Raw genomic sequence first — 72,089 nt, 5'->3', positions numbered from 1 at the left:
AGGCTCCAAAATCAGTCGCTGCCTCCCAGGGACTTCTCGTCCCACCAGCCGCGTCGCCGTGCCGCCTCCGTGGACCGGCTGGGCCCCCTCCCGGGGTTAGTTCAGGGGAGTGGAGCAGCTCTCCGTGCTTGTGCCGTGCCAGCGCCCACTCAAAATCCCGGCGGCACGATTCCCCGGCTGGGACGCTGCTCTCCCAGCTCCAAGACCAGTCACTGCCTCCCGGGGACTTCTCCCACCAGCTGCGTCACCACGCCGCCCGCGTGAACCGGCTGGGCCCCCTCCTGGGGTGAGTTCAGGGGGGTAGGGCTGGGCCCCTTGTTTGCGCCATCAGCTCCCCTGGGCTCTGCCCTAAATCGGGCGCCAAAGGTTACCTGACTGGGACGCTGGCTCCAGGCTCTGAAAACAATCGCTACTTCCCCGTATTTGTTTTCCGTCTCTAAATCTGTGTTTGTTGTTCAAGGTTTGTAGATTGTCATGTACGTGATCGATTCACTTGTTTTTCCGAGTCTTTGTTGCAAGAGGGATCCGAGGTAGCGTCTACCTAGTCCGCCATCTTGGCCCCCACCTATATGCAACACTTTTAATGGTACAAATATATGTGTGTAACTGGAAAGGAAAGAGATGTGAAAAGATGAAGATCAAATATAATAGTGGTTACTTCCAAGGAACACATAGAAGTTGAGGTTCCATTATGTAATATTTTAATCCCCTTTTAAAAGGAAATGAATGAGTCAGAATTGACTCGATGGCACTGGGCTGGGTTTTAAAAGGAAATGAATTATTTGTATAATTTTTTTTTTTTTAATTAAAGGAAATTTCTTATTTCCACCATTTTGTTCTGCTTTGTTCTTTTTTTTTTTCCTGGCAGAACTCAAATCAGTCTTGTCAACATTTACCTACATTGGCTGGAGCTTGAGCTTTACAGAACACTGACTCAAAGGTAGGTAACCAGTTACTGTGCGGAGCATGAATTACGTGTATTACATGTGAACATGTGTGTTGCGTGTTGGTTTACAGTAGGAGCTATGGGCATAGTAGGTCCTTTTGCAGTTTATGAGTATAACATTTGCATGTGTGAATTCTTGTGTTTGTGAACTACACATAAATACGTACCATCGTTAAATAAATGAATTACCTGCACCTGAAATTCTCCTACACCGGAATTGTTATTTTGGACATCACAGTGGAACTTTTTCTAACTTGAAATTCTATCCTATCTTCTATTTATCTATCTATTCCTGTAAAGATTGGTTAATATAATGATGGCCAAACAGAGATTATGCCTGTACGTTTGCTACGCTCTTGTTGTTGTTGTTAGGTGCAGTCGAGTTGGCTCTGACTCATAGCAACCCCATGTACAACAGAACGAAACACTGCCCAGTCCTGCAGCATCCTCGTGATCGTTATTATGCTTGAGCCCATTGTTGCAGCCATTGTGTCAATTCATCTCGTTGACACAAGCTCTTGGTATGTGTGAAATATCTGTTGGGAGCTATGGGAGGTGCAGGGATGAATATAGCTGATCTCAGTCCTCGGTGAACTGACAGTCCCTTGGGGAGATGTTATGGGTTGAATTGTGTCCCCCCAAAATGTGTTCTAAACCCTAACCCCTACACCTGTGGATATAATCCCATTTGGGACTGGGTTTTCTTTGTTATGTTAATGAGACAGAATTACTGTAGAGTGCTTCTTAAGTCAATCTCTATTTTTTTTTTATTGTGCTTTAGGTGAAATTTTACAGTTCAAGTTAATTTCTGTACAAAAATTTATACACATATTGTTATGTGACCCTAGCTACCATCCCTATAATGTGACAGCATACTTCCCCTTTCCACTCTGGGTTTCCTGTGTCCATTCAACCAGCTCCTGTCCCTTTCTACCTTCTCATCTCACCTCCAGACAGGAGCCACCCATTTGGTCTCCTGTATCTGCTTGAACTAAGATAAGTTCATTAATATCACATGCGAGCAAAATTTTGCTGAAGATCATCCAAAAATGGCTGCAGCAGTGTATAGACAGGGAGCTACCAGAAATTCAAGTTGGATTAAGATAACTAAGAAGTACATCCTTCACGAGTATTATTTTATGTTTTATAGTCCAGTCTAATCTTTGTCTGAAGAGTGGAAAAGTCAATGTCTTTTGAGATATAAAAGGGATTAAATGAGTAAGCACAGACGGGGGGAGATAGATGCCATGCCACATCAAGATCACCAAGGAGCCAAGAAATAGATGCTCAAAAGAGACAAGGACCTTTCCCTGGAACTGACAGTGAAAGAAAGCCTGCCCCTAGAGCTGGCACCACTAATTCAGATTTCCAGCCTCCTAAACTGTGAGAAAATAAATGCTCGTTTGTTAAAGTCACCCTCGTCGTATTTCTGATACAGCAGCACTAGATACTTAAGACAGGAGACCCCAGAGCGAGCTCCCGTGATAACTGGAGTGCTGGGCCATGTGTGCTAAGGACTGTGGAGCTCTGAGGAAGGAGTGCTGGGCAAACAATGATGTTGATATGGTTGACTGAGAAGACAGGGCAGAGAAGAGGAAGACTTGTCACTAAATGGACCCTACATGCTTGCTCTGCAGGGAGAGCAATGAAAGCAAAACTGTCAAGACTCCTAAATTGAGTCTAACTTAAATTTCTTCATTCTGTGAGATTATTTCTTGTATTTTCAATTTCAATTAAAAAAAACATAGCTAACGAACTCCTCAGTTCAAATTAATCAGAAATGTGCCATTCCCCCCTCCCACCCCCCGCCCCAAATCTTCCAAACAAGTGAGTCCAGTTTACTCAAGTGTGTGTATGGGGCGGGGGTAGGTGAGATGCCAAGGGGCCTGGACACTGGGACCTGTAGGATGGAAAGGTCTTCCCTTTGACTGCTCCTTTGTACCACTGGTCTCCGATTGTGGAGAACAATGAGCCAACAGAATCCTACGGCCAGATCTCTTCATCTGTCAGAAAACTAAAATGTGTAACCTTGGAGTCCAGTAAACTTGGGTCTATGTACATCTCATCCACTACATTTCCTTGATTTGTGGTCCTAGGTACATTACTTAATCTTACTCAATCCCTCTCTGAGCCTAAATTTCCTCATCTAGAAAACTGGAATAGTGATGCTGTTGTTGTTGTCATGTGCCATCGAGTCAATTCCAACTCACAGTGACCCTATAGCATAGAGTAGAACTGCCCCATAGGGTTTCCTAGGCTGTAATCTCTACGTGGGCAGGTCGCCTGGTCTTTTCTCCCAAGGAGCCACTAGTGGGTTTGAACACCAACCCTTCAGTTAGCAGCCGAGTGCTTAACCATTGCGCTGCCAGGGCTCCATAGTGATATTTGACATACTCAGTACAGATTTAGGCATAATCAATACAGATGAGGCCGGTGGTGCACCAGTCATATTGAATAAGCAAGGGGTTGTACCCATCATCTTCTGTGACATAGGAACTAACTCCCTGTGCTTAAGCAATCTCCTAATTTAGGAATACTCCTGGCTCTGGCTCAGTTAAGAAAAACAAGAGACTGGATCTCAAGACCAGTCAAAACCAGTCTTGAGCCAGAGCTGGCCCACCTGACGTGCGCAGTACCAATCTCCTTATTTAGGAATACTTCTGGCTCTGGCTCAGTTAAGAAAAACAAGAGACTGGATCTCAAGACCAGTCAAAACCAGTCTTGAGCCAGAGCTGGCCCACCTGACACACGCAGTACCAATGACCGTGTCCTTTAGATGACCTATTTGATGTCAGAGGTGGGAAAACACTCTCCCATCTACACCATCTACACCCAGGACGTGGGCAAAACACCATCTTTGTGACTCCCTCCCTTCCAACTGAGCAGGTGCAGAAGATTAGACCACCCTGGGAATGCCCTTTTCGGGCTAAACCAATCAGTAAGCTGACTCCACCTTGAGGCGTTCCTGAGGATCCCAGACCCGATTCACTTTACCCGTATAAACCTCTTGATCTGTTGTTCCAAGAGCTGCCTTGCAACCTGAGTCCGGGTGTGCTCCTTTGCTTGGCCAACCAAATAAATCTTTCTTCTTTTGCTTTCACCTGACCGCGTTTCAGTGTAGCACTGAGCAAGACCTGGAGGTCTGGTAACACAGATTAGACATAATCAATACAGATTTCCCAGCACAATGCCTGGCACAGAGAGCTCACCAGGTGTTAATTCCCTTCCCTTCTTTACTGGATACAGGTAGACATGACAACATTTCTTTTTTTTTTAATTGTACTTTAGATGAAGGTTTACAGAACAAACTAGTTTCACATTAAACAGTACGCATATTGTGCTATGACATTAGGTAACAACCCCACGACATGTCAACACTCTACCTTCTCAACCCTGGGTTCCCTATTACCAGCTTTCCTGTTCCCTCCTGCCTTCTAGTCCTTGCCCCTGGGCTGGTGTGCCCTTTTAGTCTTGTTTTGTTTTATGGGTCTGTTTAATCTTTGACTGAAGGGTGAATCTCAGGAGTGACTTCATTACTGAGCTGAAAGGGTGTCCAGGGGCCATACTCTTGGGGTTTCTCCAGTCTCTGTCAGGCCAGCAAGTCTAGTCTTTCTTTTTGAGTTAGAATTTTGATCTACATTTTTCTCCAGCTCTGTCCAGGACCCTCTATTGTGATCCTGTAAAAGCAGTCAGTGGTGGTAGCTGGGGACCATCTAGTTGTACTGGACTAAATCTGGTGGAGGCCGTGGTAGATGCAGTCCATTAGTCCTTTGAATCTTTAGTTTTCTTCATTCTTCCTTGCTCCCGAAGGGGTGAGACCAGTGGAGTATCCTAGATGGCTGCTCATAGGCGACAGCATTTCTCTATGTCTTGAATGCCCTCATCTAGTGGGGAAGGGGCTTAAGATGAGAGAAGGTATAAATTTAGGAATGAAGAATCTTAAATCTCAGTTTAAAGCAGAGAACAGAGAGGAAAAATAAAGCTTTTCTGTACCAGCTTTCAAAGCTAGAACAGTACAAATTTTTATCTTCACGCCTAGAAGCAACTAATGAATAAAGCAGAAAGCTGTGGCACAGGAACTTTGTGGTAAGATTTGCTTGCAGGGGTTAGGAGTGGCTGAATGCGTGGGCTAGATTAGGACTCTGGTTGAGGGGGCAGGGAGATGAGCACACTGTTAGTCATTTGACTGACTGTGTTTAATAAATTACCATCCGATTGGAGGGATTGACTTCGCTGGGTGAATCACTTTGAACTGGACAAAAAACAGCCAGCCAAACCCAGCCCCCACTAGAGGAGAAAAAAATCAGTTTATTTGATTCACTGACATTGTTTTGATCAAAGTGTGAAGCCACAAGTTGAGTTTAGTTTGGTCAGAGAGATACCCTGTTGCTGATGGAGTCATACGCATTTATTCATTCCTCCAGCCATTTACTAGGTGGGATTTTTAAATATATTATCAGTTCTACTCTCAAATTTATCTTCCTCTTATCTTTACCTCCAGAACTAAATAACTTACCACTTTTTCAACGGAAATGTCATTCTCCACATTCACGGGGCTTCATAATTAAACATTTCAATGCTAAATCATATCTGTCCCTTCTCTTCATTTCATCCCTTGAGACAGTACCTCCAATTTCTGGGTAACAGCCTCCTAACTGGCCCCAGCATCTTCTAGTCTTCATAGTGGTCCCGCTCCATATCAATCTGGCCTGCCCATGAATACTTTACTCGGCAAAAGCCACTAGTTTCAATTCTTTTCCTGCTCAAGAACCAACAATTACTCCTTACTATTAGATTGTGTCCAGTTCCTTTTCTAGGCATTCGAGGTTCTTCATCATCTCGTCTGATCTGGTCTTCTACCAGTCTTGTGCAAGACAATGGAAGACGTGGGAATACTAATGATGTCGTCATGCATTCTTTCTGCTGGCAGTTGGGCGACTGGGATAAGAAGAAAGCAACTGGCTATGATTCACCATATGCTGGAGGGTGAATTCATGTCTAGTTTATCTCCTTACTCATTCTTAAAGAAGGAAGCATTTTACAAACTTGGTGCTTGTCAACTAATAGATGTTTGGTCTTTGTTCTCAACGAGTGCTCATTCAACAGTGGCAGGTGGATGTCCACAGTTCTCAGACCAACAGCAAGTTTCTAGAATACAAGGATAAGTCAAAAAGTATTGCCACTAGGGTTCCAGTTCGTACATGCATGGGTTTATTCCAAACAAAACATGTTTAAACACGTCTCTGCAATCAGTGGATGGCTGCAGACAAGTTCTCTCAGTAATACATTAGTCTTAGTCTTGTTAGAGTGCCTTCAAAAAAAGGATACTTTTTGTGCCAAAGAAAAAAACGATTTTGAGGACAGGGCCAATATAAAATTTCTAACAAAATTTAAGAGCCTGGGTGTTAACTGAAAGGTTGGCAGTTGGAAACCCTATGGGGCAGTTCTCCTCTGTCCTATAGGGTTGCTATGAGTAGGAATCAACTCGATGGCAATGCGTTTCGTTTTTTTTTTTTAATGGGTTTTCAAGTGGACATCTTCCCAAATCATTGAAGCTTTGCAGCACGTTTATGGAAATGCTGCCCTACATAAAACAACAGTTTTTAGATGGATCAAGCGTTTTAAGGAAGGTCGCAAAAACTTCAAAGATGAGCCAAGACAGGGAAGACTGTTCAGAAGGTTATGGTGACAGTTTTTCGGCATTCCAAAGGGATAATCTTCATAGATTTTCTCGAAGCACAAAGGACGATCATGGGGGCTTATTGTGAAAAACCTTTAAGAAAATTGAAAACTGTGTTGGTGAGAAAAAGGCCAGGGAAGTTGGGCAGAGGAATTTTTTTCCATCACGACAATGCAGCTGCTCATTCTTCCAGGGTAGCAAGGGCTGTCCTACAAGAATTTCATTGGGAAACCTTACCCCATCCACCTATAGCCAGCCCTGATCTTGGCGCTTCAGACTTCTTTTTGTTCCCAAAACATTTAAACGGAACACGATTTGAGGTTTCAAAACTGCCTTGCTGAAAATCGAAGAGCACAGAATTTTTCTGGAAAGTGTTAGAGAGATGGAAACACCACCTTCAAAGGTATATATACCAGATGTTGGATACATCGAGAAACAATAGCTTCACATTTTGATATTTTTGTTTAAAAAAGGTTTCCGTGATTTTGTAGCAAAACTTTTTGACTTACCCTCGTGTATTATCCTAAAGTAACTCTTCTCTACCTCAGTTTATTTCCTCTTACTGCCAGAGCAATTGCTATTTTTTGGAATATATCACAATTTTCTTTATAATGGGATCAGAATTCTTCAATATTTCATAAGCATTTAAATAGATACATACTTTTTCATTCTTGAATGTGAAATTCAGTGTATGTCCATTGTATTGAGTTCCTTACAGCCTTAAAATTCTTTATATACACACTTGTTTTGGTCACTCAATCGGTCAAAGATTGGTAGAAGTATGCTAAGGTCTCCCTCTGTGATTGTGCTTTGGAAGTCTTATTTTGTATATATTTGTTATTCAGAATAAAAATATCTATGGATGGTAATAGGGAACCCAAGGTTGAGAAGGGAGGCTGTTGACATGTCGTGGGGTTGTTAACCAATGTCATAAAAAAATATGTGTACTAAATGTTTAATGAGAAACTAGTTTGTTCTGCAAACCTTCATCTAAAGTACAATAAAAAAAAAATTTTAAAAAGCCATGGATGTTATGTTTTCTAATGAGTTACATCTTGTAGCCACATTTAATGCATCCTTTAATGTTTTCTGCGTTAAATTCTACTTTGTCTAATATTAATATTGCTCTTTCTTCTTCTCGTTTATATTTTCCTGATATATTTATGCCCTTTCCTTTTTGTCCTATTTTGTTTAAAACAGTATATATTTAGAATTATTTTTTGCCCAATCCATGTCTCTGTCTTTTAATAGAAACTTTTGAACCATTCACACTTAATGTGATAACTGATACGTTTGCCCTCACTTTGATCATCTTGTTTATTTATACTTTCTATTTTTATGTTTCCTTGCGATTTCCTTTTATAGTTTTTAATCTTGGCTATAATGTTTCAAATTCTTCTAATTTTGAAGTTAAACATGGCATTTCTAGTTTTTATTCATCTACCTCTTTTCTTATTTAAAAAGTACTTAAACCTATGTTTCTCTATGTCAACAATGAAACAATATTCAATGTCTCCCACAGTACAAGTTGAGAAATTTAGCAACTTGAGGGCTTTTTAATGTAGCAATCTGAGTTTTTAGATCCAGATTATTATCATTCAATTTCTTATATAACCAAAGTCTTTAATAATGCTTTTTGACAGTTGCATTGTTTTATAACCACAGTAATAACATTTGAACACTAACTCTATATTTGTATCATGTTTTTCCAATTCCCAAATTTTAATGTTCATTAATTTCCCTTTTGACCAAAAAATTTAAGCACTTTTTTTTTTTTTCTGTAAAGTATTTCATTAATCTACTTTCTGGACACATTTTTGTTTGAGAATAGCTTTCCTTTTTCCTCACACATTATTGAATACCAAATTCTGGATCATAATCTTATTACCTCAACACTCTATAAGGCCAGAAGAACTTGATGGTGCCCGGCTACCACCAACGACTGCCCTGACGGGAACACAACAGAGAGTCACTGACAGAGCGGGAGAAAAGTGTAGAGCAGAACTCAAATTCACATAAAAAGACCAGATTAATGGTCTGACAGAAACTGGAAGAACCTCCAAAACTATGGCCCCCAGACACTCTATTAACTGAGAACTGAAACCATTCCCGAGGCCCACTCTTCAGACAAAGATTAGACAGGACTATAAAACAAAAAATTATACATGTATGCTTCTTAGTTCAATCAGACACAGGAGACCAAATGGGTGGCTCCTGTCCAGAGGTAGGATGAGAAGGCAGGTAGGGACAGGAATTGGTCTAATGGACACAGGGAACCCAGGGTGGAAAGGGGGAGTGTGCTGTCACATTGTGGGGATTGCAACTAATGTCACAAAACAATACGTGCATAAATTTTTGTCTGAGAAATTGAACTGTAAACTTTCACCTAAAGCACAATAAAAAAAAGAAAAAGGAAATCAAGTGACAGAAAAAAGAAACCTCTATAGCCAGCTCTCAACAACCTTCTGACATTTAGTGTTACAGGAAGTCTGACACATGCTATATTTTCCTTTGGAAATAGGATACTGTTTTTCTAATTGTATGCTGACAGATTTTTTTATTTTTATAGTTCATAATTTCACCAGAATTTACCCTGGCACACAATGAACCATTTTGAACTGAAGTCAGGAAAATATTTTTAAATTTTAACTTATCTTCTATTTTCTCTTATCTTTTCTGAAAAATCCTTTAACTTATAAATTTAATGTTTTCACTCATTATTTTCTTTATGTGTTTTCTACCAGTACTGTGAGTACTTAAACTCATCTTCGGTTTTCTGCATCATGCCCATGTTCATATTCCATTGCACAATTTTAATTCTGCAAAATGTTTTTTCATTTGAGAGCAGGCAGTTTCCTAGCCTCAGTGTGCTCCTTTTAGACAGTTTCTGCTATATCCCCTTAGAGACTGTAAAAACTTTCTCCTTTTTTTTTTTTTTAACAGTGTCTATTTTATAAGGAGACCTTGGTTCTTGGTTTTGCATCCTTAGATGTCTCCCTTCTTTGTAACTGCTAAATATTGTTTTCATAAGCTTCTACCATGTGTTGACTGAAAGTTAGCCCCATAGCCCTCTGCCACGGGTGCTGGCATAAGGCATGTCTGAGGAGGCACTGATATGATTGAGATGTGTTTCCCATAAGTTAGCTGACACCCTTACAGTTCCTGCCACGTTAGCCTTGGAATGCTAATGGAATTCTTCTAGGGGTCCCTTCCATTTAGTCTGCAAACCAACTTTCCCTTCCACTGTGGTGACACATGGATTGGTTGGCCTTTCCCTCAATTCACTCTTGTTTACACTCTTTATTATTGAATGTTGCCAGTGTTTCTGGCATGTGGATGGTATCGGCATCCTTTTCTGGTTGTCAATTCTACAATAAAGGCCCCCAAATATTTATGTATTAATTTGATTATTTCTATAAAAATTAAGGGGGAGCAGGTATGAGTTAAATGTGCATTCTGCATTTCCCATTTTCAAGGCAATATTTCTCGAAGGTACTATACCTTCAGAATCACCCTGGGTGCTGGTTAAAGATGCTGGCTCTGGGACCCCATCTCAGACCTTTGACTCAGAATCTCTAAGGCAAAAGCCTGAGAATCTATGTTTTTTTTTTGTTTTGTTTTGTTTCAACAAACAGGTGTCTAGGCAATTTTAACGCTAAGGATAATTCGAGAACCACTAGGGTTGAGCAATGATGGTGAGCCCTTAGAAGAGAAAGCCATGATCCCTTGGAACTAACCAAGGTTCACCAAGAAGGAGTGATAGCAGATGATTCTTGCCTCTCTTTGACAGGTGCACTAGTTATGTAACTCAGAGAAAAGTGGTAGACAGTGGATCTAAGAACAGGATATTTGACACAGTTTCCCGTGAGTCTTCCCATGAAGAATGCAAGGACAGGGACAATGCAAGAAAGACCATGGATGGAGCGCAGTGCTCAGTTAAGACTGTCACACTTTAAAATGGTTTTTAGAGAAATTGTATCGCACTCATATGCGATTTGCCAGAAGAGTTCAGGAATTCAAAACCTTGTAACTTGGGGAACCACTGAAGGAATTTGCAATAGTTCTTGTTTAGCAACGATTCTTAACTCTTCTGAACAATAATGCCACTTGGGGGTCTTTAAAAAATACTTAGGCCCACACCCCCACACTAGACCAGTCAAATTAGCATCTCTGGATTGGATAGTGGTGTAGTGGTTAAGAGCTACGGCTGCTAACCAAAAGGTCAGCAGTTCAAGTCCACCAGATGCTCCCCGGAAGCGCTATGGGGCAGTTCTGTTCTATCCTGTAGGGTTACTATAGGGTTGCTATGAGTCGGAATTGACTCGACGGTAATGGATTTTTTTTTTTTTTTTTTTGAGTGGTACACACGGTTTGTGTTTTGTTTTTTTTTTTAAAGCTGCCCAAGTGATTTTAATGTTTAACCAGAGCCGACAACCACTGACCTAGTGAGAACGACCATGTTCACAGATTTGTGAAGCTCTCTACTGTGGAAGAGGCATACAAGTGTTTCTATGAAGATCCACATGTTTGGCCATTCACTTGGCAGAAGTGGACTAATTAGACTAGCTGAGTCAGTAAATGGCTTCTGGCACACTGAATCAAGCCCAGACTCTCAATGTTGTGAGGAGCTTCTTTTCTCTATTAAAGAGGCATGAATCTCGTTGGCATGATCTTTTAGCTACTAGCAATATTTATCAAGATAAACGAAACTTGACTCTTTCATGATCTCTTCAATTTTCGTGATTTCACTCAACTTACTGATGACTCCCTAATCTGGGTCTCTAGCCACATAGCTCAACTATTCAATCACATCTCCATCTGGATTCCTCACGGACGGACACCTCAGATTTAACATGACCCAAACAAAACTCATATACCAACTCCACTCCTGTACCTGTTCCTTGATTCTCTCAGTTAGTGGAATCACTGTACTCCTGGGCGTACACGGTAGAAGCTTGGGAGTTATCCTTGGTCCCTCTGCCTCCCCTCATCACCACCACCACCAGTTGCCATGCAGTCGATTCTGACTCATGGTGACCCCACGTGTATCAGAGTAGGACTGTGCTCCATAGGGTTTTCAATGGCTGATTCTCCAGAAGTAGATCACCAGGCCTTTTGTCCTAATGCCTCCGAGTGGACTTGAATCTCCAACATTTTGGTGAGCACCCAAGTGCGTTAACCATTTACACCACCAGGGACTCCACACCCTCCTCACATCCACTGAGTTACAAGTTCTTTCCTGATCCTGCCCTTCTTCCATCTGTACCACCATTGAGTCAGCCCTCATATTACTTGAACTCCCACAAAAGCCTCTCAATGGGCAGCCCTGCTTCCCATCTTCTTCCCTTCCATCATCTATACTGCAGCCAGAGGGATGGCTCTAATGTTAAAATTTGACCATGTCAGTCTCGGTCTTTAACGTGTCAGACAAGACCCTCCAGGGCCAGCTCTTATCCACATCTCTAGACCCATTTTCCATCACTTCTCGACTCATTTTCCTCCAGCAACATGAAAATGCAGAGAGCAACAACAATCTGTGTCTTGCCTCTGAGTCTTTGCTCATACTGTTCCCTCGACATAGCATGTATTACCTGCATTCATTCACCTCTTCACTTAACTTCTACTCACCCTTTAAATTTCAGCCCAGGTTCATTTACTCCAGGGAGTATTACTTGACCTCCGTGGTCCATTCCCTACCTAGGCTGGCTAGACTGTCCTCCTCTGACTCTCACCTGAAGATAACGTGACATCATATCTGTTTCTGGCTCTGTTGTACCCAGTTCTGCCCAGCTCCTAGAAACCCAGCTGGCCATCTCCCCAGAAGCTAGCACTATGCTTAACATGGTGTAGGTGCTCAAATATTTAAATTAATGCTGGTCAAAAGATTGAGTGAGTCTCCTCCAGAGTACATGTGCCATGATTTGCATGGTTTAGAGATTAGGAACAACGTGGGCTTTTGAGCAGGATGAGACTTTCCCTAGCTGTAGGACCATATGGCTAATGTCTTCCTGATAGTTGGGAAAGTCGCTCTGTGATCAGCCAAAGCCTACTGGACATCATGGGACGAGAAAAGGGAGGAGATTGACTTCCAAAAGTGGTGGTCCTGGGGCCAGGCTCTGGGAATCATGTATATCATAGGTGAAGAGACCCTGGGGCCTAGATGGAGAGCACCCACTCTGTGTGGCTCTCAGAGCCTCTGGAAGGAATTCCCTGGCCCTCTGGAAAATTGAGAGCTCCTCGTCTAGCTCACTGACTTTAGCTGAAAGGCAACAGCACCGATGCAGCTGGTGGAGTGCTGGGGGCGGCTCTCCCAGAGCAGAGGGCTGGAAAATGCAGCAAGGAATGAAAACATTTGGGCCAAAACATCCAAAGTATTTTAGCATCTAAGGGTCAAAGTGGCCTCCCTGACCTCTGGCTACTTGGAACTTTCACACCAGATTAGCCATCAGGAAAGTAAAAATTGGTTCCTGTGTAGATGACATTGTTCACCCTTAAGAGAGGAGAAAATCCCCATGCAGACCACACAGAAAGGAGGGATGGGCCCAGATGGTTAGCTGGGCAGGTAGGTCTGGGGTAGGTCAGCTGCCGTGTGGCCATGGAGTCTTTCTCTTTCATCCCTTTTCTTGCACAGTAGACTCTAGATCCCACAACCTCCACTTTCATGAAATCACGCTAGCAAAATGGGGCAGTGACATCCATGCTGCCCACCTCATGCACCTATGGTTGAAATCAGGTGAAATCCAGGTTCAGGTGAGATAATGGAAGTGAAAGGCATTGTGTTTTCTAAGTGTGATACACACACAAAGGATGGTTATTACTAATGCTGCCATTCTTATTATTTAAAAGAAGGATTTTCTTACCTGGACTGCTTTTCTCTGTGCCCCTTTCCTGCTGTGGAGCCCCTCTGGCTCCATTTCTCCCTTGGAAAATCAGAGCTCTCTCCTTTTAAATTATGGTCCCCGGAAAAAAATTTCAATTTTCACTGAGGCATCAATGACTTAACAAGTTAATTCCAAGACGAGAAATGGACATGTTTGCAGAGAACAAAGCCTTAAGCTTCTTCAGAAAGAAGGTGAAATAAAGGAGATATGTCATGGGGAAAGCACTGGCTGAAGAGTGGCCACACCCTGCTTCCTGTCCTGGTGGTGTGACCCCAGGCAGGGCACTTTCCCTATTGGATGTGGGTTCCTTGTTTTTAGCATGAAGGCCTGGACCAGATGCTCTCTTGTACCCTTCCCTGATCTCATTTTCTATGATTCTAGAGACTCTTAGAGCTGCCCCAAATTAATAGCAGTCTCTTGACCTAAAGGAATAACATCCCAGGGTGCCGAGACAACATGCAATTGGTATCACTAGATCACTCACCTTAATCCCTGCAGAATCATAGAGTAAGGAAGCCACTATCACCACCACCACCGCCGCCAGCACCACCATTACTACCCCCACCACCACCACCATCACCATAACCACCACCATCACCACCACAACCATCATCACCATCACCACCAGCACCATGATCATCACCGCCTTCATAGGAAATACGGTTCTATTTTAAAAAATGGGAAAAACCTAATGCAGGAAAATTTCTCAACTTGAGGAGCTGATGTTAATCCCAGGAAAAATTCTGGACTAGCATGTGGAATGAGCTTTTAGGACAGAAGTCAGAATCCCTAGGAACCAACATGGGTTCACTGAAAGTAATTTATGTCAGGCTAACAAAATTGCTTCTTTGACATGGTTATTGGGCAGGCAGGTCAGTGAAGTATCAGTGATAAAAAGTACCTGGACTTTATGAAGGCCTTTAGTAAGATTCATCTGACAGTTCTTTGAAGAAGATGGAGAAACATGGACTGAAAGATGGTACAAGAAAAAAATTGAATGAATTTTCTGAGAGTGCTGTTTAATTAACTGAATTAACATCAGTCTTTAGGGAGCATGCCTCTTAGGAATGCTTCAGAATTTTGTAATGTTAACCATTTTTATTAATGATTTAGTTGAAGCAGTCGCGCTCATCAAATGTGGGGATGAGAGAAAGCTGGGCTGGAAAGGACAGTAGACACAGTGGATGGTAGAAACACAGCCAGAAGTATCTGGATAAGCTGGCAAGAGAGACTGAACTGAACATGATAAAGTTAGGCATAAGTGTAAGGGCTCTGTACTTCGGGCCCCAAGGATCATCTGTATAAGCATAAGAGAGAGTGATACAGTTTAAGAGCAAGTTTAAAAGAGAGTTTTTTTTTTCTTAGTTGATACTAAACTCAACAGATATCAATGGTATAGATAGCTAAATCGACCTTAAAGAGTTCTAACAGAAACAGGAAACCTGGGATGAAGGAGGTGAGAATATCACTCTCCTTGGTGCTCCATGGGCCTCCCATGAAATTTTCCATTTTATTCATTAGGAATACAAAAATGAGAGAAAATTGGGACATGAATGATAATGACAGTGAGGGTACTGGAGGAAACGGTCTACAAGTAGTGTGGACGAGGGGAGAGGGCAGTGGCCAGGGAATCAGGAGCCACCTGATGCCATTAATGGACTCTGAGATACTGGCTGAGTCGATATTCCTCCCAGGAGGTGCTACTGAGGAGAAGCACAGAAGGCAGTGGTTGGCTGGCTTGCTCTTCCAGGTTTTGGTCCTCTTGCCAGGTCACACTGTGAGTGGGTTCCTTTGTTCCTACTTCACCTATCCAGGGACAAGGCCTATTGCACCACCTCTCCACCTCCCAGCAAAATTTTGCACTCCTGAAGTGTAATTAACATTTGTAAATTATAGCATAATTTGATCCTTTGGAAAATCTTTACAAGTACCCTTTCTCTGACTTACTGAGAAGCCAAGATGAATGGTAATTCACATCAACAACACTACACACAACATGTATCTAGGCAATAAAAAAAAAAGGCCTAAGAACACAGGCTTTGAAAACATACAGACCTGAGTCTAAAAGTTTCTCCTACTAGCTTTACAACAATGGGAAAGTGACTTAAACTTTTTAAGACTCAGTTTCCTTGTCTGTGGGATGGGTTAATGCCAGGAGTATGGTGATGTGAATATTGAGACAATGCATGCACAAACTGTAACACAACACGGGCACATGCTGCAACAATGGGTCAAAAAGAGCCATGATTGTGAGGGTGTCCCAGCACCAGGCTGTGTTTAGTTCTGTTGTACATCGGGTTGCTATGAGTCCAAACTGACTTGACTAGACGTAATACCAACAATATTAAAATCTTTATGGAGCTCAGAATAGGTGCTCAATAAATGCTATAGCTAATACTACTATTAGCTAGTGGAGCCTGGTGGTGTAGTGGTTAAGAGCTCAGCTGCTAACCAAAAAGTCAGCAGTTCAAAACCACCAGCCGCTCCTTGGAAACCCTATGGTACAGTTCTGCCTGTTACAGCATCACTCGCAGGATCGCTGTGAGTTGGAACTGACACGATGGCACCTAACACCATCAGCAACAATATTACTACTGCATTTACTACCACTATTCCTCTTCTTTCTTCCTCTCCCTCATCCTTCTTTGGGCCAGGCACTGTGCTAGCTGCCCAGGACATGATGGAAAACAACGCAGACATTGATACACCCTCTTGTCTACACCAAGCGTATGCTCTGCACTTGGTCTTAGTCAAAAGGCTGAGAAGCAACCAAGCTTACATTCTAGACCAATCAAACCTTGTGCAATATCCTATAGCTGGAAATATCCTACAGCTGCACTTTCCAATACGGTAGCCAGAAGCCAAATGTGGCAATTAAGCAATTTAAAAATGACTAGTGTGAATTTTTTAAATTCTATTTCATTTTAAATACTTAAATAAAAATGGGAATAACCACATAAGGCTATTGGCTACTGTATTAGATATTGCAACTCTAGGCACCTTTCAGGTATATTTCTGGGACTAGCCAACCCAAGCAGAATGAAGATGCATCAAAAGAGAAATGTACGTAAAGCCCCCAGTACAGTCCCTGGAACATTCGTTCATCACATTTAATTGGTGTCTACTGTCCATAGGTACTAGCTCAGGTGGTACTGTGGTTAAGAGGTTGGCTGCTAACCAAAAGGTGGACAGTTGGAATCCACCAGTCACTCCTTGGAAACCCTATGGGGCAGTTCTACTCTGTCCTATAGGGTTGCTAGGAGTTGGAGTCGACTCGACAGCGACGAGGTTTACGATCCATAGGCACTCTCTCAGGGGCTAGAGATACAGGGAAGAATTAGGCATGGTCTCTGCCCTCAGGGAGCTCATAGCTTAGTGGGAGATACCAGATAGGTGATTTCATCATAGCAAGGTGAGTGTGCGCACAGGTGATGTGGTACAGCCAAGTGGTCTCTAACCCACCTGAGCAGTTGGGAAGGGCTTCCCAGAAGGACATTTTAAGACCTGAGCTGAGTGTTGGTAAATAGATCTCATATTGGGGTGCAAATGAGATTTATTCCATTTATAACAACCAATTATATTCCAGGTCTACTAAGCCTATTGATAGAGGTGGGAACAATGTAAACACGGCCCCAGAGAAAACTCATAGCTAGGGCCAATCTGTTTTCTTCCAAACTTTCCCCGTTGTGTCTTTTTATGTGGCTTAATTCAATTTCTCTTCCACCGGAGGACATTTTTTGACAATGTGTGTAACCTCGTGGTTTTATTAGTAGTCATTAACCTTGAGTGATTTTTTTTTTTTTTTTTTTGGCAGAAGAATTCTGTTACTTACAAGGTGGCATCAACTTCCACTATGGCTTGGTTGTGGAACTCGGATTTTTGGTGTAAACAAACAGCTCTGTGAAAAAGGCCATACATGAAGAAGCTGTTACTGACTGGTTGAGCTGCTGAACCTAGCTGGTCCTGACAGTGATGTACGTTCATAAGAGAGGGTTGTTACAATCACTTCCGTGGAGAAGTGGGACAGTGTGAACATTTATACATCTTACACAATAGTTTGTGTAAAGGTTACTACGTGACAATGTCTAGCCAGAGAATTCTGCCTCTGACACTCACTCACATAAAAATAGGTACAGCTTTACACTGTAGAGTTTCCATAATGACACTTACTTGTATAAAGCAGAATGGTACGTGTGATTCCTCATCCCGCGAGGCCAGGAAGGGGATCACATGGTCGTGTGAGGCCCAGGCCTATTTGAGCCCCCAGGTATCAGCCGGTTGGACTCATGGTGAAGTTGTCTCTGGTGAATGGAAGTGTATACTGGTGTAGCCATTTCTAAAAGTGGCTCGTCCTGTGGATCGGGAACCGTAAAACATTCATGCCCTTTGCTCAGTGATTGTACTTCTGGGAATCTATCCAAAGGAAGTAATTAGAAATGTGTGGTAAAGACTTTGCTCAGGGATGTTATCGCAGAGTTACGTGTAGTTGCTAAAGACTGGAAACAACTGGAAATAACAGTGCAATAATATACTCCCTGAGAACGATGTCATGAAGGACTTTTGCTACAACGCTAATTGAGAAAAAAGCAGAGAAGCAATTGCTGCAGAGGTTAAGCAACCACACTTTGGAGTTAGACAGCCTGGCTTTGAATCCTGGCCCTGCCACTTACCAGCTATGCAACTTGGGCAAGTCACCTGAACTCTCTGCAACCCCAGAAAACGGGCACTGATAATAATACCTGCCTCAGGAACCATTCCCAAAGCCAGCTCTTCACACACGGATTAGACTGGACTATAAGACAGAAAATGATACTGGCGAGGAGTGGGCTGCTTGGATCAAGCAGACGCCTGAGACTATGTGGGCAGCTCCTCTCTGGAGGGGAGGGGTGAAGGCTGAGGAGGACCTGGGCTGGCTGGATGGACACGGCAACACACGGTGGAGAGGAGGGATGTGCTGTCTCATTAGGGGACAGCACTAGGAGTATATAGCAAGGAGTACATAAGGTTTTCTATGAAAGACTGACTTATTTGCAAACTTACACTTAAAGCACAATAAAAAAAATAATACCTGTCTCAGAGGGAACCGGGAGGACTAAGTGAGATATAGAATATAAAATGCTTATCACAGCGCCACCCACATTTATTAGGTACCCAATAAATGGTGGCTCTCTATGGATTGTACGATTTCCAGGCATAAAAATAGACAGAAAAGAAATATACCAACGTATTAACAGTGTAGTAGCTGGATGGTGGAATTCGTTTTCTTCTTTGCCTACTTTTCAACTTCCCAAATTTTCTGCAACAAAGACGAGTTACTTTTATACCAAGAGAGTATATCATAATGATGTAATACAATAAGATTTTTTTTTTTGCTAGTTGCTTCACATTCTTTCAAACATTTGATAAGGTCAGTCTTTTTAATTTTAGCCATTTTAATAAATATGTAGTGATAATGCATGATGGTTTTGATACCCATTTCCCTGGTGACTAAGGTACTGTGCTTATTTACCATTTTTACATCTTCTTTTGAGAAATGTCTGTTCCAATATTTTGCCCAGTTTTTAAATTGGTTTGTCATCCCTCCTATTATTGACTTGCAAAAGTCCATGGTCATATATACTGTGAAGATCTTCCCCATTCTGTGGCTTATCTTTTACTTTTTGAAACAGTGTGTTTTTTAGGAGCTTTTATTTAGATATATTTGACACAAAATAAGCTGACATATGTTACACCTGTAAAACCATCACCACCATCAAGATAATAAACATTTCAAACACCAAACCAAACCCACTGCGGCCAAGTTCATTCCAACTCACAGCCACAGGAGAGGATAGAGTAGAACTGCCCCGTAGGGTTTCCAAGGCTGTAACAGTGAGAATTTTTTTTTAAAGCATTTTACTACCATAAAACGGCAGTTCCCTTCCCTCGTCCCTCTCCCTTTTCAGGGGAGGAACTGGGGGCCAGCCTCACAGTGGACTACCTCCTTCCCCAGGGAGCAGAAGGAGAGGGAAGGGCTGTTACTTTCTGGCTTCTTCCCCTGACAGAGTCCCACACGTGCACAGCCAGGACCTGGGTGAGTGTTCGGGTTGTCAGCCCTGCAGCCACCTGTCCATGGTGCTCTGTGCCTGGGGGTCTAGGGGCTGGAATAGACAACCTCAGCAGTTCAGTAGTTTCGTCCATCTCTGAGGGTCTAGATTCCAAGAAGCTCTGGGGCTTATCATTCTTACACCTCCCCGCCTCCCCACGTCTTGGTTGAGCTGAAACCAAACACTGACATAAAATTGTGAGGTGTCAAAGACTCATCCACTCGCTTTCGCTCCCAGAGAAAAAAACCTGCAATAACGCCTGTAGTGCTGGACCGACGTAAACATTCAGGGTAGTTAGCGAAGACTTAGCTCAGGTACCGCCGCTTTATTTAATGAGAATAATTTATATGCCAGCGGAATCTTTGGCAAACACAGCCCTTTTTAACACGACTAACAGCGAAGCACTTTCCCACGTTAGGACACACCCCTGGGATGAGAGGAACAGAAGGTTGTGTGTGTGTGTGTGTGTGTGTGTGTGTGTTTTGTGCGCGCGCACGCGTTTCTCCAAACCTCAACATTTTCTCCTGTGATCTAACGTCCTTCATTGACACCAGAGGTGCCCTGTGCTCCAGCAAGTGGCTCTGCGAGCTGCATTTTAGAGACAGAATCCCAGGCACAGAGAGAATGAAGCCATTTCCCCCATCCCGACCCAAGGGCAGCTAGTTTCTAGCTTGCGTTCTGACAGCTGTCCCCTCACCAGTGACTCCCCGTGGTCCGCACCTCCAGACCCCAGGTTCGTCCCCCCAAGTCCTCCAAATGAAAGAATGACAAACAGCCTTCCCAAGCCCCCCTCCCGACAGCGAGGTCACCGTATGCTAATGAAGCCGGGGGAGATAGCAGCGCCGCCCTTAGGAGCGCGCCCGCTGGTTCGCAGCGCTCCCGCGCGCCACTGCGGCGCAGCCACAGATCACCGCGCGCTGCCGCAGGCCCTCCTGCCTCGGGGGCGGCGGGGAGCCGAGTGTCGCCCGCCACCCTGACTTCCTCAGTTGGATCGCTCACATCTGGGAGATAGCTCCGGGCACGGGTCCCAGGCTTGTCTCCACCACAGTGGTGGGGGAGGGGAGGCGCCTCAGAATCACCTGTAGGGCTTTTTCGAACTCCACAGCCCCTTCCCCAAATCTAGTCTACTCATCCAGAGAGAGCAAATCTCAGAATACTCAGGATGAAGTGGACGGGTAGAGTTTGGGAAAGCCCCACAGGTGACTGTGGATGCGCGCCCCTTAAAATACAAACACACACGCACGGACCCAAATCTTGTGACTCTGAGACTAATCAGGCCAGCCTTAGATTCTCTCCCCGGCTCTCTCCTCCCTTCCCGCGTTACATTTGCCAAGGTTCGGTATTCTCAGCTTCCTTTAATCCCTCCCCCCCGCACCCCCCCCCCCCCCCCCCGCTGCCGAAGAGCTTTGTGGAGCGCGCCAAAATCCTGGAACCTCGCGGGAAGATCAGAGGCTCTGGCGGCCAGAAATTAGGACAAGCGTCCTCCACTCCGCGTTGCCCCTATGCTACCTGGAGGGCGAACCGTACACCAAGGAGGGAAGGTGAGACCAGAAGGGGAGAAACGGGACCAGTTACTCCAGCAAACTGCCCCGAGGTGGGCCGACTCCGGTCCGCACACCTTTCGGGCTGGGGAGGGCCTTCCAGGGGTAGAGGGAGTCGGCGCCCGCCTAGCGGCCCTCCGCGCGCCTGCACCCCCTCGGGCGGTGGACCTCCTTCTGCAGGACCTTTGCAGCAGGTGGCACCTCAGGCTGGACGTAGTGACCTCGGCGGCAGCCCCCTTCTGGGCCACGGGACCGGCTGCCGCTTTGCCCTGCTTTTTTTCAAGTTGCCGCCGCCCGCGCCCCGGAACCTAGACCTCTTCCGCCGCGCTAGCCTCAGTCTTACCTCGCCATGCAACACTTGGTTGCTCGGCTCTCCGGAGCGCTCCCTCCTCGGTGCTTATTCCCTTACTTGGGAGCAAAGAGGAGCCGAGAGATAGGAAGGGGACCGAAGCTGGCGTCTGGGCGGCTTCCCGCCCGCGCAGCCTCCTGGGGAGGGGGGGGACCGCGGCCCGGTGGACGCCGCGGAGCTCGGCGGCCCGGCTGGGGGCAGGCAGCGTCGGGGTCCTCCGCCCGCTGGGGGATTCGCAGCTCGAAAGCAGCCTGCCTGGGCTACCGGCTACTACGGCACTGCGGCTCTGCGCCCTACCCCTCGCAGCCTGGCAGGTCCAGCTGCCACTCTCCCGGCAGAGCCCTGCCCCCGGGCGCAGAGCCCGCCCCGCCACGCTCTCGTGCGCGCGCACACGCAAAGATGCGGATTCGCTCCGGGGAACCCTTGCCTTTGGTGCAACTTAGGCGCGAGCAGCGTAAGGGTGCGTCTCAGTGATAGCGCTTGGGTTTGGAAGGAGGAGTCGGGGGCTGAGAGGTGGACCAGTGAGGGGAGCCTGCGACGGTGGTGGACGCCAGAGGGGTCTCAGAGGTCAGCTGACGCCGGAGTAGTCCTTGGAGGTCAACTGTTTGGCAAATAAAATGCCTCCCCGGGCGTTTCCGTCTCTCAACCAGGTCTCGCTACCTTATCCCGACCAAGTCAGAAGAAAACACAAACATTTTAAAAAATCAACGACTTCTCTCTGTTTCGAGGAATTCAGTGTCTCCGGCACAGTGTTCTAGCCTTCAAATTGAAAGCCCCTGAGTGGTGCAAACAGTTAACAAACTCACTGCTAACTGAAAATTTGGTGGTTCGAGAGCACCCAGAGGTGCCTTGAAAGAAAGGCCTGGTGATCTACTTCCAAGAAACCAGCACTTGAAAGCCCGTTGGAGCACAGTTCCACTCTGACACACATGAGGGCGCCATGAGCCGGAGGCAATTCTGTGGCAACTGGTTTGGTTTGGTTTTGGCTTAGTCTTCAAATCACTACCCCTGTCCAGGGGAAGCTCCTGACAGCCCTGACCCCGAGTGGCAGGGGTTGGTGGCCGTTCAGCTGAAATTCCTGGAGCATGATGCCGGGGACGATTGATTGCCGGGTCAGGTCTCAGGACAAGGGTTAGTAATTCTCATCTTCCTTTGCCTTTAAGTGACTGCTTTCCTGCAGAGCAGACAGACTGCTTCTTAAAAAAAAAAAATCCTAAAAGGGACTGAGGTGAGGGGTAATGGATGGGGGACAAGCTTGGCCAAGGCACTTTGACTTGTGGCTTCCTCTCCTCTCTTGATGTGCACGTCCATGGGGGTCGTGGTAGTGACACTATTTCAGGCATGTCACGCCAGCAGGATGACTTATGGCCATCTTTGCATTACATTTCCAGTTACCGGGAGTTTGGACTCTCATCTGTAAAATATGTGGAGTTTACCAGTTTCCACGGCAGAGAGTTCTTTTCCGCCAGCAGACAGTGAAGGTCCCCGGGCCAGAACTGCAGCCAAGAAAAGCTTTCTGCGAGTGCAGAGGCGCCGAGGGGCCCTGGGTGTCTGGGCATTTAGAGAAGAAGCTTCAAACATGAATGTCAAATAGCTCTGGGACCCTAATGGTTGGTGTCCATATTGGGCCACCTGCAGACAGGCTGATGTGACTGATGAGGAACTGAGGTTCAGAGGCCTCCCCAAGGCCCCGCATGGCAGTGAAGGCAGACCCAGTACCAGAACCATGTGCTGACACTTCATTCTACCATTCACCAGTCACACTTCATCCTCTCCCCCGGGCTGGCCCTCACAGTTCCCTTCAGCTGGACGGCATTCTCAAGGGTTTTTGTGTTTAATCTTTTCTTGTTTCCCTTTCACTCATGACTCATTCATTCCACAAATATTTATTAAGTTCCCACTACACAAACGGCCAACATGCTTGACTGCTCAGCTAAACGTTGGAGGTTGGGATCTACCCAGAGGTGCCTCGTAAGAAAGGCCTGGTGACCTATTTCTGGGAAATCAGCGATTGAAAATGGAGTACAGTTCTACTCTCACACACGTGGAGTCACCATGAGTCAGAATGGACTCAAAGGCAACTTTTTTTTTTTTTTGTCTTCAGTCACTTTCCCAGTCCTGGCCTTACTTGGGAGGAAAGTGGAACCGAAAGACAGAAAAGCCTTAGAAATGTCCATGTCTCTGGTAGAGGAGAACACTGGAAACAGGTTTCCTGTATATGTTTTCACTGTGCTTGATCGAGTGGGGAGCCCTGGTGGCATAGTGGTTAAAGAGCTGGGCTGCTAACCAAAAGGCAAGCAGTTTGAGTCCACCAGGCGCTCCCTGGAAACCCTATGAGGCAGTTCTCCCCTGTCCTATAGGCCCACTATGAGTCAGAATTGACTCCACGCCATCCAACAACAACAAGGTTGAGTGGATGAGGAAGACAATCCTTGCCTTCTGAACTGCCACCTCTATGGAATAAAACAGACTCACATATAGGTAACAGGAAAAACATTCTTGCTATGTCTATCGCTGACTCCTAAGGAAGGTTACAACGAGGAGGAGCCTGTGTTTGGCAGAGAGTCCTTGTGAATTTGAGGTACATGCTTGCAGGTTGCAACTGGGGCAACATGGAGTTATTCTGCCCATTAGAACAGGAAGCAAATTCAAGTTGGTTAGGAAGAATGGGGAAGACACCCAGCAGTAGAGCGTGGAGAGTTGGTTTGGCTGGGAGACCACTGAGGAAGGACAATGAGAGAGAAACTCCAAGGGCTGCCAAGCAAGGATCTGGAGAACACAAATGTTCGCTAAGACTGGCAGACAGTTTGTTGTGGGGTGGCTATGAAAGTCCCTGCCCTCCATCTTTTCTGTGAAATAAATAACTTACAGAGTCCATATTGCCCACCACTTTACTGGAGAGTAGATTCCCTTGGGGGAACTCAGGGTAGTGCTGAGTTTCACATCTAAGTTGATGAAGGATAAGTGTAGAGAAGGCTGTGTGGACAGAGGACTGGAGAGGCTGAAAGACGGCTGACCTCTGGGTTTCATGCTAATTGTTGTTGGGCGCCGGCAAGTCGGTTCCAACTCATAGCGACCCCATGTACAACAGAATAAAACACCACCCCGTCCTGCGCCATGCTCACAATCGATGCTATGCTTGAGCCCATTGTTGCAGCCACTGTGTCAGTCCATCTTGTCGAGGGTCTTCCTTTTTTTCACTGACCCTCCATCTTACCAATCATGATGTCCTTGGGAAAAGTAAGCGGAAGCAATGTAGAAGGCAAAGTCAGATGAGGTGGGAAAAAGCACCAAGAACAATTAATGCTGATTGAGGCATCATGGAGGGATTTGTGATGGGATTTGAAAGGGGAAGAGGAATTTGACACAAAGATCAGCAGACAGAGGCCACTCTAAAACCAGCTGTAATTGAGTTGACGTTGACTCGTGGCAACCTTGACTCCTGGCAACTCCAAGTGTGTCAGAGTAGCACTGTGCTCCATAGGGTTTTCAGTGGCTGATTTTTCAGAAGTAGACCTTCAGGCCTTTCTTCCACGGCACCTCTGGGTAGACTCGAACCTCCGAACTTTCGGTTAGCAGCCGAGCACATTAACCATTTGTACTGCCCAGGGACTTCCAAGGGCACTCTGGGCTGAGGGAAAGTGAACGCCTAGAAGTCGGAACAGTCATGGTGTTTTCTGGACTTTCCCTGTAGAAGACAGGAAGGTTGGGACTGTATTGCAGAGAGCCCCAAATGCCCTGCCAGGAATGTGGACTTGAGGCTCCACAGAGCAAGGAGCTAGTAAAGGTGTGCATTGGTTGTTGTTGTTTGTTTTGACAGGGAGGGGCTGGGAGGCATGGAACATGGGGACACATTTCGGGGGTGGGAGGACCTGTTGTCCTCAGAAGGAACCAGAGCCCTGCATGGAGTCACCAAAAAAAAAAAAACCAAAAAACTTAGTACTGTTAAGTTGATTCTGACTCATACTGACCCCACAGAGTTTCCAAGGCTGTAAACCAAAGCAGCCTGGCACATCTTTCTCCCTCGGAGTCACTGGTGGTTTTGAACTACTTACCTTTTGGTTAGCAGTCCATCACTTTAACCACTGAGCCACCAGGGCATGGAGTCACAGTTGCTCAAAAAGCTGCCCAGGTGGTACAGACGCCCACAGAATGGGCACCCAGCTGAGGGCTGAAACCCAGCCCGGGCTCCTTGCCCAGCTGTGCACGCTGGCAAGTTTGGGTCTGCCTGGAGGAAGGGGTGACTTCTCTCTAGTGTGCATGGGGTCTTGGCGTAGGCTGCCAGAGGGCCTGGCTGCTGAACGCTTTCCTGGAAAAGGCTAGAGGCACATTGAAACTAGTGAGGATTTATTGGACATCTGCTGTGTGCCCAACATAAGGCCGAGTGGAAAGAGCCTTGGAGTCAGGACGAGCTGTGTGACCCTGCGTGGCTCTGCCCTGTTGTGACTTTCCAGGACGCACCGCGGGGTCCAGAGGATGAAGGTTTGCTTCCTCCCCCAGAGCATCTGCAGTCTTGTTCCGTTGTAAAGCAAATCCCAAAATGGCTGTTGTTGCTGTTAGGTGCCCTTGAGTCGATTTCGACTCATAGCGACCCCACGAGACAGAGCAGAACTGCCCCACAGGATTTTCTTGGCTGTTATCTTTACAGGAGCAGATCATCAGGTCATTTTCCCACAGAGTTGCGGAGTGGGTTTGAACCGCCAGCCTTTTGGTTAGCAGCCGTGAGCTTAATTGTTCTTTCACCAGGGCTCCTTTTAAAATGGTTAAGAAGCAATAAAAGACAGCATGAAGCCAAGGCCAGCTTGTAGCAGATTCTCAGGGTGTGAGAAGGAAGAACCATGCCCCTCTCCGCCGGCTTGGAGAATCCAGGAGGGCTTCAGAGAGGAGGAGGTGGGGACTTGGGAGTAAAGCGGGTGTTGGGTCTAGGTGGAGGAAAGAGCTCTGAGCAAAGGGCTGGAGGCAGGGAAGCTGGAGGCTTCTGTGTGTAGGTTTTTAACCCCCGTGGTCTCTCTAATGCCATTCCCAGTAATAGCACAAGCATTCTGATGACTCATCCTTGTTTCTGAGAGACAGGGCATTTTTGGATGTTTAACTGGCTCAACACTTGAAATTCCCTGAGTTCACTGTTGGCAGCTCACACTCACCGTGTTGCTCTGGGAACAAGTCATCCAAGCCAGCAGCTGATGCCTGGTGTCCATTGCCAAGACTAAGCAAGGGCTGAGTCAGGTACCTGGTCTGGAAATTTTTAAATTGGACAGTCTCTGACAAGCCTGGCGAACGGCACTGGGCGCTCTGAGCACAGCTGAGACCAGGGTTGGAGGTGAAGCACAGAGGTGGGGGCCAGTGACTGGGAGCCAGGAGACTTGGGTTCAAGTCCCAGCGCTAAGGGACTCAGTTTACCCCTCTAGGCCTCACTTTCCTCACAAACAAAAATCAAACGATTATACTGGATTGTCTCCAAGCTCTCTTCCACCTAACATTGATTTTAAAGATCTTTCTGTTTTCTCAGACATATATAGGATAAACCAAAAAACCAAACCCGATGCTGTCAAGTCAATTCTGACTCATAGCAACCCTACAGAACAGAGTAGAACTGCCCCATAGGGTTGCCAAAGAGCAGCTGGTCGATTTGAACTGCCAACCTTTTAGTTAGCAGCCTGCCTCTTAACCACTGCACCACCAGGGCTCCATGTATAGGATGGGAACCAAAATCAGCCAAGTCCTTACCTTAGCTTTCCTCTTTGCTTTCATTGTACAGTTTGTGTTTGAGAGAGATGGTAAGATGGTGGGAAGCAGAAGAGAGAACCAGGAGGCTCCGCACCTGGTCATGGTTGTACCATGAATGAGATCTGTGGAACCAGCCCTGGGAATGTAGGCAGGTCATTCTTTTAAGTAGCATCAACTGAACAAGTTTTCAGTACTGCCCTGTGACCGAGGTGAAACCCTCCACAAGGCAAGCTGGGAAGAGTCCCACAATACCAACTGATAAGCTTGAGAAAACGCACAAGAAAGAAGCCATGGGGCTAAAAAGCAACAGATAGACCATTTAGATTGGAGTTGAAAGACCTACATGAGCCTCAGCTCCCTCTTCTGTAAAATGGGGATAAAAAAAACCCACAAAATGGGGATAGTAATAACCTATATCCCTGGGTATGAAAGCCAGACAACAATTAACGAAGACTGAAGAAGAAATGATACCTTTGAATTGTGGTGTTGGCGAAGAATATCGAATATACCATCGAATGCCAAAAGAATGAACAAATCTGTCTTGGAGGAGGCACAACTGGAATGCTCCTTAGAAGCAAGAATGGTGAGACTTTGTCTCACGTACTTTGGACATGTTGTCAGGAGGGATCAGTCCCTGGAGAAGGACTTCATGCTTAACATGGATAACAAGGGTTGTGAGGCTGGTGCAGGACAGGGCAGTGTTTCATTCTATTGTGCATAGGGTCGCTATGAGTTGAAACTGACTCGACCCCGCACCTAACGACAACAACAACAATATCCCTGGGTGGGCTATTAAAATGTAGAAATGCTAGGTAAAAACATATAGTTATTAAAGGTAGCCTGTTGCTCTAAGGCAGTCTGTAAAAAACAAAAACAACCCCAAAACAAAGCCCAATTATTATATTACTTGCCCACTTGTCTGCTTCCTAAAAAGCAAACGAACAGACCATCTGGCCAACAACTCTGTCTCTATGTTCCTAAGGATTGTAATATACTAATATGAAAATATAATAAAGGAGCTGGTGGACTTCAAGAGTGTCTACCAGGCTGCAAATCTGTCTCCTGCCCAGAATTCTGCAGTGTCACTGGGGTTGCACTCTGTGGATTTCTCAGGAGCTTTGATTGGGTTTACTTGAAAAAAGGAGACACCCTCCTGTCCCAGACCCTGCTTTGATTATTGCCTATCAAAAGAGGGATGGAAGAAAGAAGGGAAAGAGGTGTAATTTGGAAGAAAAAGGAAGAGAAAAATCTTTTGCCTTTCCGTTAAGTTTTGGGCATTGGATGCTAAACTTTATGCTTTAATGAGCTTGTAAACAAACAAACAAATGAACTGAACCCGTTGACTTCAAGTCGATTCCGACTCGTAGCAACCCTATAGTACAGAGTAGAACTGCCCCGTAGGGTTTCCAAGGAGCAGCTGGTGGATTCTAACTGCTGACCTTTTGGTTAACAGCCGAGCCTTCGAGCTTGTAAAGAGGCTAATTTTGGTTTGCTCGCATTAATCAGGGTCTGTTCCCTGCATTGCCTGGTCGGGAGACAGGGCTATGGGAATTCCTCTTCATTGTCCCTGGAGGTGGCATAGTGGTTAAGAGCTACAGCTGCTAACCAAAAGGTCTGCAGTTTGAATCCACCAGGTGCTCCTTGGGAACTCTATGGGGCATTTCTACTCTGTCCTATAGGATCGCTATGAGTTGGAATCAACTGAACGGCGGTGGGTTTGGTTTTGGCGTTTTGGTCCCTGGAGGGGATGATCTTCATGGGGAGCCCTGGGAAGAACTCCAGGGAGGAAAAAGTTCTAATTCCATAAATGACTGTACGCCTGAAAGCCTACCCAACCCACAAAACTTTGGAGAGGCTCAGTCCATCTTTAAAAATATTGTTCACTGCTTTACCTCTTGCTAACCAATATGGAGGGATAGAATGCCCCATGTTAGAAATTGAGGGAGCCCCTAAGAGCTGGCATTCTTTCATTTATTCTTCCCATTTGTTGTTGCCAGAGTTGCTTTCTGAAAGTATAGACCTCAGAGCACTCGCTTTGCTTGAGAGCCTTTGAGGCAGATGAACTTTGAAATTCTCATGCTGAGTGAAATAAGTCAAACACCAAGGGACAAATATTGTATGATCCCACTTAGGTGAAATATCTAGTATAGGGAAGTGTATAGAGACTGAAGTTTATTAGTGGTTACCAGGGGCAGGCAAGAGGGAGGGGAAAGCAGGTCATTGTTAGAGGACACTGAGCCTGTTAAGGATGATGGAAAATTTTTGAAACGGATAGTGGTTGATAGTTGAACAAGAAGATGAACGTGATTAATGTCACTAACTGAACTTGTAAAAAAGGTTGACATGGCAAATGTTTTGTTACATAAATATTTATGACAATTAAAAAAAAAAAAAGCCTCCAAGGCCCCAGATTCTTCATGCCAAAACCCACTGCCATCGAGTCGATTCCGACTCATAGTGACCCTATAGGACAGAGTAGAACTGTCCCACAGGGTTTCCAAGGCTGTAAATCTTTACTGAAGCAGACTGCCACATCTTCCTCCTATGGAGCAGCTGGTGGGTTTGAACCTCCAACCTTTTGGTTAGGAGCCAAGCACTTTAGCCACTGCGCCACTGGGGCTCCTTCAGACTGAGGGAGATTAAAAAAAAAAAAAAAAACAACTCTCCCAGTGGTTAAGAGCCTGGTTGCTAACCAAAAGGTCAGCAGCTGGAATCCACCAAGTGCTCCTTGGAAACCCTATGGGGCAGTTCTACTCTGTCCTATAGGGTCGCTATGAGTCAGAATTGACTCGACGGTATCGGTTTTTCTTTTTTTGGCTCCTGGCCATGGTAGCTGACTGAGCAAGGATAGAGAGGTGTGGGTGCGAGGCATGTTTGGAAGACAGAGCTGATCAACTTGTATCCTGAGTTCTTGGCAGGCTTACTTCAAGTGTAATGACCACTTCATGGAGGGCCTTGAATGCCATTTTAGGGAAGAACAACATTATTCTAACGACAGTGAAAACAATAATTCCATTTATTGAGCACCTACTAAGTGACTTTTTATAAACGTTTCTTTGAAATCCGTTAAACCTGTGATGATAGGTACTATTATGTCCACCTTATGGTTGAAGGTGTGCCCCATGGGGAAGCACCCTGAGCGGTTGGGAAGGCAGTGTACAGCCCGGTGAAGAGAGTACCAGCTGCCTCACTCTACCCAGCCAGTAAATGGTGGTTGGTATTAGAAAGCAGAAACCTGGATGAGCAGTCTCCACGACCCCTAAGAAAGCCTCTCCCACCCTGAGTTTGCAGTAATTTTCATTCCATAGCACTTGTGAACAAATTGAGCTGTGTTATGTAAAGCTGGTTTATTGCTGCCTGGCTGTATTTTTTGATGTGCGTTTGTCTTGATTCTCTAAGTTGGGTGCCGTCGAGTCGAATCTGACTCATAGTCACCGCATATGACAGAGTAGAACTTCGCCATAGGGTTCTCTTGGTTGTAGTTTTTATGGAACCAGATTGCCAGGTCTTTTTCCTTTGGAGCCACTGGTTGGATTCCAACTGCCGACCTTTAGGTTAGCAGCCGAGTGCTTAACCATTAAGCTACAGGGGCTCCTTAAAATAATAGCCATAGTGATTTGTTAACCACTTATGACGTATTTAGCACTTTACCAGCATATATGCAGATAGTACATCTGTATACACACATATCGTTGTTAGCTGTCATTGAGATAGCTCTGACCCACGGCAGCCTTATGTATAACAGAAGGCAACGTTGCCCAGTCCTGCACCATCCTCATACACATTAATTCTACAAAAAGATGTTATGAATTCCATTCTACAGAGTTTAACTGGGGGAGCTGGTGGCAGGGAAGTAATGGGATGCAGAGGTTCTTTTCTAACACGTAAAAAGTGTTTCATTATTTTGACCACCAAGATGGCTGCGCTACTGTGTACTGCTGAATCTCAGCTCGCAGTGTTTGCTGAATGAGTGACGAGTCCCTTTGGTCTGTCTAATTTATGCTCTTAGCCCTACTTCCCTTATCCATTCCCTGTGAAGTGGCAGGTGGTCACTTGCCTTCTCTCACCACTGGAAGGAAACAGGAGGAGAAAAGGACATAGGAGAGGCATGGTCCTGAACCAGACCAACCCAGAGTCTCAACTATGAGATTCCAGCCCAGGTTAAGGTGATAGGACTTCCCTTCTGAGCCAGGGGTTCTCAAGGAGAGGTCCTCAAGACACCTGGGTTAGACTCTCCTGAGTGCTTGTTAAAATGCATCTCCCTGGGCTGTACCCCAAACCCACCAAATCAGCCTCTCTGATGGAAAGGCCGGTGCCTACATTTTAAACAAGCCCATCAGGTGACTCACCTGTGCCTTGACGTCTGAGCATCACAGCCTGAGCTCAGCAACTCCTCAGGTATCCCTGTTAACCTCTGCTACTTGCTTTTTTCTTGAGTGTTATTATTTACGATAAGTAGAAAGAAACCACTGAAAATTTCATTTCATTGCTGTCCAGTATTGCCCGTGGTCTAGAGGCTGTTGTGTAGTTCGACACATCCCATCTGTCCATTTCCGTGATATTTAAAAGAAAAAGTTGACTCTACGTTATAGCTCTGTTGCTTCCTATTATTTTCCTTTGCAAATATCTCCAGTTAGAGCTCCGCCGTCGGTTATTCTTCTTCACACAGCTTTATGAGAAAGTGTATTCCGAGTTTCAAATAACAATTTCATAAATAGACTTTCAGAACACAATGTGTTCCTAAGTGGGGAACTGCCTGTATTTTAAGTCTTTGTAGTTGTTTGTCTCTGAGAAAACGATTTTTACAATTGGCCCTAGAAGGATCTCGATTAGGGGACTCTGAGTTTTCCCAAATTGTCTTCCCACAGATCTTCGTAGCTTTTCCTATTCTGTAAATTGTCTCTGGGTGTTCCCGGGAGTTCTGCCAATTTGGGGCATATAAATTAGAGGTGTAGGAAGTGAACTATTTTTCTCATTTGTGATTTTTTTTTTTTTTTTAACAACGTTTCCCAGGCACCTTTCTTGTACCAGATGCTGTGTTGGGCCCTGGGGGTTCAAACATGAGCCTTGCTCTCTGTCCCCCAAAAGCTAGCAGTTGAGTGGGTGGAGCAAAAATCACAGACCACACAGGGAAGACGTTGGCAGTGATAAGTGTGCTGTAAGGTTGAGGTCTAAAGAGGAGGGTCAGGAAGTAATTGGAGGAAAGACGAGAAAGCTATTCTGAGCACCCACCAGGAGTGTGTTTCACTCATTTATCTCCTGGGAGGAGACACTCAGGAGTGTGGCCTTCATCACTTGGGGTGATTGAATTATCCCAGCCTCTGCTAGGCTAGCACACAGCACACCAGTGGATGCCCCTTCAACGTTTGTGGCAATAGCATCAATCTCAGCTAGAGTGTGGAGACAGGGATGGAGGCAGGGGTGATAGACTAGGGTCATTTTTCAAGTCGACCACCCATCTCTCAGTTTGTCATACTGTGATGGCTTGTATGTTGCTGTGATGCTGGAAGCTATGCCACCAGTATTTCAAACACCGGAAGGGTCACCCGTGATGGGCAGGTTTCAGTGGAGCTTCCATACTAAGAAGGCCTGGGAAGAAAGGCCTGGTGATCTACTTCTGAAAATTAGCCAGTGAAACCCCTATGGATCACAACAAAATATTACCTGATAGAGTGCTGGAAGAAGAGCTCCCTAGGTTGGAAAACACTCAAAATACATGGCCACAACAATGCACGTGAATATACCGATGACTGCGAAAATGGCATAGGACCACACAGTGCTTTGTTCCATTGTACATGAGGTCGCCAGGAGTTGAAACCAACTCACGTCAACTAGTAACAACAACTTTTCAAGTGAGTGAGCAGCAGGAGATGCTAACTGAGGGATATAAGACGGGGACCCTACGGTGTGTACTGTTTTAGGGGTTACGAGCTCTATTTGTCTTTTCAAAGAGACCCTAAAGGCGCATCCCTGCCACTTCTACTTGTTGGTTCTGGTTTTGCCCATAGGTGTCCAGAAGAAGAAACTGCATCCTTCTTTTACAAGCCTTTCTCCCCTTCCCTACCCGAAGTATCAATTTATCATTCATTCCAGCATCCATTCAATAAACATATAGTCATCAAATTTTCTTTGAATGCCTCCTTTCCTCAGGCACACCGCTAGGGGCTAGGGCCGTGGAAATGAAGGCCACATATGGGGCCCTGTGTTTACGTGGGAAGACAGGTATGTGAGAAGAGGACAATACTACCATGCCCTCACATGTGCTCTGAGAGGGATCTGTACAGGGTGCTGTGGGAACATGGAGGACCCAGCTGGGGTGGGTGGGTAGAGTAGGGCTGAGGGGAGACTTCTCAGGGGCAAGTGATACGCCTTGCCTGAGCCTTGAAGGCTAGTCAGGGCCTTCCCTCTACCCTTCTCTGACATGGTGGAACCTACTCACAACTGTAGGCAGTGGTGGTACAGGGTCCCGCCCAGTGGTGTACTGGAGACAGCTGTAGGCATCTCTTCCCAATTCCATGTTCAGTGTCTTCATGCAGGTAGTTTGGAACCAGTTGTGGTGGGAGTATTTACACCACAGGAATCTGCAAACACTATAAATCAGGCTCTCCCGTCCCACCCCTCACCAGAACTGGTCATTAAATATTTAGTAGCCCAACACAGGTCCTACCACCCCACCCTTCCCCTCATGCTGTTGTAGACACTAACACAAGGATGGGAAAGAGATACAACTTAGCTTTTGTTTTGACTAGTGGATGGTCTTCCCACTCTTCCTACCCCCTACACCCACCCAGGCTCCTGGGTAAGCACTCCCAGAGGACCCTCAGGTGACCTTTGCCTTTCATTGGGTCCCTCAATGATTTGAGTCCGGTGATGGGGTGTGTCTCTGTGTCGAGAACCATAGTGAGCTGGATATTGATGCAGGGTCTCCTAAGGGTGATGAGGGCACTGAAGGAAGAGCCCACTGTCCACATGTTTCTTCTCAAATGTTCCCCCCAGAAATATTGCCGTCAGTGGAGAGTAAACTTGTGTCCCCTTGCCCCAGTCTTGGGGCAAAGCTTGAAGCATATTACTGTAAGTTTTAGATTTCTTTACTGTCCCATATTTTATCATTAAAATTTATGGAAATTTGGACTCCAACTCCATGATCTTTCCATGCTTGTTTTAATACAGAAAAAAAAAGTTTTCCTCTGAATATTCTAATAAGATGAATGCTATGCAGAAATATGCTATATTTATCCTCTTGCTTTTGGGCGATGACTGGAGATGGAGAAGCAAAGCTGTGTGAACCCAAAATTGAGCCCCAAAATCTGAGTTGCTGTATAAGCACAAAGCACTATTGGGGTACTTTGTTCTAGATGACTGTCTGCTTCTCATCTTTGAGAGGGTTAAGCTCAAAACATAAATATGTTTTCTTCTGTAGCCTGGGTGGTTACCTCATCTCTACAACATTAAGAAAAGGAGGAATAGGCACTCAGCCAACTTGCCATCAATCCACAACATCAGGATCAGCTTATTTTGTTGGATTCTGTATGCTTGTTTTTCTGCTCTCTTCTGCTGACAATTACATTTAATAATAATTTCAAAAATTGATTTACTTCGTTGAGCCCTATGCAGTGTTATACCTAATTTCTAGCCTTCTTTGGAATCTCAAAGATGTGGAGAAGGAAGGAAGGGAAAGAAAGAAAGCATGTACCATGCGCCTACTGTGGGCCAGGCCCTTGCCCATGGTTATGCCATTTCATCCTCATGATAGTGCTTTAAGGGAGAGACAAGGACCCTAAAGTTCAGGGAAGTTAGTGAGTTGCCCAAGGTCATACAGCCTGGGCAGTGGCAGGGGGCAGACATGGTTCTGTCTGAGACCAAGACCCAGTCTCTTTCTACCTCATTGCTTCTGTTTGTAGTCACCAGCTGTTCTTAAAATCCAGAGAAGCTGATGCCAATCCCTATTCTTTTGCAAACCAAGAGGGTACCCCAAAGCCCCTTGAGTGGGAAGATGTGTCCAGGGGATGCTTTGCAGTCACTGTCTTCCTGGAGCTGTGGGCATTTTCCCAGAGTGTCCCTTGGGTCTGGGTCCCCACAGGGTGCAGGGGAAATTGTTCCTGTGGTTGAGGGAACCAGCCCAAGGACAGCTGGAAGAAAGGAAAATGGAGGCAATAGTAGCAGTAAAATACTGAAATTAATCCATCACCTCCTCTGCAGTGGTCATCGGGTTGGGCTAATTCTCACCCTAACCTGATGGCACAGTGGTTAAAAGCTATGTCTTCTAACCAAAATGTAAGCAGTTTGAATCTACCAGCCACTCCTTGGAAATCCCATGGGGCAGTTCTACACTGTCCAGTAGGATCACTGTGAGTTGGAATCAACTCGACGACAATGAGTTTGGGTTTTTTTTTGGTTTAACACTGCAAGGAAGGTATTATTACACACGTTTTACAGATAAAGAAACCGAGCCTCAGAGAGCTTACATGACTTGGCCAAGTTCACACGGCCAGGCTTATACCTGGGATTTGAACCCAAGACGATAGAGCTCTGAAACCTGTGCTTTTTCCATTATGCCAAGCCATCCTCTTCAGGGCACTCTGAGGTCCATTTTATGCTTCTCTCTCATTGCAGACCTCTTTTGGGATTCCTCTGTCTATAGTTTATTTGTCATCCTTTTTTCTGATTTTCTTTCTTGTTCCTGCTTATCAGTTATCCTGCTTTCCCCTGACATTCTCCCTACCACTGACTTTCTCCTAAGTAACAACAATCATCTTGGGCCATCTTACCACTTCTGTAGGTGTACAAACTGGCTGCTGTTTCTTCCTGTTGAAGCTGCTGACCTCTACACCCAGAACCAGCAGAGAAAAGGTATATTTGCAATGGGCATACCTGGGGTAGGAAGGCAAGTGAGAAATGGTAGGTGTTGACATTCTGCACAGCAAGTGTCATGGATTGAATTGTGTCCCCCCAAAATATCTGTCAACTTGGCAAGGTCATGATTCCCAGTATTGTATGATTGTCTACCATTTTGTCATCTGATGTGATTTCCCTATGTGTTGTAAATCCTATCACTATGATGTAATGAGATGGATTAGTGGCAGTTAAATTGATGAGATCTACAAGATTAGATATTGTCTTAGGCCAATCTCTCTTGAGATATAAAAGAGAGAAGCAAGCAGAGAGACGGGGGACCTCACAGCACCAAGAGCAGAGTGCATCTTTGGACCTGAGGTTCCTGTGCTGAGATGCTCCCAGACCAAAGGAAGACTGATGACAAGGACCTTCCTCCAGAGCTGACACAGAGAGAAAGGCTACCCTTGGAGCTAGCACCCTGAATTCAGATGTCTAGCCTACTGGACTGTGAGAGAATAAACTTTTCTTCATTAAAGCCATCCACTTGTGGTATTTCTGTTATAGCAGCACTAGATGACCAAGACGATGACTAAGACAGCGAGTAAGATTTCTTGGTAGAAAACTTAGCCACATTTCTGCTACAGCTTCCAAAAAGACTTCCCAAGAAAACTTTCAACAAGGATTGGCTTTGGCTAGTTTAGCTGTTCATTGGCCCAGAAATTGGGCCTGGAAGGTGACTTCATCAGACAGGGTCTAACTTTGTTCCCTGATCAGATTCAATTCTATGCCATTAAATAGACACTTCGAAAATAGTACCTCAAACTCCACATGTCCTGGACTCAGCTCATCTCATATCCCCACAAGTTTGCTTCTTCTCTTGTATTCCTTTCCTTGGAGATGGCTTCAATTCTTGGCAAAGCCACTCAAGCCAGAAACCACTGTTTTGTTTTTTTTTTTGCTTTCTTAAAAGTTTCCGAATCTGATGCAAAAGAGACAGATTCCTCATTGCTACCCTTTCTGCCTTCGTTTAGACTCCCATCCTCTCTCCCCTGGATGACCATGCTGGCTTCCTGGTCATTCTCCCAGCCACCAGCGTAGTGCCAGTCCAACCCATACCTTCGGCCCTGCAGCCAAAATGAACTTTCTAAAATGCCAATTTGATCACATTACTCTCCTGTGATTTTAACTTTTTAAAATCTCCGAACACTTTCAACATGGAATCCTGAACTCCTTGATTAACCTTTAAGACCCTTTGTGATTTGGCCCCTACTTACCTTGTTGTGACTCATTGCTCATCTCTCCCCACTCCGCCTACACTCCAGACATCCTGAACCACTGCATTTAGAACTTTAAGTGATTATTAACTCCTGTGATTCCCCTAAAAATATGTAATTTTATCCCCCTAGTCTTTAATTTCCTGGGGGTGCCATGACAACATACCACAAACTGGGTGGCTTCTAAGGAGAGAAATTTATTATCTTACAGTTCTGAAGGCTAAACGTCCAAATCCATGTGTTGGCTGGGCCATGGTCCCTCCTAAGGCTCTAGGGGAAGATCCTTCCTTTGTCTCCCAGCTTCTGGTAGCCCCAGGCATTCCTTGGCTCGTGACCATTCTTCCTCTGTGTGTCTCTCTGTGTCTCTTTTCCTCTTTCATAAGGACCCCACTCCTACTGCTCCAGTATGACTGCATGTTAATTTAACTGATAACATCTTCAAAGTTCCTACTTCCAAATAAGGCCATGTTTACAGGTACCAGGGTTTAGGACTTCAACATTTCTTCTTGAGGGACACAATTCAATCCATAACACTCCCTTTCAGGTGGGGAATCTGAGGCTGGAGTCACACAGCTGGTAAGTGACAAAATCTGTTTTTAAAGACAGTCTACCCAACCCTGAAGACTGAGTCTCTCTGACAGACTCTTGGGGAGGCTGGTATACCTTGTGGAGTAGGCCAGGGCTGCAATGAGGGAAAGAAGGGCTACTGAACCATTTCTACTCAGCAAGCCTGATGTCATCTCACTGTAGCCCCCTCCTTTTTCTCTGACCCACATGATTTTGCAGATGTGAGGAGTGACTGAGCCCCAAGATCCAAAATCACTGCGAAACTCACCATGGCCAAGGAGAAGGCACACCATCCATCATGTGAACGATGCTCGGATCCCATTGCATGAGTTTAGTCAGACTAATGAAACAGCTGGCTTCCTTTCTAAAGTGATTTCTGCTGTTACCATTACTGAAGAGCAACACAGCAGGATCCGAAAGGAGAGAGAAGACAATTCAGCTGGGGTGAAAGGACATCCTCCCACGTAGCCAGCCAATGGGTCGGCTGTGCTGGTGGAGGTGAGGCTGAATGGCTGGGCTATGAAGAAGGAATTGTGTGGGACCTTGGGGGCACCTCTTTCCCCAGTTCAATTCAGCCCAAGCCTATCACCTCCACGCAAATGTATCCAAGGAAGGGAGGATTTTTTTTTTCTTGTAATTTTTATTGTGGTTTGGATGAAGGTTTACAGAGCAAATTAGTTTCTCATTAAACAATTCACATAATGTTTTGTGACATTGGTTACCAACCCCACGGTGTGTCAACACTCTCCCGGAAGGAAGGAAGTTCTCAAAGTGTTAGTGATGGAGGGAGAATGGGTGACCAAAGAAATGTTGGGGTGGGAGGGTGGTCTACAAGCGGAAAGCTGAAATTTATTAATCTACTCATTCTATATACATTTGCTGAATTCCTAATACTCTAGAGATATTTCAGAACACCTGCTATCACGCCCCCTTCTAGAAGAGCCCTACCCCCACCCAATAGCCTTGCTTCAGTGAGAGGCCATGAACTTGTGAGTGGCCATGTGCTGTACCCTGGGACAGCCCATCCCACCACCCCTGATTGGTCCACTCTGATCACCTGACACAAGGGCAAGCCAGTCAATCAGGAGGCTGGCCAGGGACTATTACATGGGCTTGCTTTGAAAATATGAATTGGGGCTAATAGATGCTCTGTCTTTAAAAAATCTGAACCGAAAGACACAGAGAGAAGTTGCCCCTTAGTTCTAATGAAGAAAGAGAAAGACTCTTATAGATTCAGGGGCTGGGATGGCCGTTATGGATTGGATGACCTATATCTGGTTTGCCCTTCAGAGACCTGGTTTATTCCAATGTAATTATGATTAGGGCCTCCTTTTACTCTCAAAACCATCCTGTTTCAGATTATTCAGTACCCCTAATTATGGACCAGAATGGGATGTGGTTTGGGAGAAGGGACGAGAGAGAAGACTGAGGTCAGGCCTTGAAGAACCTTGTGGTTCAGGCTTAGGAATTTTGCTTTCATGCTGAAGGTCATGAGAATTTTAAGTTTGGGGAGAACATGATCAGGTTTTTTTAGAAAGATCACTCTGATAATAGTGTGGACAGTTAGGAGTGAAGTGGAGGCAAGGAGACCAGCTAGGAGACTAATTGAACAATCCAGGCAAGTGACAAAGGTGGCCTGAACTAAGCCAAGGGACTGTAGAGATGAGAAAAGGAGATATGTTCAATGAAGATTTAAAAGAATTTTGGAATCTGATTAAATTGGAGGGATGAAAGAGGATGGTATTACAGGTGACTCCCGAGTTTCTTGCTCTGGCAACTGGTGAACAATGATGCCTTCACCAGGAAGGTATGGCTGGAAACCCTCGTGGCGTAATGGTTAAGACCTATGGCTACTAACTAAAAGGCTGGCAGTTCGAATCCACCAGCTGCTTCTTGGAAGCCCTATGGGGGCAGTTCTACTCTGTCCATAGGGTCGCTATGAGTTGGAATTCACTCGACGGCAATGGGTTTGGCTTTTTTTTTTTTTTTCTCAGCTTTGCTGATACGACCACAATTGTCATAGTGGTGGTGGCTGTAGTGAGAACAGTATCAGCTAACATTTGTAGAACACTGGGAGTCTGCGAGTGCCAGGAAATAACTAAGCACTTTATAGGCTAAGTAACGTGTCCCAAGGCAAGCAGCTAGTAAGTAACAGAACAAGGGTCAGACCCAGGCTGCACGGTATTACTGAAGTTTCCACCTCTAGTGGATACCAACACGTGAACCCCAACATTTGATCATAATTTATTCCCGTTTGCAGAGTCTTCTGAGATAAAAAAGGAATAGGCAGGCACCTTAGAGGCAGCACTTTGGGGCTGAAAAGGCAGACCCAATTAACCCCTGGCTCTAATTCTGGGAGGTGACCTTGGATTTCTGAGGGTGGTGCCACCAACTGGGACAGAAGTGAGGTCATTGTCACAGAGCCATTGTCATTAACAGGTTCCCCAGCCTGTGCTGGCCAGCCAATCCCCGCTAGCAGGCCCTGCCAGATTTGCAGAGGCAAATTGGATGGAGAGAGACCCAGACAGAAGGCTGGAGAGACCCTCACACAGAGTCAGAAGGGAGATATGCAGAGCAAGGAGACCTGCTGAGAGGGGCAGCAGGGAACCTCCAGCCTGCTTGTTTGCACGCTCCGAAGGTGAGGGCTACAGTGGAAGCCACTGTCTGGCAGAGCCATTTGGATGTGGGTTGTGAACCAGTCAGGCCTCCCGTTCACCACTTTGGGCTTCTGGGGGCTCTGATCACGTTCTCTGCTTGTCCTGGTCCTCTGCCCCAGCCACAGAGCCACGCTGTCTACATGCGTGCATACGTGTGTGTGCATCCCCACATTAAAGAGGTAGAAAGGATGCAAGTCCTAGAATCCATGTCCACCCAGGGAAGCCAATCCCAGGACTGTGTCCTCTTGCTTTCCCTCTGTAGCTGCTCTGGAGTCCGCTCTCCCGGATTGTTGGCAAAGCTGCAGAGCTTCTGATTCAGTGACATTTTACAAGATCACTGTGTTCTTTCTTCAGAGCTGTTTGAGATAGAACTGGGTACAGGAAGCCCACTGTCTCAGGACTGGATCAAGAGTGGTAGCTGTGGACATCACACATTCCCTGAGTAATCGAAGGCTGCAGGGTCTCAGCTGGCGAGACAGGAGAAGGAACAGGCACCCCTTGTGTTCCAGGCTTTGCATCAAGTATTCTCACATATCGTCTTCTCATTTAATCTCCTCAATAACACTAGGAAGCTGCTAATATTGTCCTCATTTATAGGCAGAGGAAATTGAGAGTAAGAGAAAGAAAGTGGCTTGCCTAAGATCATTCGGTGAGTTCTAGTTTCCCTAGAGTTGATTCTGACTCATGGCAACCCCATGTGTGTCAGAGTACAGCTGTGTTCCATAGAATTTTCAAGGGTTGATTTATCAGAAATAGATAGCCAGGTCTTTCTTCTGAGGTACCTCAGGGTGGACTTGAATCTCCAAACTTCAGGTTAGCAGCTGATTGCATTAGCCCTTTGCACCACCCAGAGACTTCATTCAGTAAGTGGCCTAAAAGTTCTTTAAAACCAGTCTTCTCTAATTCTATGTGCAATTGCCTCTCCCTTGGAGCCCTAAAAAAAAAAAAAAAAAAACCAAACCCAGAGCCGTCGAGTTGATTCCAACTCATAGCTGTTAATCAAAAGATCAGCAGTTTGAATCCACCAGCCTCTCCTCGGAAAGACTCTGGGGCAGTTCTACTGTGTCCTACAGGGTTGCTATGAGTCAGAATTGACTTGATGGCAATGGGTTTGGTTTTGGTTTTATCTCTTGATGCCCCGAAGCTTTGCCACAGTCAGAATTCCTGGGACCTGTCACTGGTTATAAGGCGATGTGGAGTGGTGTGAATATGGAGGGGCTTACACTTGTGCTGTGGGTCATGGTGTCTCATTCCTTTTACACGCTCTAAATCCAGGTTCTACCAGAAATGCTCATGGATACACAGGCTAGAATACCAGACTGAATTGGCCACCTCCGTGCATAAATGCGTGCACACGCGCACACACATTCTCATACAAACACCCATGCCTACCAAAGAACCTGGAGCTGGAAAAGACTTTATAGGTCATTCAATCCAAATCCCTGATTCAGGGATTAAAGCTCCAATAGCTAAACTAAGCAGTTTTCTAGACTGTGCTTGGTGATTTACAGGCTTGTAAGACTTTGTACAAGGAGAGGAATTATTATCAGATATAGCAGCAAGTCACGTGTGACCCCAACAACACACAGACTTGTTCTGTAAGCAGCCAGGATTGTGTGGCGGTGGTGGTTGTGGCGGAGGTGGTAGGGTGTGGGTATTAGTAGTGATGGAGGTTGTGATGGAGATAGTGATGTGGTGATGGGGGTTGTGTTGACAGGTGTGATGGAGGAGGTGGTGGTGATGGTGGCAATGGTACTGGTGGTGAGAGTGGAGGTAGAAGTGGCAGTGATGGTGACAGGAAAGGTGACATCAGTAAGGGAGGTGGTAGGAGCAATGTTGGCAGAGGGCGTGATGGTGGTGATGATGGTAGAAGAGATGGTAATGGTGGCCAGAGCTGAAGGTGGTGGTGGAGGAGACGGAGGTAGTAGGATGGTGTCATGGATTGAATTGTGTTCCCCCAAAATGTGTGTCAACTTGGCTAGGCCATGATTCCCAGTATTGTGTGATTGTCCACCATTTTGTCATCTGATGTGATTTTCCTATGTGTTGTAAATTCTAATCTCTATGATGTTAACGAGGAATTAGAGGCAGTTATGTTAATGCGACAGGACTCAATCTACGCAATTAGATTGTGTTTTAAGTCAATCTCTTTTGAGATATGAAAGAGAGAAGCCAGCACAGAGACATGGGGTCCTCATTACCACCAAGCAAGAATTACCAGGAATGCGAGTCCTTTGGACCCGGGGTGCCTGTGCTGAGAAGCTACTTGACCAGGGTAACATTGATGATGAAGACCTTTCTCCAGAGCTGAAAGAGAGAGAAAACCTTCCCTGGAGCTGGCACCCTGAATTCGAACTTCTAGCCTCCTAGACTGTGAGAGAATAAACTTCTGTTTGTTAAGGCCATCCATTTGTGGTATTTCTGTTATAGCAGCACTAGGTGATTAAGACAGGCTGGGTAGTGGTAGTGACAGTGGTGAGAGATGGAGCGGGAGGTGATCTAGAGGAGGACGTGGGGATAAAGATGATAAAGGTAGAAGAGGTGATGATCTGGGAGGGAATGATGTTTTATTCTCTAGGAATTAGGGTGAGTTGGACTCCCCGAAACCTAAGGAGCCAGTGCACATGGGGAAAGCTTCCCAGTGTTGGCAGAGGGTAAGTTCCTTCCCAAGACACCAAAAGATTGTCCATTTTGCCCCAAGTAACTCAGCCCTGTGATGAGAATACATAAGTCGATAGCTCTTGCCTGACCTGCCCGGCTCAGGGCTCTTTTCAGCTCTGGAATCTTGCCTGAGATAGCCAATGTCCTCCATTCCCAAGTGACAGATGACAGGGCTCCAAGGTCGGGCAAAATTTTCTAAGCTTCTATGGAAATGTTTATGATAGAAACAGGCTCACATCCACACACTCTAACACATTTCCTCTGACACATTCCTGTGTAGTTGCATACTCCGAAACAGCTTGTTAGGGGTTGATTTGTGTCCCCCAAAAGGTATGTTCAGATCCTAACCCTGGGCACTTACTTGGAAATGGAATCTTTGTAGATGTAAGTAGTTAACGTGGGGCCACCCTGGGGTGGGGTGGACCTTAATCCAATACGACGGGTGTCTTTAAAAAAGAGGAGACAGACACAGAGGGAGATGGCCATGTACAGACAGAAGCAGAAACTGGACTTATGTTGCCTCAAGCCAAGGACGACCTGGGACAACCAGAAACTAGAAGAGACGATCAAGGATTCCTCGTCCGGAGCCTTCAGAGACAGCATGGCCCTGCTGACACATTGGTTTCAGGCTCCTAGGCTCCAAAATTGTGAGAAAATAAATTTCTCTTGTTTTAAGCCACCCAGTTTGTGATGCCCTGTTAGGCAGCGCTAGGAAATGAGTAAACACACACAGACACACACGCATATATACACACGCTGCACAGGCTCATGCTATTTGCCAGTAGATATAGGGTGTGGTGTTTGCTTAACATGCCACATGCCCACTTTCACCGTCCTGATCCTGGCTGGCTACATGGTGCTGGCAGCTTTGCCACTGACTCAATCACTGAGACACCACTAGTGAAGACATCAATATGTTGTTTACATCTCTGAAGAGAGAGAACACTCACCCAATGGAGAGTCACAAAAGGTAGCCTTGACACAGCTGTTAGTGGTCCTCCAATTGGCACCAGGCTAGTCTTCTGTTTAGTTTTAGCAACGCTTTCACCTTTCAGGAGTGATATGTGGCATATTTGATCAAGGAAACACCAGCTCTGTGCTATCTAATATTAACTGGTATGACTTATTGTCTTCCCTTGATAAATGGCTATTTGCAAGACTACTTCAGGATACCCTTGACCCATGATGACTCTTGCCATCTGTTATGTTCCACAGTAACCCTTCTTCACAAAAGCATCTGAGGTTCATACTCCAGGAACCCCTCCATCTGCCACTCCATATGTTCCCAGCATAGATTCACTGTGACACAGTGAAGATTCTGTCTTTAATATAATCCTCTGCTTCCTCACATGGGGTGAGCAATAATCTCTAGGGCAAGAAGGTGGAAGGGCATGTGGATACCATTCCTCCTTTGGTGCTGGGTGCTTGGAATATGCTTTAAAAATGTGTGTTTCATGAAGGGAATGAGGACTTGGGGATATAGATGTAGAAGCTCTTCAGCGTTTTCAAGTCCACATTAACTGCTGTGTAGGGAAAGAGCCAACCTAGAGCTTGGACAGCCTCCAGGAAGCAGAGAGCCCAGCTCAGCATTGCTAGACCAAACACACTTCCAAGGACCACAGGCTGTGCAGATAGCCATCAGGCAAATCCCACCTAGACAGGTGTGCACAAGCTAAGGCTCATGTGGGCATTTGATGGTTCTCCAGAAACTCCATTTGAAGGGTTTCTTCTAAATCCTGGCTTCTTGAGGACAGGGCCAGGCCTTGGCAGCTACAGCCGTTTGAAATTACGGACAGTGACTCAGAAATCAGCCACAAACAACGCCAAGTCATCTGCGTGCACAGGGCTTAGGTACTGCATGCACCTGGCAACAATGTCACTGCCACCCTGACTGGTTCCAAGCCTAGAGAGAAGGAGAGGCCCCCAAATTCTAGCCAACCACAGGGGGAAAAAAGCTAGTTTTGAGGAGATTGCCACTTTCCTTGATAAAGTAATACTCAGACTCTCGGCAGCAGATGCTATTGGTTGCCTACCCAGTATCCATTTCCCATTTCCTTCTTCCCATTTGAATCCTGATTTTATTCATTTGTCCACCCATTACCAGCTTGGGGCATTCCCCTGTTATGTGTTACTGGTCCAGGCATGTGAATGTGCACTACATGGTTGTCTTGGTCTATCTAGTGCTGCTGTAACATAAATATCACAAGTGGATGGCTTTAACAAACAGAAGGTTATTCTCTTGCAGTCTAGGAGGCTAGAAGTCCAAATTCAGGGTGTCAGGGGAAAGCTTTCTCTGTCTACCAGTGCTGGAGGAAGGTCCTTGTCATCAATCTTCCTTGGGTCCAGGAGCTTTCCTGCTCAGGAACCCCGGGTCCAAAGGAGGTAGACTGCTTCTGGTGTTGCTTTTTTGTTGGTGTGAGGTCCCCCGTCCCTCTGCTTGCTTCTCTCTTTTATATCTCAAAAGAGAATGGCTTAATACACTTTTTAATCTTGTAGATTTCATCAGTATAGCTGCCGCTAATCCATCTCATTAACATCATAGTGATAGGACTTATAAAACACAGGGAAATCATAACAGATGACAAAATGGTAGACAATTTTATAATACTGGGAATCATGACCTAGCCAAGTTGACAGATATTTTGCGGGGACACAATTCAATACATGACAGTGGTCCATTCAGACTAATGAGTTATAGTCCATACTTGAGGAAGCATCGTCTTGGTATGACCAAGAAGCATGTAGCCCTGATTGCCATTAGCAGCCATCTCAAAATCACAAGGGGAACCAGTTCTGGGATGAAGCAGATACCGAGGGAAGCCGAATGGAGAGGCAGAAAGAGCCTGTGTGCTCGATGCCATCATTGTTACATGGATTGCTTCACACCTGGGCCCGCTCTACCCTTGGGCCTTCAGGTGTGTCACATAATGAATTTCCTTATTGTTGAAGTCAGTTTGATTCAGCATGTTCTGTTTCTTGCAGCCAAAAGAATCCTAAGTGATACACTCGCCAAGGCTGGCCAAGGAGGACAACTCTCCATGTGAAGAGAGGCAGCAAAACAACACAGCCCCAATTCTTATTTCTAGAAATTCACCTTCCATGGTGACCTCAGAGGGCACTAAACTCAAAAACAAAGCCCGATGTTTGGTTTCAACTCATGGTGATCCTATAGGGTAGAGTAGAACTGCCCCATAGGGTTTCCAAGGAACAGCTAGTGGATTCGAACTGCTGACTGTTTGGTTAGCAGCCAAACTTTTAACCACTGCCCCACCAGGGTTCCTAGAGGGCACAGCTCCTCTTTAATGCCCTGACCACCATCTTCTCCTCTCTTAAGAGCTTCCCTGTAAAGCAGAGAGGAGCCCTCGTGGCACAGTGGTTAAGCACTTGGCCGACTACCGAGAGGTCAGCTGTTCCAAACTCACCAGCTGCTCTGTGGGAGAAAGATGTGGCGGTCTGCTTCCATGAAGATTTACAGCCTTGGGAACCATTTGGGGCAGTTCTACTCCATCCTATAGGGTCGCTGTGAGTTGGAATCGACTCAGTGGCCTCAGGTTTGGTTTTGGTTTTTGACAGGGCAGAGAGCAGTCTGGGGGGTATTTAAACAATCCTTCCTGTGATGTTGAGGGGTAACAACAGGAAAATAAGCATAGAGGATAGTTTGCAACTAGATGATCTGGTTCTCCAGATCTTCTAGATACTTCTTCTAGTTCTTCAGATGGTAGCTTTAGTTTTAATTAGCTCTTTATATGGTGGGCTCCACCTAGCATCCAAGAGTTGTGCCTTAGAAATCTATGCTCTTTAATGTCTAGTCTGGGCCAGAGAGAGAGAGAGAGAGGCCTCAAGAAGGACAGGGAATCTTTCTCCCACCTTTTCAGTTTCTTGTATCAGGACCTGCCTATTCTTCCAGGGATTGACTCAGGAAAGACAACATTCCCCAACCACAAGAAAGTGGCCCTATTTAAGAGCACAGCAGCTACAATGAATATTCATTGAATAATGAAGGAGTAGAAACTGTATACTAGTACAAAGCAGTAGCACCAAAATTGATACAAGAGCCAGAAATTAGTTACAAAGGAGACAAGAGAATTTTTTTTTTTAAAGGATATGCAGTGGGGGGCATGTCTGTCCACCTGGCATGGACCCAAATCAACTGGGCCCACTGTCTACAGCCATGATGAGCACAGCATAGAGGGAGGAAACCATCACACACCCTTTGCTCCCATGTTGGCAGTAGAGTGTGATAGTAGCATAAGTTTAAGACTCACTGCCTGGGTTTGAATCCTATTTCTGCCATATGCCTGTTGTGTGAACTTAAGTCAGTCACTTAGTTCCTTTGAGCTTCAGTTTCTTCTTGTGCAAACCTACTACGTACATTGTCATGATAATTAAAAAGAGAAAGTATGTAACTGTGCCTAGCATGTCAGTAGTATCTCTGTAAATGGACTTTAGTTTTAGTTATTATAACCATTCAGCCAGTTTCCCACTTCTTACCTTTCTGTTTTAGAGACTCCTAACTGTGTCTTTGGAAACACTGGTGGTGTAGTGGTTAAGTGCTACGGCTGTGAACCAAAAGGTCGCCAGTTCAAATCCACCAGGTGCTCCTTGGAAACTCTATGGGGCAGTTCCACTGTTTCCTATAGGGTCGCTATGAGTTGGAATCCACTCAATGGCAACGGATTTGGGGTTTTATGAGTTTAACTGTATCTTCACAACTTATTCTTTTGTTGGGCCTCCATGTCACTTTCGGATATGACACAAAGCTTGTTCTTTCCCAAGTTACAAATCGGGGGCACTCCCTTCTGACTATGGCCTTCTGGCACTTCCAGGCCCCAATGCTAGGACTCTTCCAGTCTGGATGTGACTCCCCATGGGTTCACACCCATCCATTGCATCCAGACAGGAACAATCCAAAGCCCTTGAAAGATGCTGGCTGTAGCCAGAGTGTCATATGCATGTGAAAGCTAGACAACAAAAAAGAAGCTGGAAGGAGAATTGACACGTTTGAATTGTGGCTTTGGTGAAGAATACTGAATACACCAGGGACTATCAGAAGAAGGAACAAATCCCTCCTGGAGGAATTAGAGACGAAATGCTCCTTGGGAGCTAGAATGGGGAGACTTAGTCTTGCTTACTGTGAACACATCATCGGTGGGCCCATCACTGGAGAAGGACATCAGGGTTGGTAAAATAGAGGGTCAACGATAACAAGGGGAATCCTGCATGAGATGGAGTGACACAATAGCTGCAACGATGGACTCAGCCACAGCAAAAATTGTGAGAATGGCAGTGTTTTGTTCTCTTGCACATGGGGTCACCATGAGTCGGCACTGACTTGACTGCAACTAACGACATAGCCAGAGAAGACCATCCCCGGGGAAAATGAGCCCATTTCCAGTCCACTTAGAAATGTTGGGGAGGTACATGGCTGTCACTTGAGCCCTCTCCATCTCAAAGATATGATAGCATGGAATGGCAAAACATGCCAACTTGGAGAGAGAAGCAAGTTTGGGCACTGCCAGTGTAGTAAACAGTTTGATCTGTCTTAATAAGGCCCGTCTGCCTGGGGTGGACCAGCACAGTCTCCTGGGACTACTTCAGCCAGATGCCTTTCAACAAGTTTCACCACTGATCTTAACAGATACAAGCAGGCAGCAACTGGAACACTAAATCAAGAACACTGGCCAGAAAGGCTCATATTAAGAAATCCTCGCCATTTAAAATCACTTCAACCAATATTTACAGGACATCTCCCATGAGCTGACACTGTGTTAGGCACTGGAGCACTCTGTCCTGGAGAGGCTCAGAGCCTGGGGAGAGAGGTAAGGGGTGTGGGCAGATGAGTCAGATAAGGGGAACAAAGTTGTATAGGTTCTAAGACAGGAATAGGACCCTGGTGGTGCAGTGGTTAAGAGCTTGGCTGCTAACCAAAAGGTTGGCAGTTCAAATCCACCAGCTGCTCCTTGGAAGCCCGGTGGGGCAGTTCTATCTGTCCTGTAGGGTCGCTATAAGTTGGAATCGACTCAACGGCAACAGGTACGTAAGACAGGGATATAAGGAGGGAGCAAAGGGTGTACAAAGGAGAGGGGGGTCAGTTCTCCTGGGAGTATGAGGTCAGGAAAGTCTTCATAGAGGAAGTGACCCAGATTATCAGCCCCACAAATGTTTATTGATTATCAACTGGCACAAATTTCTGTGCTGGAGAATTTCACAGGCATTATCTCATTTATGCTTTGCAAAAACTCTGTGAGGAGATATTATTATCCCTGTGATTTTCAAAGATGAGAAAACTTAAGTCCAAAGATCACATGGTTAATAAACGTTGGCAATTTGGAACAATCTGATTATAGAAGGAATGGATGTTCTAACTTTGGGGTCCTGCATTTGTCATGTACACAGGCTTCAACCTGGTAATCACGTAAGTGGGTGCCTAGATGTCTACTCACTGTTATGGTGATAGGAAATTCATGTACGTGAAACCCACAAACAGAGAAGCTAAAGTAAATCCTCTCTTCCCCATACTCCCATTTCCTTCCTCAATATCTCTTGCAGTTTGGGACCAAAAATAAAATCTACACCCTTTTAGCTCAGTACTGAAGTCATTCCTGAGGTTCACCATTCAGCCAAAGCTTAGACAGGTCTATAGGGCAAACAATGACACACATGAGGAACGTGATTCATCGTTCAAGTGTGTATACGAGACTAAATGGGCAACACCAGCCCCAAAGCAAAGACGAGAAGGCAGGAGGGGACAGAAAAATTGGACAAATGGAGATGGGGAACCCAGGGTGGAGAAAGGGAGAGTGTTGACACATCGTGGGGTTGGGAACCAATGTCACAAAACAATGTGTGTATTAATTGTTTAATGAGAAACGAATTTGCTCCGTAAACTTTCACCTAAAGCGCAATGAAAAAGAGAAAAATGTTCACTTTCAGAAATCACCAGCCTTCTCTATTCCATTGTGTTGGCCTCCAAGTAGACAAACAGCCTTTTGTCAAAGGACCAAGAATAGGGCAGGCTGAGAAGTGAGGCTGGATAGGACAAAGGTGAAGGGAGGAGGAGGAGGAAGAGGAGGAAGCCCTGTCTGGGCAAAAGGCATTGAGGAGAGGGTGAGTGTGGAGTGGAGACACAATCAAACAGAGAGAAAAATATGTGGGAGAGTGAAAAGGAGCCTTCCTAGAGACCCAGGGATGCTGAGAGGGAAGAACGGGAGCAGGTTCATCAAAGGAGGGACCACACAGCTGTGCTCCCTCCCCCAGGACGAGTCCCACATATTCAGTCAACTCTGGTTACTCCTGGCTGAAAGTCTGCTTGGGGGATACTGTGCTGGCCCCTTAAAAGTATAGGCTCCACTGACCCATTACCAGGATTGCAACCAGTGCCACAGAACAATTTGTGTATACATTTTTTTTTTAATGGGAAACTATTTTGTGCAGTAAACTTTTGCCTAAAGCACAATAAAATTAAAAAGAAAAAATATATATATAGACTCAGTTCTCTGAAGTAATGGTTTCTAGGGGGAAAGTCTGAGTAATCCTGGTTTTACTCAGACCTCAGGATCTCCGTCAGTGAAGGGGTGGAGGACGAGGAGTGGCCAAGGTGATTTCTCGGGACTTTTCCAGGGCTAACGTTCATAGATTTGGTTGGAGAGAGAGGAGGCTATCATAGTTCCCCTTCCCCATATCATATTTCCGTTTCCTTAAGTATGTTGTCATTGTTGTCATTAGCTGCCATCGAGTTGGTCCCTGACTCATAGTGACCCCATGTACAACAGGATCCGTTGTGATCCACAGGGTTTTCATTGGCTGATTTTCAGAGGTAGGTCACCAAGCCTTTCTTCCTAGTGTGTTTTAGTCTGGAGGCTCCACTGAAACGCTCAGCATCACAGCAACATGCCAACCTCCACTGACAGATGGGTGGTGGCCATGCTTGAGGTACATTGGTTGAGAATCAAACCTGGGTCTCCCTCATGGAAGGTGAGAATTCTACCACTGAACCACCACTGCTCTCTCTTCTTAAGTATATCCAGTCTTAACTGAGCAGTGACCCAGAGGCAGAGGAGGTTACTGTAATGTGAAAGCACCTAGCCCAGCATAGAAGGCTCAATGACGTCCCTCAAAGATACCCCTCAAAGATAGCAGGTCCTAATCCCTGGAAACTGTGATTGTAACATTTTACATATATACTCATTGTACAGACTTTGGGAAGTACATAAAAGCATAAAGCATTGGAAAAAGTCACCGTAATTCTACCATCTAAGGCAGTCATTAATATTTGGTACATTTCCTTCCAGTCATTTTTCTATAATTTTTACATAATTGAGATCACAAAGTGTAAACAATTCAGACCTTATTTTCTAAATTTAACATCTTGCATAAACCATTTGTCGTATCATCAAAAATTTTTCATAAGCCTAATTTTTAACGATGGCATAATATTCCTCAATCTCATATTAATGAAGATTTACAAGCGTAATCTGCAAGTCAGAAGTGTACGCCATCTCTGTTCTATTTTGTTTGTTCCCTGTATGATCCATTTGCAGAACTCAGCATCTCTTTGAGTTCTGTACGAAGATTTAGTTTATTCTAAAACACCATAAGCAATGTAGACTCTTTCCAAAGATTTCACAGGGGAGATAGAAGAAAGATTTTACATCACATATACTACAACAAACAACTTCAAACACTTCTGATTTATGTTAAGCCCCTGTGTGTCTGCTTGGGAGCCTTGGTAGGGTAGTGGTTAAGAGCTTGGCTGCTAATCAAAAGGTCGGCAGTACAAATCCACAAGCTGCTCCTTGGAAACCCTATGAGGCAGGTCTACCCTGTCCTATAGGGTTGCTATGAGTCGGAATCCATTGGACAACCAAGGGTTTGACGTGTCTGCATTGGGTCCCTGGGTGGTACAAACAGTTTGTGCTTGGCTACTAACCTAAAGATTGGTGGTTCAAACTTACCTGGCAGCTCCACGAAAGAAAGGCCTAGAAAACTGATTCTGTAAAGATTACAGCCAAGAAAACCCTACGGAACAGTTCTCCTCTGTAACACATGGGATCACCATGAGTCAGCAATGGGTGGGGTGTCTGGATTACTAGCAGGAATTTTTCTTTCTTCTTTTCTTTTCCTTGATTCTTCTTCCTAGATACCAACCTTCTTCATGTTTTTAAACTTCTATTATAGGAGCAGAGCCTTGGTGGCACAGTGATTAAGAGACTGCTGCTAGCCAAAAGGTCGGCAGTTCGAATCCATCAGCAGCTCCTTGGAAACCCTAGGGGCAGTTCTACTCTGTTCTGTAAGGTTGCTCTAAGTTGGAATTGGCTTGGCGACAATGGTTTATTTTTATTATAGGAGCAGTTTAGCTTTGCCACAGTACCTAACTTCACATACTTACACCCATCCTGGGACTCAGGAAAACAAAGGGACCCTAGCAATGTGGATCTGCCTGTCCTCCTGAATAGGCTTTTTTTATTTTAATATTCAACTCCCTTCCCCACTGACCTCAGCCATCATCTAGCTTATCAAAGTATTTCTTTCAGATACATAAAATGTTTCCCTAAGAGTGAATGACTTTCTCAACTTCAGTAAAATTTCCTTGATTTGTTTTTCATGGGATCACTTCATTCTTATCTAGGTCTGCATAGTAAAAACTTGTTTGAAGACGGAAATGGAAAACTGTTTATGCAAATGTGGAACCTGTAAATGTGAATGCCATAAATATCCAGAAAAAGATCATATCCATCAACTCCAACCAAAGGATAACAGAGATAGTGTAAAAGAAATAGTTCCATTCTGTAGACACTTGGTCAAAGAGGGAGCTAGACAGGCAGGGAAGCCTAAAGCCAAAGGCCAGGAAGTGGTGTTTTGTCTTCTAGGAAGGCTACCCTGTCTCTGTAAATAGCAGACATGTCACTGTAAACAGCAGACCTGTATGTGTCAGCCTGGACACCCCCTCCACAGAGGTCCTGCCTGGAACACAGGTCTAGTAACATGCATCTTATTACTGGAGAACCATAAGCAAATTAAAGTGTGCCCAAAAGGAAGCTACGATAACCATTTGGGGGGTTCTACAAGAAAGAACTGAGAGAACGGGACAGTAGATTCATGTTCAGCAGCTGGAGAAAGTAGAAGGAAGGTGATACCCTCTCTACTGAGTTGGATAGTGTCCCTGCCAAATTCATGTTCTTCCTGGAACCTCAGAATGTGACCTTATTTGGAAGTAGGGTCATTGCAGGAGTAATTAGTTAAGATGAGGGATAGAGTGGGCCTTTAATCCAACATGACTAGTGTCCTTAAACAAAGAAGAAGAGACACAGAGACAGACACAGAAGGAATAACACCATGTGATGATGGAGGCTGATATCGAAGTGATGTATCTACAAGCCAAGGAATGCCATGGATTGTGGGAAACCACTGGAGGCTGGGAGAGAGACACAGAACAGACCCTCCCTCAGAGCCTTCCAGAAGGAACCAACCTTGCCAACACCTTGCTGATACCTCCAGCTCTGTGAGAGAATAAATTTCTGTTGTTTTAAGACACCCAGGTGGTACTTGTTATGGAAGCCCTAGGAAATTAACGAAACCCTAGTGACACAGTGGTTAAGAGCTTGGCTGCTAACCAAAAGGCTGACAGTTTGAATCTACCAACTACTTCTTAGAAACTCTGTGGGGCAGTTCTACTCTGTGTTATAGGGTCACTATGAGTTGGAATTGACTTAACAGCAAAGAGTTTTGGTGTTTTGAGGAAATTAATACACCCACTTACAACTAGGGGAAGAAGGGGCTGACTAGAAGAATCCTGAGAGGTTTTAACTAACAGGAGAGGCAGGAAGTCCCAGAGAAATAATGCTCTGAGGTAGGAGAGGAAAGCAACTCTCTCCTGCGCTGTGAGCTGAGCAAAATCACTGCCTCCTCACAGCTTTTATTTGTGTGTGCACAAGGAAACTCAACAGTCTACTGGGAGTGGAGAAGTTAAAAAGAACAGCACTGAGAGGAACCCCCAGCCCTGTGGGTGGCTGGGCTCAGAGTGTGGGAGAGGAGCTGCAAGAGGGAGTAGGAAGGCTGCAGAGGGTGGGAGCTGTAGGGCGGCCCCCTTATTGGAAGACAGGACTTGATGGAACCTGAAGACAGTTCCCTGCCTGGCCCCATCCACCCCTAAGTATTCTCTCCATTATCCCAACCTTGCAGAGTGAGGGGCTGGGGTGTCTGTCTTAGTCATCTAGTGCTGCTATAACAGAAATACTGCAAGGGGATGGCTTTAACGAATGTAAGTTTATTCACTCAACAGTTTAGGAGGTTAGAAGTCTGAATTCTAGGCATCAGCTCCAAGGGAAGCCTTTCTCTCTCTGTTGTCTCTGGGGAGAGGCCTTTGTCATCAATCTTCCCCTGGTCTAGGAGCTTCTCAACACAGGGACCCCAAGTCCAAAGGATGTGCTCTGCTCCCAGCTCCTCTTCTTTCTTGGTGGTAAGAGGTCCCCCTCCTCTCTGCTCGCTTCTCTCGTCCATATCTCAAAAGAGATTGACTCATGATACAACTTAATCTTGTAGATTTGAGTCCTGCCTCATTAACATAACTGCCTCTAATTCCTCGTTAACATCATAGAGGTTAGAATTTACAACACATAGGATAATCATATCAGATGACAAAATGGAGGACAACCACACAGTACTGGGAATCATGGCCTAGCCAAGTTGACACACATTTTTAGAGGACACAATTCAATCTGTAACAGTGGGGTTGAGAGATTTATCAAACACAAACAAAAACAGGACAAAAAATTATGAATTACAGAGAAACAACAAATAACTTTTTTCTTGTAAATATGTTCCAAATATTGCATGTTAACCCAGAACTAGTGACTTCCCAAGGGTCCCATCAATAGTAGAGAAAGAAGAAGTTAGAGAAATAGGAACTCTAGTTGTGTGTGTGTATGTGTGTGCGTGTGTGTGTAGGAATAGAAGGGTATATGTGTAAGTGTGTGTATGTGTGTGAGAGAGAGAGAATAAATATCAGCACCATTGCTGGTTGTAAGCAGACACTTGAGGAACTAACAAGAAGATATAAATGATAAAAACTTGATTCCACTGTGAAGAGAAAGGTAATTAGTCACTTAAGCAAATTGTCCACGATTTCTGGTTTCTTAAGGTACTACCATCTTTTCTCCTTGTGATGACCTTTTGTAATTACACCATCAGAACTGTGTTTCTGAGAGCTTACCAGCTCTCCAGCCTCCTTCTTTGCGTAAAATCATACCTATTCTTTGCAAGGAGCCCTAGTAGCGCAATGGTTAAGAGCTCAGCTGTTCACCAAAAGTTAGGCAGTTAGAATACACTAGCCGCCCCTTGGAAACTCTATGGGGGAGTTCTACTCTGTCCTATAGGGTCGCTATGAGTTGGAATCTACTCAATGGCAGCAGATTTATTCTTTGCAAACCTCTGACACCTGCCTGTCCCAGGTTCAGGGTGGATCTTTGATTTTGCCCAGCCTTCCCCTCCCCGTCATCGTGAACTCTGCAGTGACTTGGCTATTTTCTCCTGAAGTTCCTCCTACCCTATGTCACCATCGCAGCATTCTTGTTGGTAGGATTTTGATCTAGAAAAGGAGTTTATCTGGCACCTTCTCTACTCCCTGGGAGATAAATAGTCAGCCAGGGAAATTATGTATGTGCCGGACACTCTGCTTTCAGCCAAATGATGTTTCTAGCAAATCTGGATAGTATGAATTCCCATTTTACTGATTCCTTCCTTGGTCCAGTGTTATGATTTGTATCAGAAATGCATCCTCCATTGACTCTCTCAGACCAGATTCTATTGTGTCTCTTCCTCTCTTGGGTCACTCACTTGCCCCTCTGCATGTTTCCACCTTAGGGAACACTATAAATTTGCAGGTAGCCCTTAATCTTCTTGACTCTCATCTTTTCTTTGCCTTCTTGGTAACATGTAATGCATTTATGAATAGCTCCTATCCTCAATTGCCTTATTCCAGCCTATAGGCTAGTATCACTGTGACTCAGAGAGTTACATGAGAACATGCGGGCTGCCCTGTGGATAACCCACTTCACTTTGTTCACTGCTCCTTCTCTCCATATTGTGTGAATGGACACCTTAGACATCTGTAATCAAAGATATTATTAAGGTTCCCCGTAGAGGAATGGACTCCTGGTAATGTAGTCAATAAGCAAGCCCTTGGCTGTTAACCAAAAGGTTGACTGTTGGAACCCACCAACCTCTCCATGGGAGAAAGATGTACCAGTCAGCTCTTGTAAAGATTGTTGTTATTGTTGTTAGGTGCCATCAAGTTGGTTCTGACTCATAGCGACCCTATGCACAACAGAATGAAACACTGCCCAGTCCTATGCCATCCTCACAATTGTTGCTATGCTTGAGCCCATCATTGCAGCCACTTTGTGAATCCATCTCTTTGAGGGTCTTCCTCTCTTTCTCTGACCCTCTATTTTACCAAGCACGATGTCCTTCTCCAGGGACTATCCCTCCTGTTAACATGTCCAAAGTACATGAGATGAAGCCTTGCCATTCTCTCTTCTAAGGGGTATTCTGGGTGTCTTTCTTCCAAGACAGATTTGTTCATTCTTCTGGTAGTCCATGTTATATTCAATATTCTTTACCAACACCATAATTCAAAGGCATCAATTCTCCTTCGGTCTTCGTTACATTTGATTTCTTGACTGCTACTTCCACGGGCATTGATTGCGGATCCAAGTAAAATGTAATCCCTGACAACTTCAGTCTTTTCTCCATTTATCATACTATTGCTTATTGGCCCAGTTGTGAGGATTTTTGCTTTCTTTATGTTGAGGTGTAATCCATACTGAAGGCTGTAGTCTTTGATCTTCATCAATAAGTGCTTCAAGTCCTCTTCACTTCCCACAAGCAAGGTTATGTTATCTGCATATCGCAATTTGTTAATGCATCTTCCTCCTTGATACCCCATTCTTCATCATATAGTCCAGCTTCTCAGATTATTTGCTTAGCATACAGACTGAATAAGTATAGTGAAAGGATACAACCCCGACACATACCTTTCCTGATTTTGAACTACCAAGTATCCTTTTGTTCTGTTCAAATGACTGCCTCTTGGTCTATGTACAGGTTCCCTATGACCACAATTAAGTGTTCTGGAATTCCCATTCTCTACAAAGTTATCCATAATTTGTTATGATTCACACACTTGAATGCCTTTGTATAGTCAATAAAACACAGGTAAGCGTCTTTCTGGTGTTCTCTGCTTTCAGCCAAGATCCATCTGACATCAGCAATGATATCCCTGATTTCACATCCTATTCTGAATCCGGCTTGAATTTCTGGCGTTCCCTGTCAATGTACTGCCGCAATCACTTTAAATTATCTTCTGCAAAATTTTACTTGCACATGATATTAATGATATTGTTCGATCATTTTTGCATTCTGTTGCATCACCTTTCTTTGGAATGGGCACAAATATAGATCTTTTCCAGTCAGTTGGCCAGGTAACTGTCTTCCAAATTTCTTGGCATAGTGAGCACCTTCAGGACTGCATCTGTTTGTGGAAACATCTCAGTTGGTATTCTGTCAATTCCTGGAGGCTTGTTTTTTGCTAATGCCTTCAGTGCAGCTTGGACTTCTTCCTCCAGTACAATCAGTTTTTGATCACATGCCTTAGAAACCCTACAGGGCAGTTCTACTCTGCCTTATAGGGTCACTATGGTGTAGTGGTTAAGTGCTACGGCTGCTAACCAAAGGGTTGGCAGTTCGAATCCACTAGGAATTCCTTGGAAACTCTATGGGGTAGTTCTACTCTGTCCTATAGGGTTGCTATGAGTCGGAATTGACTCAATGGCATTGGGAGGACTGGGATGAGTTGGAATCAACTGTGTGACAGTGGGTTTTTGGTTTTTATGGAGGGGTAGCGGATTTCCTTAGTCATCTTGTTGTGGTGCACGTCTGTTGCTTGCTTTGCCCAGAGTTCCTTCCCTCCTCCTGCTGCTGGTCATAACAACTTCCTCTTCCTTTGGGAACTGCCCACCTCCCTCCCCCATGTCTCTGCTGGGACTATCCATTGCAACATCGCATGCTCTAGCCGCAGGGGAGCATGAGCCACCCAGGCAGTTTCACCCCATCTCCCCATCACAGAGATAGGCCCATGGGAGAGCATGTGGCTCAGCCTGGAGCAGAGGCCTCCCCTGGGAGCATCTCTGAGGTCACTAGTGGGGTGATGTAGATCCCTTGATGTGGATAACAATGCTCACCTCTCCTGCTGTATAAGAGAACCTCATCTTTAAAGCGGAATGGAGCTGAGGGGCTCAGGGGAGACAGAGACAGAAAGACCTGATGACATCATTTGAGTCCCTGTGTGCAGCTATGCCTGTGGCCACCCCACTCCTGGACTTCTGCTTTTTGCTTGCACTGGTCTGAATTGGGATTATCACAAGTGGCTGAAGAGTCCTGACAAAAACACACTTTGTGTCTACTGTTCTCCCCAGACTTAACGGACACTTAGTGGGTACCTACCACGTGCCAGCACATGCATCTTCTCCTACAATTCTCTCAACATCAATCCCATCAACTAGGCTGATCATCCCTATTGGAGAATGAGGCTGAAAGAACACACAGCTAGGAAATAGCTCTGCTGGAACCTAAACGCAAATTGTTTTACTCCAAATTCAATCATCATTTTCCATTTTTTTTTTTTTATTGTGAGTCACAGATAGAAATACATTTTTACATTATGGCCAAGTACACACATATCCCGTTAGTAAGAAATTGCAGCTATTTGTCTGTTTTAACCTAAAAAATGGCAATTTCATATAGTTCACTTCCTATACAATGCATAACAGAGCCAAAAATGTCATGCAACAATACTGACCCTTATTAGGCGTAATGCCCTGTAATATTTCTATTCTCTTCTACTTCATCTTTTAAAATGATTTCATGACACGCTAATGAACTGTGACCTGCAGTTTGAAAAACCCTGCCCTATACTGAACCATACTGGTAAGTGTGTCTCTTGGGAGTTTTTATCCCAGTCTCTTTAATTTCAGTTTAAATCTGCTTGTGGTAAATTATCAGACACAGATATCCTTCATCTTCATTTCAGCCAGAGCTTATCTGGCCTGGATTGGCTACAGAGCTGTCTAAGAAGTACTGCCTCCTTGGTCACATCTGGGTATGGAGCACATGGGGAGCACATCACAAGCACTACTCCAACTAAATAAGAAGGAGTGCTCCCACTTGCAAGAATTAAAATGGTGACTCAATAAATGTTACGATAGCAAGCATAGCACCTTTAGCCCCAAATGAAATCCAAACTTATCCAAGTATGTCTGGTTAAATGTGTGGACAGAGAAGAGTTGAGTTTTGTGAATTAACTTGCCTGAGAACATTTGGTTTTAGCTGGATGAGGAGAAAGGTTTGCGCTGCAGGCTCTGATGTAGGCAGAGCAGTGATGAAGAGGGCGGATGGACGTCTGTTGCCTATCTGGCCCGGAGGACTGGTGTCCAAGCCCTAGGCAGAGAGGGGCTCCAGAAGCTCTTGCTATGGAGGGCTCTGTTGGCACCTAAGGGACAGTATGTCATATGGGGTGCAAATAGTGAGGAGAGGATGGCGAGGAGGGTGCAGCACTTCCTGGAACTGAGAAGGTCCTTGGGCATTGTCAGCATACCCACAGGGGCAGCTCTGGAGCAGGCAAGCAACAAGGGGTGCCCAGCAGAAATTGAGGTGCAGAGCTGTGCCTGTTGCAATCAGATGCACGCCAGGTACCTGCTGGAGGCCCCGAGGGAGAGTGAGAAGTCCTTAAGGGGTTCCTTACAGGTGCCAGGACCCAGCACAAATGGGCAAGGGTAGCAGCCTGCAAAGCATGGATGGTCGCTGCTAATGGCTGACTGGTAGGTCTAGGGAAATTCAGATTCCATTAAAGCAAACACAACCATATTATGGAACATCGTGTTTGGATAGTATATTATATAAATTGCTTTCATGCCCATATTTTGCAAAGCTCACAACAACCCTACGAGGTAGGTGAGGAGGGCACAGGATCCTAATATTCAGGGAGCAAAGGTTGCAGGGGGAGGGAGGTGGGCGTTAAGCAGCATGGCCAAGGCCATGAGCCATAATGTTTATGAACACAGCCAGGATTCAAACCCAGGTCTTCAGAAGGCTTGTTTCTGTTCTTTCCACTGCGCAGGTTGTTTCCATGGCAACCTTATTAAACTGCCCAAACACTGTGGTGAGCAGGAGAGAAAGAAACCCAAGAGGGAGAAAGGCAGGCACCAACTCCCCCAAGCCCTCCCCTTGCTTTCCAAGCATCTCCTGGTCTTGGCAGTGAGTCATCAAGCGGTCTCTCCCTCCTTTCTCTTGGGGCTGCCTTGACACCCTTGCCCGGCTGCTTAGCAAATCCTCTTCAGAATAGACTGCAAAAGCAAGACCTTGTGGGTGCCTCCACTGTCTTGGCAGGGCAGGACACAGGAGGCTGCTGTAGTCCCCTCCTGGGACCAACAACCCAGCAATCAACTGTAGGGTAGATGGCACTCAACCTTCCAGAATGCAAGTCACTGAGGGCTGCTTCCTTGCATCCACTTCCCTCTGGAGGGTGGATGTCACTCAAGAAAAGCTTCTCTGAGGCTGTTGGCAGGAATAATGATAAACACCTCCAAGTGTTGAGCAGCTACTGTAAAGCAGACCTTGTGGTTAGTGTTTTATAATTCATTCTCACAATCTTTCTGCTAGGTGAGCATGACCATGCCCATTTTACAGATGAAGATGTACCTTGGTCATCTAGTGCTACTATAACAGAAATACCACAAGTGGATGGCTTTAACAAACAGAAATTCACTTTCTCACAGTCTAGGAGGCTAGAAATACGAGTTCAGGGTATCAGCTCCAGAGGAAGGCTTTCTCTCTGCCGGACCTGGGGAAAGTCCTTGTCATCAACCTTCCCTGGTCGAGAAGCTTTTCAGCGCAGGGACCCCCGGTCCAAAGGATGCACTCTGCTCCTGGCTCTTGTTCTTGGTGGTATGAAGTCCCCTTGTCTCTCTACTCACTTCTTTCTTTTATATCACAAAAGAAATTGACTTAAGATACAACCTAACCTTGTTGATTGAGTTCTGCCTTATTAACATAACCGCCTCTAATCCTGCCTCATTCACATCATAGAGGTAGGATTTACAACACATAGGATAATCACATCAGATGATATAATGGTGGACAATCACACAATACTGGGAATAGTGGCCTAGCCAAGTTGACACTTATGTTTGGGGGACACAGTTCAATCCATGAAAGGATGTAACCTGCCCAGTGTCACACATGCTTTAAGAAGCAAAGCCTGGCACATAACCAGAGGGTCTCTGGTCCTGCTTTTCTGTCTGGAGCCCTTCCAGCCATACCTATTGCTCTGGGGGATCATTTTGCCCATTCTGAGTGGCGAGGGCACGGGTGTGTGGGAAATGAACCAATGATAGCCGCTGAATAGTTTCTGCAGGTGAACAAACTAACTTGTCCCCAGCTGGTGTGCAGCAGATACATAATGGTCAAGGTGAACTCGCTGTTAAAATGTTGACTGATTAGTACATTGCCACTCTAGTGTCTTTGCAGGAGTCCCTGGCTGATGCAAATGGTTAATGCACTCACTTGACTGCTAACCAAAAGGTTGGAAGTTCAAATCCACCCAGAGGTACCTCAGAAGAAAGGTCTGGCAATCTACTTCCAAAAAATCAGCCATTGGAAACCCTATGGAGCACAGTTCTATCTGACATACATGGGGTCGCTGTGAGTCAGAATTGATTGGACATTAACTGGCATTAAAAAAAAAAAAGTGTTGTTGCAGCACCCCAGCCACCCTGGCCACTCCCCCAGGATCTCCTCACAATCCAGCAACCAAAGGGGTATTGCCTTGTCCACCACGGGCCTCAGAACCTTGCCCCAGTGCTATGGTAATTGTCCACTCAGACTGGTCTGTGCCCATGCTATACCAGCTGCCTGGCCTAATGAAACTTGTGGAATGGAGGCTCTTGGAAGCTGAGCAATATCTGAAATGCCTCACTGGGTTCTGGTGTAAGAAAACACCCTGCTTCCAGAGATAACTCTTGGGTAATGAGGTATCTTCCCAGCGTGAGGGGTAGTCAGCACCAGTGAAGGTTTGCTCAAGGGTTCCTCACTATACAGAGAAGATGTGTGCCTGCAAGAAGAGCCACAGGGTGAAATTGCCAAACAAGCCCTGTTTGCTTACTGACTCCCATGATAAAAATCAGAATTAGACTCCCACAGGCAGCTGCTTGCTGATGGACAGAAGGACACATCTCTGATCTGGCAGGGCTTGAGATGGTGGCTGTGCCTGAAGCATTGGAATGCTGACCATTTTTGCAGGACTTTGTGACCTTGCAACAACACTTCACTAACCTCCCATCTGCTGCCATCTCTCAGCCCTCAGAGCATAGGAAGTTCTCCAGTCCTGGGGGATATTGACTCCACACCAGAACTGCTGGAACTTGTCTCCCTTCCCTCTATTTCTGCAGGAAAATAATCATACTCTCTGATTTAGCAAACAACTCTGACACGCCAGACACTGGGCTAGCTGGTCGACATACGTATCTCATTTACTCCTCTTCCAATTTCATTATGTACATTTTATAGAGGAAGAAACTGAGACGTTAACAAATTCTCCATGTTACCCCAACTAGTAACTCACAGAGCCAGTTGTCAAACAAAATCTGTTGGGTTTCAAATCTCTCGTTCACTCCACCCTACACCCTACTATACTGCTCGATAGTCTGGGTGAATAGAGCGTCTCCTCCAACTCTTTAAGTTTCGTACGTGGTCTGGCTATTGCTTCCCACTCTGACCTCATCCTGTGCTTTGCTCTCCTCTGACTATGCTTCAGCCACGCGGACATTTGCCCCGTTCCTCAAGTGTGCTCAGCTTCTTTCTGCCTCTGTCCTTTTTCTCTTGTGGTCTACTCTGCCAGGAATGCTAGGAACTTCTCGAGTTCTGTGGATGTAAAGATATATAAGACACAGCCTAGCCCTTAAGAAATTATCATCTAGTGATGGGGGCAGACTCACAAATAGATAATTATAAAGCAATCTACTAAATTCAATAATTAAAAAAAAAAAAAACCACAGCTGTCGAGCCAATTCAGACTCATATTCAATTATAACTAAAGATGGCACTAAGACAGAAAAATGAACTGTGCGTGCGTGTGTCAAGGAAGACTTTAATGATAAATGATGCTGAGCTAAGTCTTAAAGAGCAAGCAGGTATGAACAAGAACAAGTGTGTGGGTAAGGGAAGGTCATAGAACATTTCAGGCAAAGGGCATAATATCAGGAAAAGCCCAAAGGTGAGAAGCAGTGGGTATCTAGGAAGTGGGCAATCTGCAGCTTGGTGTTGCTGGAACATAAAGCGGTAGGAGATGCAGTTGAAGAGGTAGACAAGAGTTACACTGTGAACAACTCTATGGGTGGAGAGACCGACCAACTTATTGTCCAAACGAGGAAGCTTGAGAGTGAGAGAGGGCACTAGCAGCTGGAACACCAAGGCCACGGGCATAAACCAGAACTCTCCTGGGGAAGCTGGGATATGTGGTCACTCATAGCTAGAGTCCATACTAAGAAACTTGAGCCTATGCACCATGGGGAGCAACTGAAATGTATTAAATGGGGACGTGGAATGGATAGCAAAATGAGACTTAACTTTTCAAAAAATATGTATTTTATTGCATTTTTGGTGAAAGTATACACAACAAAATAGGTTCCCATTCAGCAATTTCTACACATATTGTTCAATGACAGTGGTTACATTCTTCATATCGTGTCAGCTTTCTCATTATTTCCATTCTAGTTGTTCCATTCCCATTAATTTAGTCTCACTGCCCCCTAACCTTCTTATCCATGCTTTAGAATAAGTACTGACCCTTTGGACTCATGTAGGTAATTTTTTTAAAGAGTGTAATATTCAAGAGGAAACCCTGGTGGTGTAGTGATTAAGTGGAGTTGGAATCCACCAGGTGCTCCTTGGAATCCCTGTGGGGCAGTTCTGCTCTGTACTATAGGGTGGGTATGAGTCAGAATTCACGCGATGGCAATGGGTTTTTTTTTTTTTTTAATACTCAAGAGTGACATTCCTTACTTTTAAAGTTAGCTTGCTATTTAGTTGAAAAGGTAACTTCAGGGAATAGTTTTGGTTCAAGGTTTAAAGGCCTATGTCTACAAGGTCATAGTCTCATGGCACAAATGGATTAATTGGCATAATAAAGTTCATAAAATTTATTATGTTCTGTATCTAGTTTGGTGAGCAGTGTCTGGGGTCTTAAAAGCTTAAGAGCAGTCCTCTAAGATACAACTATAAGTCTCTATTCATCTGGCAATAATCTTGGGGATTGCTACAGTCTCAACGGGTCCAGTAAGTCTGAATTTTTTGAGATTTTGAAGTTCTCTTCCACGTTTTTCTCCCATTCTATCAGGATTTATCTGTTATGTCCCTGATAGACCATTCAGTAGTATTATCTGGGCACCATCTAGTTCTTCTGGTCTCAAGATAGAGGAGGCTGTGGTTCATGAAGACCATTAGCACTGTAGACTGGTTCCTTCCCTGATTCTTGAATTTCCTTCTTTCTCTTTTGCTCCAGATGAATAGAGACTAATAGTTGTATCTTAGATGACCACTTGCAATCTTTTAAGATGCCAGACACTACTCACCAAACTAGGATATAGAACATAAATTTTACGAACTATATTATGCCAATTGACCCAGTTGTTCCATGAGACTATGACCTATAGACTTAGCTTTTTGAATGGTCATTCAAACCCCAATGCACAGGATGAATTGGAAGGGGGACAGACTCAAGGCAGGAAGACCACTTAAGAGGCTGTTGCAAGAGCACAAGAGAGAGATGGAACGGGGTGGAGGTGATAGGGTGGGGATAAAGAGAAGAAGAAGGAAGCTTATCAAGGAGTGGAGAAACACTGAGGAGGAAAGATCTTTAGGATTCTATGATCGATTGAGAGGGAGGTAGGGAAGAATAAATGATGTCACTCAGGTTCCTAATTAGGGGACTGGGTAGATAATGGTGCCACTCCCTGACATATAGAGCAGGTTTTGGAGACGAGTATTGAGTTTAGCTTTGGAGAGTTCAGTTTGAAATGCCTGTGGGTTATCTGGGGGAGATGTCCAGTAGGCTATTTGTTGTGAATCTGACCCATGGGGGAGGAGGGCGGCTTGGAGGCTTACCTGGCGCACATCAGAATGTAGGAGGAAATCAAGAAAGTAAAGGAAATTCGTCACAGAGTGTGTTCAGTGAGAGGAATGGCAGGCTAACACTATTTCCCATTCTCCTCTTGGCAATTTTCTTTCAAAAAATAAACTGTATTTCAATGAAGAACACCAAGGTCACATGATAACTATGAGCCCAAGAGATATAAAGGGCCACAGGAACCAGAGACTTACATCATCCTGAGACCAGAAGAACTAGATGGTGCCCAGCCACAACCGATGACTGCTCTGACAGGGAGCACAATGGAGAACCCCTGAGGGAGCAGGAGATCAGTGTGATGCAGACCCCAAATTCTCATAAAAAGACCAGACTTAATGGTCTGACTGAGACTAGAGGAATCCGGCGGTCATGGTTCCCAAACCTTCTGTTGGCCCAGGACAGGAACCATTCCCGAAGACAACTCATCAGACATGGAAGGGACTGGACAATGGGTAGGAGAGAGATGCTGATGAAGAGTGAGCTACTTGTATCAGGTGGACACTTGAGACTGTGTTGGCATCTCCTGTCTGGAGGAGAGATGGGAGGGTAGAGAGGGTTAGAAACAGGCAAAATTGTCATGAAAGGAGAGACTGGAAGGGCTGACTCATTAGGGGGAGAGTAAGTGGGAGTATGGAGTAAGGTGTATATAAGCTTGGGTGTGTCAGACTGACATGATTTGTAAACGTTCACTTAAAGCTCAATAAAAATTATTAAAACAAAATTAAAAATAAACTGTATTTCAATGGGAGGATATTTGATTAACACTCTAATGACTTGTGAAAATTAATGAGTTTATGACATGCCCTTGCAAAAACCTGCCTCAGGTTCCCCAAATTCTTAATTATGTTATTATTTTCCACAAACAATTTATTTCTGTTAGTTATATGTAATGGAACCCTGGTGGCACAGTGGTTAAGAGCTACAACTGCTAACCAAAAAGGTTGGTAGTTTGCATCCACCAGCCACTCCTTGGAAACCCTATGGGGCAGTTCAACTCAGTCCTATTTGGTCTCTATGAGTCAGCATCAAGCTGACAACAACGAACTTTTTTTTTTTTTCTGGTTTTTTAGTTATATTTGTATGGCTCATCGCCCCTTGCTTGTCAAGGTCAGTGTTTTCACTCATTATCTTCCACTGGAGACTGGCAATGATGAGGAATTACCAGGAATGAATCTGGGTTGGATTTCTATTTTTTAACTTCTTAATTTACTTCTTTTCTATTTTATTTAATTTATTTTTGAATGTGAAATGTATCCAGCAAAAAGTCTCTTACGCTTCTAACCCTCAGATACACAGTTGCCATGCCAGATAACCACTGTCATCAATTTCTTATATGGCCTTCCAGAGTTTCCTTAGCATGTATGAACAAAAAACAATATAAATTCTATTTTCTCTCCCCATTTTTACATAAAAGGTTTTAGAGTATACTTAAAGCTCTGGTTTTATTGTTTTTACCTAATATATATTGAGATTATGAGAATCAAATATAAAGCACCAAACACAAGGTCTGTTCTATATCAGAACACAGAGAAATTCATCATTCTTTTAAAATCATAATTTATTTAGCTAGATCCCCTATTGATGAACATTTGGCTTATTTCCAAAATTTTGCATTACAAGCATCCATGTGATGAATAACCTTGTGCATATGTTATTTTGCAGTTGTGTAAGTATACCCACAGATAAATTTTTAGATGTAGAATTGCTGGCTCCAATATTTTATTTTGGTAGATATTGCCAAGTTGTCTTCAACAGTGGTCACACCAACTCCCATTTCTATCACGAATGCTTGAGAGTTCTTTCCCACAGCCTTACCTACAGAGTGTACTATCAAACTGATTAGGTGAAAAGTGATATCTCAGGGTAGTTTTAATTGCATTTCTTTTTGTTTGAGTGAAGTTAAGTATGTCTTCATTTGTTCTTTTCACGTAAACTATTTTCTAGAAACTTTGCTTATTTTTCTATTGAATCGTTGACCTTTTTACTGATTTCTAGCATATTAGAACTTTGTCTAGGATGACTAGATCTTTGTAATATAAGCTGCATTTACTTTTTCTAGTTTTCCATTAAAAAAAATATGCCTTTGGTGTTTGTTGCCAAGCAGATTTTTGTTGTTGTTGTTTGTTGTCATTGTTTTCATAAGGTGCTGAACTTATCATTCTGTTCTTTTATAGCTTCTGGATTTTGAATCATAAAGACTTTCACCACTCCAAAGTTTTAAAGGACTTTTCCCAGACTTTGTTCTGGTATTTGAATGACTTTAATGTATAAATTTAAATCCATAATCCATTTGGAATGTATCCTGGTATACATTATATGATATGAATTAAACTTCATTTTTTTCTAAATAGCTAACAGTTGACATCTTTAATCCCAACATCATTTATTGAATAGATACTACTTTCCCAACTAGTTTGAGAGGCTACTTTTGTCATATTCTAAATTTCCATATATATTTGGATCTATTTCTCAATGTCCTTGCTGTGGGTTTATGGTATAACATTACTGTTTCATAATTTTTTTAATTTTTAAATATTTGATAGCGTTTCTTCTCATTTGTTCTCACTGTCTCATTTGAACCAACAACTCTGGGTTCAGCCCTGATTTCTGCAGTGCTTTTACATTAGAGCTGATGAATCCTAAAAGTCACAGAAGTAGATTTGAAATAATAGGAAAATATTTCAAGTTTTTGGTAGGAAGTCTCAGCAGCTTAAAGATGTCAATTCTTAATCTCAGTATGAATACCAATAGTTGGTGTTTTTTGTTTTTTTTTTTTAATGTAGACAAACTGTGAAGTTCAAATGGAAAAAATTAAACAAGAATAATGGGGGCGGATATCAGGGCTGAAGAGGGGCAAAATAGGGCAGGCAAGTCATTCTACGTTCAGCACTGCCCTTACTGGGTTCATTAATAGAGGGGAAGACATAAGGGTCAGGGGGTATGATGTTTGGGTTATCTGTACTGGTCAGGACTACGGGATTGCGTTTAGAAGGTGTTTTCAGTCTAATCTTCCATTCCTACAACATGAATTTAAGAAATTCACTTTGTCTTCCTGAGCCTCAGTTTCTACAATAGTAAGTGGGTATTAAAATGGATACTCTTTGCACAGTGCTGTTCAGCAGGCTGTAACGCACTGTTACCGAAGAGGGTGCCTTCTGGTGAACCATGCCATTGCTCCCTAGCCTGTGAAGTAGTGGGGAGGGTGTCTAGTGACGTGGACAATCACAGTCATGTCCATAGCTTCCATTCAACACCAATGCACTGCTAATCCTCAAGCTTTCTTTCTAGCTCCAAACTCAGGAGCCTTGGTGGTGCAGTGGTTAAAGCCGTTGGCTACTAACCGAAAGGTCAGTGGTTCAAACCTACCAGCTGCTCCACTGGAAAAAAACATGGCAGTCTGCTTCCGTAAAGATTACAGCCTGGTAAACCCTACGGGGCAGTTCCACTCTGTCGTATAGGGTCACTATGAGTAGGAATCAACTTGATGGACAGCAACGGATAACTCCAAGCTCTTACATTCCAGACTCACATTTCTGACCATCTTCAAACTCGACAGGTTAAAAACAGAGCTTTCTTCTTTGACATCTGCTCCTCTCCTGCTGTGCCCATGTTGATTAACAGCCTTTCTACATTTTCTTCCAACCACCCAGCTGCCACCTCAGACTCTTCTCTTTCTTCATGCCCCACAACTGGTCACTCACCAAACCTGTCCCTTCTACCTTTGAGTTGGTTTTTGATTTCATCTTGAATGTTCCTTTCACACCACTGCAGGTCAAGCCCTGGTCCTCTCTTACTGAGACTCTCCCCCCATCTGCCCGTGGCACTTTGACCCCTTCAGGCTAGGTCTGGGGTGGCACCCATGTTGTGTTAAAGCATCTGAGTAAGGGTGGGTTTCAAAACTACAATTGGAAGAAGTTAGATAAAAGTTCCCCTTCCATCTGGCTAAAGAGCAGGGTCTCATTTAAGACAGGACTGAGAGGGGACCTGAGTCAGGATTACTGTTTTCCAAAGGATAGTGGCCTCCCCCTCAAATGAACAGGCTTGTCTCCCCATGACTGTGCTGTAGTAAGTGGGGTCAAGAGAAACAAACTTATTCCCCTGTGCTTTGCTGGTTACTGAGACCCTTCAACCTGCCTTATTTTACTAAAAACAGATAACTGGCTCTTCCCACAGTCAAACAAGGCCAGACACCAAGAATAGCATGAACTTATTTAGATGTAATTGTATTTCTATATATTAAGTGTTGGCAAAGAATATTGAGTATTCTGTGAACTGCCAGAAGAAAGAACAAATCTGTTTTGAAAGAAGCACAGCCAGAATGCTTCTTAGAAGCAAGGATAGAAATACTTCGTTTCACATGCTTCGGACATGTTACCAGGAGGGACCTGTTCCTGGAGAAGGATATCATGCTTGGTAAAGTAGACGGTCAGCAAAGGAAGCCCCTCAGTGAGAGGGATTGACACGGTGGCTGCAACAATGGGCTCAAGCATAACAATGATTGTGAGGATGGCGCAGGCCTCGGCAGTGCTTTGTTCTGTTGGACATAGGGTAACTATGAGTAGGAACCAAGTTGATGGCCCCTAACAACAACAAGTGTATACCTGGATGTTATCCCCTGAAATGGTAACAGTGATTATCTCTGGGTGGTGGGGTTTGGGATGGTTTTCACTCTCTTTACAAGTTACTCAGAGCAAAAAGCCACTTCCATTTTGGTATAGAAAAATAAGCTGTCTATATATCCCAAGAAACCTTTTCCCTTTTGGCCAAAAACTCACCATCTTGAGTACTCTGATCTGTGACCCCCACGCATGGTTAAGAGAGATCAGATCCACCATCAGCTTCCAACTAGGAATTGAGAAGCAGGACATCACCATTCTTGATAGCTCTTTTTAGTAGTAAGTGAGACTAAAAAACCAAACCAATTGCCCTGGAGTTGATCGTAATGCATAGCGACCCTATAGGACAGAGTAGAACTGCTCTATAGGGTTTCCAAGCAGTGGTGGATTTGAACTCCTGATCTTTTGGTTAGCATCCAAGCTCTTAACCACTGCACCACCAGGGCTCCCCCGTAAAGCTTACACCCTAGGAAACCCAATGGGACAGTTGTAGTCTGCCCTATAGGGTCACTATGAGTCAGAATCAACAATCAGACGGCAGCAGTTTTTTTTTTTTTTTAATTTGAAAGCGAAGATCCCAGATCAGACAACATTTTCACCCAATTTCAGTTCTTAGGTTAACAAGGATTCTTAGGCTAGCAAATAATGAATGATTCTCCCTAACAACATGTGACCTGGATACAGACTCATTATCTTGCTAGAAGTTGCTCTGTTCTGACGTGTCTGAAGTCTGGAGAGGTGGAACGGTGGTCCCGACTGTGAAGTGCTTTGCCAAGTATGAAAGATGCTGAACTGCAGGAGGCCCGGCCTGTGAGCAAGGAGCCAGAACATCGGTCAGGCTGTCACTGATGGACTCTGCTCCATAAAAACAATGAGAAGGTCCAGGAGCCCCTGCCATATGCCAAGGAATTACTCTGTTAAAAAGCAAAAGGCTGGCTGCCCACCAAGACTCCAGGTTCCCAAACAGAACCTGAATCCCAGAGGGAGAGCACAGCCAGCTAAAAATAGCTGTGATGTCCCAGCGTTGATTTTCTCCCCGTGCCCCCCGCCTTTATTTTTTTTTTTAGTGAGTTCACCTAAAATAGACTGGTCATAGATTTTTGCCCTTTAAGTGGAAAAAGAAAAACAATCAAAGAGGTTAAGAGCTGAAATGAAGCTTCTAAGAAGTCTGAAGTTTCTGCCCAAGCAGATAGGGTGTCACTCTGGGGTGATGGCTGGGTCTACTCCCATGAGACAATGGTCTCCCTGGAGAATAGGGCCAAGACCTGGCATTTTTCAGGGAGTGGCACTGGCTCTCGTAGCTCTATGGGTGTGTGGCATCAAATAAAAACAAATTCTGACTTCATTCCCCAGGATAATTGCAAGGGGAGGGGAGAGGAGGGAAGGGCTATCACAATAGGGTGAGAGTGCCTATTGTGGTCGGGAGAAGGCTTTGACCATAAGATCTAAAGAATTAAGCAAAAGGGGTTTTCTTTTGTAGAGAGGAGTAAACAAGGCTAGAAAGAACAGGCTTGGGGAAGTGGGATGAAAGAGTGACATCATCAGATAGTAGACCCCAGAAGTTTGCCTGAGGCCAGCCTGTTTTGGAGGTGGCCCTTCAAAAGGGGCAGAACACTGGCTTAGACTGAGACTCGGCCAAGGTCCAGGGGCCTGGGGCAAGGAGAGAAGCTTGACCAAGGTTTGGCCAAGCCAAGCATTTTGTTCCGATTGATCAGTGGAAACAAAGCAGCTCAGCTAATCACTTATGAGGCAAAGAATGGTCATCTGGCCTTGTCATAGGAAAAACAAGGGGCATCCGTTATACCCATTGCCGTCGAGTCTGACTAGCGACCCTATAGGACAGAGTAGAATTGTCCCATAGGGGTTCCAAGGCTGTAAATCTTTATGGAAGCAGACTGCCACATCTTTGTTCTGCAGAGTGGCTGGTGGGTTCAAACCAAGGACCTTTGGGAAAGCAGCCAAGTGCTTTAACCACTGAGCCACCAGACCGCCAGGGGCATCCATTAGTCTAATCTAGTCATATAGAGAAGGC

Source organism: Loxodonta africana, chromosome 1 (genome assembly GCF_030014295.1).
Source record: "Loxodonta africana isolate mLoxAfr1 chromosome 1, mLoxAfr1.hap2, whole genome shotgun sequence".
Classification (NCBI taxonomy): domain Eukaryota; kingdom Metazoa; phylum Chordata; class Mammalia; order Proboscidea; family Elephantidae; genus Loxodonta; species Loxodonta africana.
Note: the sequence above shows the minus strand (reverse complement) of the source record.